General features: G+C 39.7%; 3 protein-coding genes, 1 long non-coding RNA gene and 1 pseudogene across 4 annotated transcripts; 4 read left to right on the top strand and 1 right to left on the bottom strand.

Annotated features, from left to right (window-relative positions):
- Nucleotides 1–10,928: 10,928 nt before the first annotated feature.
- On the top strand, nucleotides 10,929–23,983 carry LOC145947822 (uncharacterized; annotated as a pseudogene).
- A 3,860-nt stretch (nucleotides 23,984–27,843) lies between these two features.
- Nucleotides 27,844–30,182, top strand: LOC145947821 (uncharacterized). Its single transcript, XM_083057596.1, has 3 exons — nucleotides 27,844–28,116; nucleotides 28,210–29,132; nucleotides 30,042–30,182. Exons 1-3 carry the CDS (start codon nucleotides 28,011–28,013, stop codon nucleotides 30,180–30,182), a joined length of 1,170 nt encoding a protein of 389 aa, XP_082913722.1. The 5' UTR covers nucleotides 27,844–28,010.
- Nucleotides 30,183–44,581: 14,399 nt separating this feature from the next.
- LOC145947819 (uncharacterized) lies at nucleotides 44,582–47,555 on the bottom strand. The gene is made up of 3 exons (XR_014427243.1): nucleotides 47,353–47,555; nucleotides 46,825–47,025; nucleotides 44,582–44,612 (listed from the first exon to the last, which is right to left on the bottom strand). It is a non-coding gene; the product is annotated as an uncharacterized LOC145947819 (long non-coding RNA).
- Nucleotides 47,556–49,009: 1,454 nt separating this feature from the next.
- On the top strand, nucleotides 49,010–54,478 carry LOC145947818 (uncharacterized). The gene is made up of 3 exons (XM_083057593.1): nucleotides 49,010–49,215; nucleotides 53,265–53,965; nucleotides 54,072–54,478. The coding sequence occupies exons 1-3, from the start codon at nucleotides 49,107–49,109 to the stop codon at nucleotides 54,120–54,122; spliced, it is 861 nt and encodes a 286-aa protein (XP_082913719.1). The 5' UTR covers nucleotides 49,010–49,106; the 3' UTR covers nucleotides 54,123–54,478.
- Nucleotides 54,479–54,829: 351 nt separating this feature from the next.
- LOC145947820 (uncharacterized) lies at nucleotides 54,830–55,345 on the top strand. Its single transcript, XM_083057594.1, has one exon. The coding sequence runs from the start codon at nucleotides 54,830–54,832 to the stop codon at nucleotides 55,343–55,345; it is 516 nt and encodes a 171-aa protein (XP_082913720.1).
- Nucleotides 55,346–72,089: the final 16,744 nt, after the last annotated feature.

The following is a 72,089-nucleotide window of genomic DNA, read 5'->3' as shown; positions in this document are numbered from 1 at the left end:
ATAAATGTATTTATTAAAATTCCTCTCCTTTCCACCTATTAAAATCTTATTATTATTAAGAAAGAAAAAATCTCTCTTGCGTACGCCTCTCTCATTCACTCTCCTTCGTCGCGTTACCTCTCTCGCGTCATCTTGTCGCTATCTCTTTCTCTCTTGCGCTCACATGCGCCTTGCGTTACCTCTCTCTCTCGCGTCCGCCTCGCACTCTCCTTCGCGTCATCTCGCTACCTAACCATCTCGCACTATCTCTCTCGCTCTTGCATATACGCCTCGCTTGCGTCATCTCTCTCGCGTGCGCCTCGCGCTCTCCTTCGCGAACGCCTCGCGTCATCTCGCTACCTAGCCATCTCGCATTATCTCGCGACCGCTATCTCTCTCCTTCGCGTCATCTCGCTACCTAACCATCTCGCACTATCTCTCTCGCTCTTGCATATACGCCTCGCTTGCGTCATCTCTCTCACGTGTGCCTCGCGCTCTCCTTCGCGTTCCTCTCTCCCCGCGGACCCCTCACCCATAAAGCTTCACGCGGTCTTTGGCGGTTCCTCTCTCCCCGCGGACCCCTCACCATCAAAGCTTCATGCGGTCTTTCGCGGACGCCTGCCCCTCCCCGCGGACCCCTCACCTAAATCGCGGACGCTTCCCCCTCCCGCGGACCCCTCGCGGATCTTAACCCCGCGGACGCCTCCCCCTCCCCGCGGACCCCTCGCGGACCCTAAAATCGCAGACGCTTCCCTCTCCCCGCGGCCCCCTCGCGGACCCGTCACCTAAATCGCAGACGCTTCCCCCTCCCCGCGGACGCCTCCCCCTCCCCGCGGCCCCCTCGCGGACGCCTCCCCCTTCCCGCGGACGCCTCCCCCTCCCCGCGTGACGTCATTCCCCCGCGCCCTGGGTTCCCCTCGCCCCTCACCCCCCCCCCCTCATTGCCCCATTGGTTAGAACCGGCCTAGTATTACTACTGATGTAGCATCCTACTACCCACAGTGGGCCCCATTCCACGGCTGTATACGCTCGCCCGCTTCCAACTCTTATACATGGGGGGGGAGTCTATCACCCTCCTCCATGTAATCGCGACCGAGCCCGTATCATTACTTGCCCAACACGGATGGTCCGGTGGGACCCGATACGGCTCGGCCGCGATTCCAATCCCACATTTCCACTGTGGCCAGGGTGTGCAGGAAAAGATTCTGAGCCCTGGCACAGTGGTTGTGATTCGCCTGGATGAGGCCTATTTTCTTCGTCATTATAGACGTTGTTTAGGCCCCCTCCATGACCACCTCCACCAGCTCATTCTCATGAGCTGGGGGAGTGTCGACTCCCACCTTCTTCACCTGTTTAGAGGCGCCCCTTTCCCTTCGCTTTCGCTGGGGTTTGGGCGCCTCTTTTTGTAGTCCTTGGGTGAACCCGGGGGAGGTCAGACCATCCCAGGAACCCCCCTTGGCTTCTCCTCTCTCTTCTCCCTGCGAACACTGAGCGGTCCCGGGGGAGGTCCAACTATCCCCGGAGCCCCCCCTGGTTCCTCCTCTCTTCCTTCCGACCGCTGCTCTTGGCAGCCGTTCCTCTCTTCTTCGCGTGACAGTTTTCGCTGCCAACGCGATGATTAGCTGGCAAGCCAGCCTCTACACATAAGACGCATCGCGTCTTTTCCTTGCATGCATTGGCCTTGTGGCCGGGGGAGCCGCAGTTGTAGCAGCAGCCACTTCTATCAATTGGGCTGCTGCACTGCCCTTAACATGCCCTTTCTCCATGGAACGGAAGCATTGGAGAGGGCGCGCTTTAAGGGGCTCCACCCCGGCCACTACCCATCCTACTTTGACCTTGCCCACCGCGGCTACCTTGACCGCAGCCGCGACTGGGCATTGAAGCCAGAGTGTGCCCATGGCCCCCTTGTTAAAACGGATTTGTCCCGCCTTAATTTCGGAGGCCTGGCACCCTCCTATCTTCGCCATCTCCGCCTTCACCTCTTCCACGGTGGCCGATTCGTCGAGTCCGTGTAACCTTATTTCACCCCTCTTGCAGGGGGGGTCACACGGACCCCCTCTTTCCCTTCCAACGCCTCTCTAAGCTTCTGCGCAAAGAGATCCGCCTTTTGCGCTTTGCCTTCACCGGGGATCTCGTAGAGAATAGCCCCGGTGGCTGCTCTGCGGGCCTTCACGTCCTTGATGCCCAGCTCTTCAAGGTCCACCTTTTGGCGACCCAAAGATATTGTCTCACCATATAGACCCTCGGGGCATGTGATCGTGATCGCCGCCGTCCGTGGAACTCTTCGCGCCCTCCTCGCGGCAACAGTCTTCGGGCCAGCCTTCCCCATAACCCTCTGACTCAGAGAGGGGGAGGCCTTCGGGGCCTTGCTGCCGTTTGCGGAGGAGGGTAATTTGGGCTGATGTTGTAGCCCTTATCTTCCTCGCCTCCTTCCTCCCCACTATCTTTACCCAGGGTGACTCCTGGGGGTCCAAAGGCTGCGGGAGTGGAGGGGGATTTTTGGCGGCGGTGGGTACTGCAGTTTGGGCTTTTGGTTTGTGCTCAACCCTGCCCTGCTCCTTGACCTTAGAACTGCCACCCTTCTGGGTGAGGTTCTTATTCTTCCCCTTTTTCCCGGCACCTGTCCCAGGGACCGGTCCCTTCGGGGGCTCGGCGTACTGGCAACTGGTGTCCGGAGGGATCTTCCGGCTCGGAGGAGGTCTCACCAAGGGCGCTTTAGTGCCCTTCTTCAGCTTCTCCCTCTTGTCCAGGAGGCTCTGGATTTTCTGTTAGTTCATCGAACTTCTTCATGTCCTCCTCATCCGTAATCCCTGGAGGATAATCCTCCAGCCTCTTGGCGACTCCCTTTACAGGGGGTTTTATGGCTGGAGGTTGTATGATGACCTCCTCCATGTCAACCTCCATCTCTATTATTGGCGGGGGTGGAGGGATATTCCCCTTTTTTGCACTGGAGTTATCTTCAGTGCGTGGCGGTATCGTGGGTGGAAACCGGGGTTTTCTCCCGGGTACGATGCCCTCTCCTTCCCTAAGGCGCTTAGTTTCGCCTTTAAGCATCAGAACCTCCGATCTTAGGATCCTGTTCTGCTGCTTCAGACTCTCCACCTCGTTTTCCCCTTCCCGATCTGGGGCTACGAGTATGGCCGCCATGTTCGTGGCAGCCAGAGCGGTTAGCGCAGCCTGGAGATAACAGGCCGCTTCTGAAACCTCCTTCCTCATTGTACCCTTCAGGTTCTTACTGAGGATGGCCCACTTTTTGAGGACTGTTACATTTTCCAGTCCTCGGGCCGCAACATCGGTGGTCGGAGATTGGTGGATCTCATCCGCGAAATCGGCTACCTTTTGGTCAAGCCGTGACCAGGCCTGACAATGATTCATCGGCGTCGTTGGATCCAGCATGGACCTTTCCTCTCGAAGCTCCTTTTTGGCCAATTGAACTTGTCTCTTGGCCTTGAGCCTCTTAAAGCCGCTCGTGGTGACAGGATGCCCCTGCTTTCTTTTTTTAGGGAGGGGTTCTTCCTCCGTATTTGGGACGTATACGTCCTCCTCCGTGGTGGTGATGACATCCACGAGTTCTTCGTGCTCCACTTCTCTGTCCGAGTTCCCATAGTTGGGTTCTCGCGAAGGTCCGCTACGAGGCACTATCTCCTCCTTTCTAATCAGGACCGATACCGGCCTGATGTCCTTGAAGTTAATCTTGGAGGACTTGGATCCCGGCTTGGAACCTTTGGCCTCTTCCTCCCCCTTGCTCATGCTCCTTGTCTTGATGTTTGTTTCGTTGCTGTTCATTTTTGTTTGTTCCCACTCCCTGCGGAGGCTCGACCGGCCGGCGTAACTCCCACCGGCCAGGGGACGACCCGAAACATGACCGGAATCGCCCCCCAAACCGGTGCCCCGGGGACTCCCGGGGGGCCGGCTTATGCCACGGGCCGGGGGGGATACCGCACCCCCGGCACAGGACTCCGAGCCCCTTACTCCCCCATGAGGGATTTAACTCCCCCATAGGGTTTCGGGGATCCCCCGCCTCCGACAACGGGGGCACCTCCGCAGGTGACGCCACTCGGGGGGCCCCACGGACGCTTCGGACAGGGTCGCCGCTCCCCGGCCCTGCCCTACACGCCGTGGCGACCAGCCGTCCCCCCGCCGGTTACATCACTTCCGGCGAAAGGGACAACACCTCTCCCGGCCGGCCGGTTCGGAAGGGGAAACGGTCCCGACCGGCCAGGAGTGCATACTCTCACCGCTGGGCCCCGCCTCGGAAACGTTCGAGCGGCCCCAGCGGCAGACCCGCGTGGCACCCTCCGGGCAATGCCCCTTGAGTAACCCCTCCGGGGAAAGCCCCTCGGGTAACCACGCGTGGCCTACTCCGCCGTCCCGGCCCGAGCTCGGAATATGTCCGAGTGGCCCGGGAACGGCAGCCCCAGGGACGCTGGGACGGGGACCCAGGCTACCCAGCCTGGAGACCCCCAACCAGCACCCTGGGGCTCTACTCTCGTCGCCGGGCCCCGCCTCGGAAACGTCCGAGCGGTTCCGGCGACCGACCGCCGTGACTCCCTCCGGGCAATGCCCCTTGGGTAAACCCTCCGGGCAAGGCCCCTCGGGTAGTCACGGCTGGTCTCCTCCCCCTGCGGCCCCCGCCGCCGAAAAAAAAAGAAAAAAAAATCCACCCCGCGACCCCGGGGGAACATCCCCGGGAATAACCCCGAAAATACCCCCCCCCAGAGACACAGGACAGAACCCCGGCGGCCGAGGCCGCAGACTGCATGGCGGGAGGACAAGCGCCGAAGCGCCGTGCAATGTCCTCTCCTAACGGTGCCATGCCACCGGGCGTTTGAATTCCGGGCCGCCATCCCTTACCACATACGAGCCGAAGCTCTAACGGGGAAGTGGGCCCCGTCCCCCTGGACTGAAAGAAGCTCTCCCAGTCCGAGAGGAGTCCCCCGAAAACGGAGGGACGAGTGTACCCTATAACACGGGGTACGGACCACTCTTGGCACCCCTCGCAAGGTTGTTCCCTTGCGAAGGGTGGGCCCCCCCACCACGCCAAGGTGGTGGTCCACGGGGGGGTCCCAGGACAGACTCCTGGGGTACCCCGTGTATAGAATTTATCCACGCGGAGATGCGTCCATCGGTATGCTGTACTGCTTGTCTTCTACCTTCTAGGTAGTTCTTGAACCACAGGATGACTGATTTGGAGAAATTTAATCTTCTCAATTTGTTGAGCAGCTTGCCATGGCTCACCCGATCGAATGCCTTCGAAAAATCGAAGAGAACAAACACTGTCACCATCCTCTCATCTGTGGCACGTCTCATGTCATCCGTGATGCGGAGGACAGCAGTCTGTGTGCTATACCCTTTTCGGTAGGCAGATTGATAATTGTCAAACAAGTTATTGGTCTCAAGATATGCCGCAATCTGATCGAATACAATCCGCTCGAGCGCCTTGGACAGGGTGCAAAGTAACGATATCGGCCGAAAGTCGGTAACAGAAGTGGGAGACTTCATTTTGGGAAGAGGTGTGATCAACGCCGATTTCCAATGCTCCGGATATTGCGAGCTTTGCAATGCAAAGTTGAACAGTTTCAAGAGGTAGGGCATTAGAGCAGGAAGTGCTATTTTAAGGCATTTCGTGGAAATATTGTCTATGTCCATAGATTCAGACCTACCCTTGAATATAGCTTCTGTTAGAATTCTAGGTGAGATGTCCGCAAAAAAGAAGCTGTTATCATCAAACCGGAATCAGAACAACAATTCGAATCACAGGAGTCAGCCTCAGTGACGGATGAGGTCGACAGGACAAAAGCAGTGTTAAGCTCATTAAGATCGAGATGGCAGCAATAGTTCCTTTAAGATGAACTCACAAGTCCGAGGCGCTTCAGTTCACTCCACGTTGAAATTGTGTCTCTCCTTTGAGAAAAAGCGGATTAATAATATCTCTCCTTGGCATCCCGAATGAGAGACTGAATTTTGTTTCGCAGTTGTTTGAAAATTTTGTAAAGCTCGGGTTTCCTGCGCCAGAGAGAGAGAGAGAGAGAGAGAGAGAGAGAGAGAGAGAGAGAGAGAGAGAGAGAGAGAGAGAGAGAGAGAAAGCATTATTTATTATGCGCTCTGGGACACGTCCCCTCAAGCGCGAAAAATTACATAACTTACAAAATTAATAAAACAAAAATATAACAAAAACGAAAATTGACAATAAAATAAAATAAAATAAAATAAAATAGAATAAAATGAAATAATCAGTACAAGAGATTACAATAGGAATTAAATCAGTAGGTTGTTAATAAGTTATTACCGTGCCGCCGCCTCGTTTAATAAATACGCATAAAATTTCTGCTTGAAATCAGTCGCAGTGCGAGCCTCTCGTATGGTCCGGGGAAGACCGTTCCAGAGCCTGTCCGATGCAAGTCTAAAGGAGCGTCTGAATAATTCCGTCCGACATTGAGGCAGAACAAGTGCATCCTCCGACATTCTGGTGTTTCGATTCGATACATGTCCCCTTACTTTAAAGTTAGCAAAGAGAAGGACAGGCTGCTTTGTCAGAAGGACATTAAAGAGCTGGCATCCCACAAAGTAGTTACGTCTGACATCGACCTTAAGCATGCGCAACTGATTATAGTAAGGAGTAATGTGTGCATCTGCCCTTATGTTATGGATGAATCTGATGCCTGCGTTCATTGCCCTGTACAATTTGAGATTCTGTTCCGAATTCATGTCAGTGAAGGCAGCACTGCAATAGTCAATATGCGGAAGAACCAAGGTCGACACAAGCTTAGATCTTAATTCAATCGGGATCAGATGTTTGTATAGTTTAAGCCTATATATTATAGACCGAGTTTTCTTCGTTGTTTTCGTTACCTGGCTCCCCCAGGACAAATCATTAGCAATCGTCACACCCAGGTATTTAACGGATTTCGCGTACTGTAGAGAGCTCGTGTCAATCTTGATTCCGGGGAGAGAGTCCATGTCGATCATACTGATATATCTAGAGGTGCTTACTATTATTGCCTGGGTTTTGCTGGCATTTAGGATGAGTACATTTTTCGCTGACCAATCTGTAATGGCTGTGATGTCCGTGTTAATCATCTGTATTGCATCCACCAACTTCCTGGGTTCGCAATGGTAGTAAATCAATAAATCGTCAGCATAGAAGCTGTATTTACAGTGCCCAAGGACGTGTTGAAAATCTGATATGTACAGGGTGAAGAGCAGTGGTCCGAGGACAGAGCCCTGCGGAACCCCCACCCTGATAGTCTATGTAGGTGACATTTCGCCCGTGGATGCATCCCTCACCACCTGAGTACGTTCCGTTAAGTAAGAATAAATCCATTTCAATACCGAGTTCGAAAAGTTTAATGATTTGAGTTTCCTTAATAGTGTCGAATGGTCCACTCTGTCGAAAGCCTTCAAGAAATCGAAAAAAACCGCTACTGTAACCTTTCTTTGATCGGCTAAATACCTAAAATCGTCAAGTATACGTATTAGGCACGTCTGAGTAGAGCGACCATTGCGATAGGCGAACTGACAAGGATCAAAGAGGTCATTGTCCTCGAGATAGCAACGGATCTGCTCACTGACCACCCGCTCTAAGGCTTTGGACAGAAAGGGCAAGATGGATATCGGCCGATAATGTTCCACCATTGTCGGGTTCTTGTTCTTAGGAATTGGAGCGCCGACTTCCACGCTGCTGGGACAATTCCGTGTGTCAGGGAGAAGTGAATTATGTGCTTCAAGATAGGCAGAACGTACTCCTGGACCATCCCAACGAGTCTCAGCGAGACTCCATCGGAGCCGACTGCATCGGACCTTGTCCTGGAGATGGCCTTCTTGATAGTTAGCGGTGTCACATACTTCCAATGGAAGCTTGTATGTAAGCTCTCCTCGAGTATACCAGAGATCAGTTCATCAACAGAAAAATCACGATCCATCGCCCTCGATGTCGCTGCACCGGGCGCGAAGAATTCATTCAATTCACTAACAGAGTGCGAAAACGCGCACCAGGCGTTGGTGTCTTAATTAGCCCTAGACGTCGGAGTCCACTCCAGATCTCACTTGCCTTGTCAATGTTATTGAAGTAGCACAGGTAGTAATCTCGCTTGGCCGTGCGTATCAGATTCTGCGTCTCATTTCGTAGCGCCTTGTACCGATCATAGTTTTGGTCATTTCTCCTTCTCCGCCATGTTCTTCTCGCCAAATCTCTCCGTCTCATTGCCATGCGTATGTCGTCCGTCAGCCACGGAGCAGGCAGTTTCCTGTAACGTTCATCAGTGGTGCGTGAGTATTTAGCACTCTCAATAGATTTGAATTGAGGATCTCAATCTTCTCATCCAAGCTGTCAGAGATCAGCAAGCTTGACCAATCCGTGTTCTCCATGTCAGAGAGAAATGCAGCCCTATCGAAATTACGCCATCCTCTGCAGACAACATATCTGTTCTGCCGACGCTCCACTCTGACATCATATTTTAAGTAGATGTGGTCATGGGCAGACAGAAAGGCAATTTCATGCTGTCCAAACTCGATGAGCTTGTCCGAATCGTCGATAATAGCCAAGTCCAGGAGTGTGCTGGAATTTCTCAAATGATGTGTTGGACCAGATGGTACAAGATAGAGATTTGAAGCTGTTATAAAAGTACTTAGTTGTTGGCTTTCGAATGTGCATCGCTGCATGTCTGCATTGAAATCCCCCAAGATGATTGAGTGTTTAAAGCTCGTTTGAAGCTCCAGGAATATTTCAAAGAACTCATTAAGATATCCTATGTTAGGAGGTCGATATATCACTGCCATCAGTAGTTTAGAAGCATACTTGAATAGTATCTCAGCAATGATATATTCCGGTCTATAAGCCGGAAAATCGGTCGAACTCCCAAGGACATTGGCGCGAAGCACATCCGATAAGTAAAAGGCTACTCCACCCCCAGCTCTGCCCCTCCTGTCACACCTGTGGAGGACATATCTAGGCAGTCTGATCATATTGTCCATAATTTCAGGCCGAAGCCATGACTCGGACAGACATATTACATGAAAATCATTGTTCAGGAAGAAGAACTTGAACTCTTCAAAGTGTGCCCAGAGTGATTGGCAGTTCACATGACAGATTTTCAGGCCGTTGTCATAGATCGTCGATTTATCCATAGTTAATGTTGGTTATCTTGTCTCTGATTTTCCGACCAAGGATGGGGCACCTCGCATTGTCCACAGCTGAGTGAACCAGGTCTTCGTTTCCGGTTCCTCGCTGTTGCCCACAATTGAAGCATGTTGGTGGATGCTCTCTCGATTTACAGTTCCTCATCTCGTGCTCCCCCGCGTAGTGCCCGCACGAGGGTTTCGACGAACAGTTTTTGGCTATATGGCCAAACTTGAGATATCTGTAACATTGCAGTATTCTAACATAATCCGCAATAGGACACGCCGTCATAATAAATTAAAGAGAGAGAGAGAGAGAGAGAGAGAGAGAGAGAGAGAGAGAGAGAGAGAGAGAGAGAGCTTCATTTATTCAGCGCTCTGGGACACGTCCTCTCAAGCGCACTGACATTACAGAAAAAATATACATAGTATCAATGAATCAATTTGTACACATACATTTATGATATTTCCATATAGTAGTTAATTGTAGTAGAGAGACAGACAGCCCACAATTTAGTAATCTTATTGTTGAGGTATGCCAGAGAAGAAAATCCCATGCAAGCATGAATCAATTCATAGTCAAGATAGACCAAGTAAATGCGCATAGAGCCCCTGCTTAAAGACAGTTAGCGATCCCGCCTCCCGAACTGATGGAGGCAGGCCATTCCACAACCTGATGGACGAAACTGAAAGATCGCTTAAACAATTCTGTTCTACACTGCGGTTGCTTTATAGTGTCTATGGTCAGTCGCTCCGAGTCAGGAACCCTGAAGGAGAGGCCTGAGTAAAGAAATTCCGGCTGTCTTGACCTTAATACATTCAATAGCAAGCATCCTACAAAGTACGACCTGCATGAATCTATCTTAAGCCAGCGAAGCCTCTTATAATACGGCGTAATATGGGCGTCTGCTCTCACATTAAAGATGAATCTTATGCAAGCATTTAATGCCATGTAAAGTTTCTTATCGTGTTCTGCATTCATATCCGTAAAGACCACACATCCATAATCAAGGTGAGGCTGTATTAGTGAGGTGATTAGTCTAATTCGAAGAGCTTCGGAGAATAAGTGCTTGCACAATTTTAACTGGTAAAGAATTGAATGTGCCTTGCCCGCCATTCTTGTGACCTGCTTCTCCCACGAAAGAGTGTTGGTGATCGTCACTCCAAGATACTTCACAGATGTAGAGAACTCAATTATAGATTTGTCCACCTTTATTCCAGGAACAACATTTAAGTCAATGACATTGATGAATCTTGAGGTGCCCAAAATAATTGCTTGCGTCTTATCAGTATTCAGACAGAGCCCACTAGCAATAGTCCAGTCAACAATATCTTTTATATCTTCATTCCAGGGACCCGGACCGGACCGAAATCGGAACCGATAACCGTTTTAGAACCCATTTTTGTACTCGAACCGGACCGTAACCGTATCGAAATTTTGGATTGTCTAAAATACCGAAACCGATATCGAATCAATAAAATATTTTTTCGATTTTCGGTTTTTTTAGGTTTCTTTTCGGTTTCTAGTTTCTAGTTTATATTGTGTTCAACATTCGAGATAAGCCTTGTGTGCCGAGCGCATACATAAACGGCTTCTTCCTTATGCGCGTTACCCCTTCCCTTTCCACACATTTTGGTAGTGTGGCAGCACTGGCAGCGGGCAGCATCTCGAATAGTCTCGAAACTGGCATCACAGGTTAGGTCTTCACATGTTCAGTCGTAATGAGCTAATAACTAATAAAAAACGCGTAGAAGTCAGAACGTCAGAACTCAACAGTTAAAACTTTAGTATCAAAAGATTTCTATTACTGTGTTTATTTTTATTTATAATCATGGGCAGAAAATGTACAAGCAAAGTTCATAAAAATTTTATCTATGATAAAGTGAAAGATGTTTCAAAATGTATCTTTTGTGAATCATTACTAAAGGTAGGTTATGTTATAAATTATAAATATATTAACTAAATGTGATTCTTAAATTTGGCCTAAGAGCCAAGCACGAAAATTAATTCTAATTTTTCGGAACGGTATCTCTTGGTTTGAGATTACTAAGTTCCATCAAATTAATAATCCTCGAATTTTTACAACGGGAAAATAGGCGAGAAAAATATAGGTCCGAAAAGTCGCTGAAGCGGGAATTGAACCCGCGTCTTTCGCTTGCCGGGCGACTGCTCTTATCACTAAGCTTCAGACCCTTTCGATCCTATATTTTTCATTTGTCTTATAGTGGATGTTAGTAAATAGCGCCATGAATTCGGCCGAGATGCAAATCTAAATTAAGAAATATTTTTATCGAAAAATTAGAATTAATTTTCGTGCTTGGCTCTTAGGCCGAATTTAAGAATCACATTTAGTTATTAAATACTGAGAGCCGATAAAAATATTTCTTAATTTATAAATATATATTAGTTTAATCTGTTTAATATATATTATAATATATTGTTGCGTCTCCCGGACGCCTCGTGCAATCCTCCCGAGATATCTCACTCACACAAGCACTCTCACTCGCGCGCGAAATAAATCAAGCTACGGTTGTGAACAGATTGGTGTTTAATGGAGTAACGACCCTTTGAGATACAAATAGAAGAAGTACAATTAATATTGGGAAATTAGTCAGAGGTCTCGTAACGTCAAAACGGTATGACAGCTAGACCAAGACTGACATGGCGAAGGAAAACAAAAGTAACCCGGGGGTTGTTTATCAACAACCCTCTTGACGACGATCTCCCGGAAACATATAGGGGATGATCTTGAAATGTAGATCTGAGAATGAGGATGCAGATCCGAAGGGGCGCAACAATATATACATATATATATATATATATATATATATATTATAATATATATTAGTTAAGTATATATTAATTTTTTAGCCGATTTTCTTACACATAACCTTAAAAATTATCGTTAATTAATAATTAATATGCCTCATTTATTTCTTATTGTAAAATTTAAAATTCATATTTTTTAAGGGTAAGCATGGAACAAATTTAAAAAAACATTTAATACGTTCCCACGAATTTAAAGAAAATGATTTTATCGAAGTTTCAAGTACATGCAAGGAAAACAGAATTATGTTACAAAAAAGCCAAGAAAAACAACAGCAATTAACTGAAATGAAAATGATAAAATTGCAAGCTACTAAAACGGATCTCGAAAATAATTGTGTAGAATTGGTCACGGTTAATGGAAGACCATTTAGTATTTTGAACGATTCTGGATTTCAAAAAATTATAAATCCAATTAAGTGCGCGATAGAAGACAAATATAAACAAAAGTTTTCTATTTCATCTGAATCGATACAAAAGAAAATTTTTTCTTTTGAAAGAAGCTACTAAAATAAGGAAAGAAATATCTGAAGAAATACAGAATAATCTGATTTCGATTAAAGTTGATGCCGTTACTAGATTAGATAGATCATTTTTAGGAATTAATATACAATACATCAAAAATGCAAAAATTATATTAAGAACTCTGGCACTAAAGGAACTAAAAGAAAAACACAGATAATTTATATATATATATATGTTCTAATTTTATATTCTTTTATTTTTTTTATAATCATTTAGATTTTCAACTTTTATATTCTCAGATTTTTAATCTTGCAGGTGAATATTTAAGAACAATTATTAAAAATGTTTGTTTGTCATTCAATATATCATTGGATCAAATATATACTATAACCACGGATAACGGTGCAAATATGTTAAAAGCAGTACGGATATTATCTTCGGAATGTGGAGATTGTAATTGTAATGTAGAAATTCTAAAAGAAGATGAAAAAAATTATGATGATAATTTCAATACACATTTAGAATTAAATGAAAATGAAGATGATAGCGAACATGATAAAACAGATTGTGATTTAAACGTTCTCGAAGAAATAGAAACTGGCGATATAGAACTTAATTTTCAAAGCAACATTTTAACAGGTAACACATTTTTAAAATAATAATTATTATTTAAAATTTTAATTGTTCAAAAAAATGATCGTCTATTAAATACTTACATTTCATGTTTTTTTAATCCTTACAAAATCTTTTAAAATAATTTTATTCCGATAAGTAAGTAAAAACTTTATATCTTTTTTGTCATATTCTACATAGTTAATAGTTAATAATGTTAATATCCAATATCAAAAATTGTAGGAATTAGATGTGCAGCTCACACATTACAACTTGCAATAGATGATGCGTTTAAAAAAACAAAAGCTGTATCATGTTTAATATCAAAAGCCAGAAATGTAATAAAAAAGCTTAGAACAAACGTTTATATATTTAATAAAGAAACAAAATTTAAAGAAACCTATAATTGACTGTCCAACCCGTTGGTGCTCTACTGTAAATATGCTTGAAAGTTTATTATTGTTAAAAGATTATTGTGAAGAACTATCGGTCACAAAATTTCAAAATTTTACGACATTAAAGGTTGATGAATGGATGAAAATTAAAGAAATATGTGCAACACTACAACCATAAAAAATTGGTACAAAGAAACTGCAAGCAGAGCAATTAACTCTCAGTGAATTTTTTGGCACTTGGTATGAAATAAAAATAGCAACAAAAGCAGTACATAATTCTTTTGCTGCACTCATTTTAGAGCAAATCACGAGAACAAAATCTAGAGGACAAAATCTACTGAATAATGATTGTTGCGGAATAATTATTCGGAGCAAAAAGGATTTATAACTATTAATTTATAATTAGCAGGATCTCCTACGGTTGTTTTGAAACCGAGGGTGACTTTACCACCACGAGAGACTCTCTCGACTTCTCACATACATTGGCTCGCTTCCCGCGTGTTAGATGTAAATAGAGCTGTTCATTGCCTTATATGGACATATACTTCGAGTCTTAGATTTGATTGGTTCACACACTAGGAATCGTGACAAGTAGGTGAGGATCGAGGGCCTCGTGGTCGATATCACCCCCGAAGTCAGTCAGTCTGACGATAGCGCGTAACTTGTACGGTCTCTGTGAGCCGAATTGACAATTTACAATTAGAGAAAATATAACGGAGCTCAACTCGAGTTCAGTGTACATCTATTTTTCTTTCCTCCTCTCGTTATTGTTCCTACGTCTCTCGACGTCGAAAGCTGTCGCAAATAGTTCCGGTAAAACTTCTTTGAATAACTTATGACTGTACTTAACATAAATTTGGTCCTTCGAGCCGGATCGCGAACAAACGAGAGGAGTTGAACGTCACGACACTCCAGTGGACACGTTGTGACCTTCCTCTAATATCAATAATTGGAATGGTTGTACACGGAGAGAGTGTATACGCCGGACCACAGTGAAGTGTTACTCCGAATGTATGCGAGGACGATACCATGTAAACCGACTAGTGTTATCGCCTCCGCTACAATAATTAGTCGTCAGACTCGATACTCGGACTCATTAAGCTTGAAAGAGAGCCATCTCCCTTTCTCTCTCTCACTCATTCGCGCGGAGAGAAAGAGCGCGCCTTCTCACTTCTTAACCCGGAAACCGTCAGATCGAAGCGCCAGGTATTGAGCCGCGATCACTCTTAATATCAAGGGGGTGTCTCCATTCTCCCACCACACGCTGATTGCGCCTACTTTATGCGCGCACGGTTCCCGCGACGCGGAGTAGTATGATCCTTATCTAATATCGCACGCTCTCGCTCGCTCACATTGACTGGATTACAACCTCAGGTTTTGAGTGAAAACGCCGTACTTTATGCATCAATTGCGTGTACGGCCAGTACGGGGGATTATAATAACTGCACTGAGAAGGATCTAAGTGCCCTATCATTCACGTGACTTCCAGGAATTACGGTAACTTTGACTGTAGTTACACTTAATTGTTAACTCACGTAAATTAATACGATGGATTCCACACTCGATGGGGATACACCTGAAGGATTATTGGAGGGACAGGACACTACACTCACGTTGATACAGCGGATATTAGTCAACTTCCATAAACTTCCAAAGACGAGGAGGACTGCCGCATGAGGAATCGCATCGACAGCCTCAAGACCTACTGGAGCACCTGCCAGTTACAGCATGCGAAGCTTTGTGCCCTCATGGATGATACGGGTCGGAAACAACAGGACTACTTTATTAAAGATAAGTTTTTATTAATAGGCGATACTGTGGAAGAAGTGCTAGATACTTTGTCCGAACATCTCGAGCGATTACAACCGAGTAACGTTCAATCCAATTTAGACGTGTCTAACAGCTCCCACGAATCTCGAATTGCAACAGTACACCTGCCCAGAATCGATATTCCCAAGTTCGCGGGAGAGATTACCAAATGGGAGAATTTCCGCGACATCTTCGAGTCACTGGTTTCGAGTCGGTCTGATTTATCTAATGTCCAAAAATTACATTACCTTAAAGCTAATTTGACGGGAGAGGCCAGTTTACTTTTAACTAACACGCAGGTCACGGATGCAAATTACGCCGCTGCGTGGGAGCTGTTAAAAAAGCGATTCGATAATCCGTGCGCGATCGTAAATGCACATTTGCAGGCGTTTGTGGATCTTCCTAGTGTGGGTACACTCGCGCTTGGTGATTTAAAGACTTTGCGCGATAAATCAAATGACATTTATATCGCGTTATTAAATCTGAAAAGACCGGTTGACCAATGGGAAGACTTGATGGTCTTCATCATAGTCTCAAAACTCGATAAGATGACTAGGCGCGAGTGGGAGCTCACACTGGGAGACGATGTAGCGATCCGTCTTTGGCGAAACTCGATACATTTCTCACCTCTAGAATCCGCGCGCTTGAAGCGATAACTCCTGGTAGTTCTAACATTAGATCCGAGAACAAAAAGAGCGTAAAATCAGGTAACGTGAAGACCCATCAGATTTCCTCCAACCAAAGTGTTTGTGTGGGATACGAGGGTAACCACCCATTGCACCAATGTAAGACGTTCTTCAAGTTATCGGTGGCCCAACGTGTTGAGCTGTTGAAACACCATAAGTGCTGTTTTAATTGCTTGCGCAAGAGGCACTTCCCACGTGAATGCAAAAGTAAAAATGTATGCACTCTTTGTAAACAACGACACCATTCATTGATTCATCGCGAGCAACCGACAGTCAAAAGTGACGCCTCTCCTCTATCCAGTACTTCTGACAAACCTTCCTGCCACCCGTCTATTGTTAATTCGACAGAGACCCAGCTCGGGGTTGGGGAGAGTATCGTGAGTAATAACTTTTCTCATTAATCCGTTAAATCTACTCTATTACCGACAGCCTTGGTTCTGCTACGGAGCAACACGGGTCGCTCCGTGCGCGTGCGGGCATTACTAGACCAGGGTTCACAGGCTACTTTTGTATCAGAATCAGTCGCGCAGCTAATTCAAGCAGAAAGAGAGCCCGTCTCTGTTGCAGTTTCGGGCGTCGGCGGGACTCAGGCAGGAACCGTGAAGACCGTCGCTAAACTCAGTATTGAACCATGTTCACGCAAGGGACCTATATTACCTATCAACGCGTTAGTAATGAATAACCTCACCGCATACGTACCCCTATCTGATCCTATCGTTACTAAGAAGGAACTATTAGAGAACCTCACCTTGGCGGACCCAAATCCCTCCAGTAAGCAGAGGATCGAACTGTTAATTGATGCAGACTATTTCGAATCAATTTTACTTGACGGTTTAATAAAAGGCGCGTCCGGCTACCCCACGGCCCAACGTACAATATTCGGTTGGATAATTTCGGGTCCTCTAACCAACACTCAGCGAGAGGCCACTAAATATCGGATCAACGTTAATCATGTCCTAGCGAGGGATCTTCATGACGCGATACGTAGATTTTGGGAACTTGAGGAAATTCCTATACAGACTCTACTGTCCGATGAAGAGGCACAATGTGAGGCACACTTCGTTAGTACACATTCACGACAATCGGACGGTCGATATATCGTTAGCTTGCCATTCAAAACCCCGCCTCCTATTCCTATCGGCGATACGAAACTCGTCGTCAAGCGCATTTTCTCCAACGAAAGTCGACTCTTACGACAGCCCACCTTAGCCAGGACATATTCCGCGTTCATGCACGAGTATGAGGAGCTCGGCCATATGGAGAGAGTCAATCGTAACGAGGCCGCTCCAATGCAAACGGTATATCTACCCCATCACGCGACTACCAAGGAGGACAGTCAAACGACAAAGGTTCGAGTAGTTTTTAATGAGTCTTTAGCTTCCTCTAACAATACTTCGTTGAACGAACATTTATTAGTCGGTCCGAAACTACAAACGGATCTCTTTTCGTTGATTATGAAATGGCGCTCGCATAAATTCGTGTACACTGCCGACATCGAGAAGATGTTTAGGCAGATACGTGTTCACCCTTCTGATACTGATTACCAACGGATCTATTGGCGCGAGAGCCCTCACTCTGAATTAGTAACATTTCGATTGACAACGGTGACATATGGAACTGCGTCCGCTCCGTTTTTAGCTAATCGTGTATTAAAACAACTCGCCAGAGATGAAAAAGCGAAATACCCCTTAGCTGTGCCAATACTCGAGGAAGACGTCTACGTAGACGATATACTTTTCGGTGCAGAAGATATCGTGCTTCTACGGCAAACTCGAGAGCAGCTCATCCAGTTGCTCAGGGCGGGTGGCTTCCGCCCACGCAAATGGGCCAGTAATGATTCTCGCCTACTGACCGACCTTCCCGAATCAGATCACGGATTGGCTACGGATAAGTATTTGAAGGAAGATTCGACCCTTAAAGTGCTCGGTATTACGTGGAGCCCTGCCTCTGACTCCTTCAAGGTGACTACACAAGTAGCTCCAGTCACCCAATTTACCAAGTGTTCCTTCCTATCCTTGTTAGCGCGCGTCTTCGACCCATTGGGATGGGTGGCGCCCGTGACCGTTACTGCTAAAATTCTCATGCAAACACTTTGGTTGCAAAAATTGGAGTGGGACGATCCGTTAATGGGAGAGCTTCTCAGTCATGGTCTGTCTTATCAAACGCAATTAATGGCCCTAAATGGAATCACCCTTCCGCGCTGGACGGGTCAGGGCAGCGAATCTCAACGAATAGAATTACAAGGCTTCGCGGATGCCTCGAACTGTGCATATGCTGCTGTGGTTTACTTACGGGTAGAATCTATATTAAGTCAAGTACAGACTTCGCTAATATATTCGAAAACCAGGGTTGCACCGCTAAAAGTGCAGAGCATACCACGATTAGAACTTTGTGCAGCTGTCTTGCTCACGCGAGCACTCGAGTTCGTGTGCAAGTCCATGAGGTTTACACAGATGCCAGTATATTGCTGGACCGACTCAACGGTCGTACTCGCCTGGCTGCAATCCACCCCTACGCGATGGAAAACGTTTGTAGCGAATCGGGTGTCAGAGGTGCAGACAGGGTTGCCGGGTTCGACCTGGAGTCACGTGCCCACCACGGAAAATCCTGCAGACTGCGCGTCTAGAGGTATCACGGCGGCTGCCCTCATCTCGCACGAACTGTGGTGGCAGGGACCGCCATGGTTGAAGCAAGGTCAGACGGAGTGGCCCACCAGTAAACACCAAAGCCGCGACGAAACATCAGCGGAAGAACGAAGAACGATTTCTACTCACGTGAGTCAACCAAGGACAACGTGGGACCTGCCCGAAAAGGTCTCCTCGTGGGGTAAGCTTTTGCGCATCACGGCTTATGTTTATAGATTCACCTCTAAGGCCCGTGGAAGAGCAATTGCTTCCCAGGCACGGCACCTAGCGGCACAAGAGATCACACAAGCCAAGCTGTTCTGGGTAAGGGAAACCCAGCAAGCACACTTCCAGACCGAAGTTCAAACCCTTACAAGCGGCAAAACCATGAAGACGAGTAGCGCTCTACTAGCCTTGACTCCTTTCTTGGACAGTGACGGTATCTTACGGGTGGGAGGCCGATTGCGACACTCCGAGCTAAAGGACGACGAATAGTTTCCTATCATCCTTCCCAGATGCAGACTTGCAGAGCTGATTGTACAACACATGCATCTCCGGGCCTTACATGGAGGAACACAGCTAACGTTGCGAATTCTGAGACAACAATATTGGATTTTGCGCGCTCGAAACCTTGTTAGAGTGTGTATTTCGAAATGCGTCACGTGCGTCCGTCAAAAGGCCTCTCTATCATATCAACAATGGGAGACCTACCTACTACACGCGTTAAACCGGCCAAGCCTTTCGCGCAGACCGGCGTTGATTATGCGGGACCCTTTTTCATTAAAACTTCTAAGGGTAGAGACATCAAAACGCATAAAGCATATTGTGTCTTGTTTATCTGTTTGTCCACGCGTGCGATACACCTTGAAGTGGCAAATGATTATTCCACTAATGGATTTCTCGCTACCTTTGACAGGTTTACGGCCCGCCGAGGCCTTCCAGCGGCGGTATACAGCGACAATGGCACGAACTTCCAGGGAGCCGACAGGGAATTGACCTGGAGGATACGAGAGCTCCTAAGTGACACAGATTTACAAAATCATTTCGCCTCAGAGGAGATTGCTTGGCACTTTATCCCCCGGCAGCACCTCAATTTGGAGGACTCTGGGAGGCAGGTGTTAAGAGTGTAAAGCATCATCTAAAGAGAACCGTCGGGGAATTTATCCCTACTTTTGAAGAATTAGCTACTCTGCTCTGCAACATCGAGTGCGCTCTCAATTCTCGACCTATCGCTCCATTGTTTGACGATCCCGAGAGCTTCGATGCTTTAACTCCTGGTCACTTCCTCGTCGGGTCTCACCTGAAGGCGGTGCCGTCTCCTAGAGTAGGAGATCTAAATACAAATAGACTTTCGAGGTGGCAGGCGATTCAACAAATCACTGAAAGGTTTTGGAAGGTCTGGTCGTCGGACTATCTCAATTCCCTACAGCAACGTTCAAAATGGAGGTCCAGTCGACCCAACCTTCAAACCGGAGATCTCGTCTTACTGCGACGTCCTAATCTACCACCTACCAAGTGGGAAATGGGACGTGTACTTCAGTGCTACCCGGGTGAAGATAATTTGGTTCGTGTAGTCACCATTAAAACGGCCAAGTCCGTTTTTAAACGGCCAATATCTCAATTGTGTAAACTGCCCGTTGAGTCGTCTGTAAACCTTAATGGTTAGCGTAATCAGTTATACCAGATCCTAGTTACCCGATAAGTGAGTTGTGTGTTCCGTTAGTTATACTATAAGATAGTTAGATGATAAGTTTGTAATATAAGGGATGAGATGGTTATGTGGAAAGAGTACTGCGTGGTCATAAAAAAAAAAAAAAAAAAAAAAAAAAAACGCTTTGCGCATTCACGATGGAGTCCTTTTGATATTGGTATGTAACCATCGTCCATCAAATATGAACGAGGCGGGTGGTATGTTGCGGAATAATTATTCGGAGCAAAAAGGAGTTTATAACTATTAATTTATAATTAGCAGGATCTTTAAAATTTTACGACATTAAAGGTTGATGAATGGATGAAAATTAAAGAAATATGTGCAACACTACAACCATAAAAAATTGGTACAAAGAAACTGCAAGCAGAGCAATTAACTCTCAGTGAATTTTTTGGCACTTGGTATGGAATAAAAATAGCAACAAAAGCAGTACATAATTCTTTTGCTGCACTCATTTTAGAGCAAATCACGAGAACAAAATCTAGAGGACAAAATCTACTGAATAATGATTGTTGCGGAATAATTATTCGGAGCAAAAAGGATTTATAACTATTAATTTATAATTAGCAGGATCTCCTACGGTTGTTTTGAAACCGAGGGTGACTTTGCCACCACGAGAGGCTCTCTCGACTTCTCACATACATTGGCTCGCTTCCCGCGTGTTAGATGTAAATAGAGCTGTTCATTGCCTTATATGGGCATATACTTCGAGTCTTAGATTTGATTGGTTCACACACTAGGAATCGTGACAAGTAGGTGAGGATCGAGGGCCTCGTGGTCGATACCACTCTCGAAGTCAGTCAGTCTGACGATAGCGCGTAACTTGTACGGTCTCTGTGAGCCGAATTGACAATTTACAATTAGAGAAAATATAACGGAGCTCAACTCGAGTTCAGTGTACATCTATTTTATCTATTATAATGATGTATTATTATCAGCTGTTTTCATGGATCCCAGATATAAAATCTTGCTAGAGAAAGCACAAATAGAGAGAGCTAAAAATCATTTAAAACATGTTTGGATCAAAATGCTATCGATACAAAATTGCGATGAAAATTTGACTTAAATGATAGAAATTCTCCTTCGACCTCAAGCGGAACAGATTCCACATGACGAATTAGAAAACCTCAAATTAAAAGAACGACAACGTGATATAACAAATTCATATTTGTTATCATCGAAAAAACAGGATTCGTATCTTCAGTTACGACGACTTGAAACATGATATCGAACAAAAGAGAGAGAGAGAGAGAGAGAGAATTAGTAGATAAACAAATATATTACAGTTTTTGGAAGAAAAGAGAAAGTATCAACCTGAATTATATAAATTAGCAATTGTTGTCCTATCTGTACCTGCAACTCAAGTTAGTGTAGAACGACTGTTTTCTGGACTGAGATATATTTTATCTCCATTAAGAACTAACATTAACGATAAAATTTTAGAAGACCAGTTGCTTGTTAGAGCTAACAGAATATTCTCCTGTAAAGATGAAACGTATGTTATGTTTTATTTTCTCTTTTGTTATTATTATATTATATATAAAAATCTTATATATCAAAGGCCTTTTTTCTTTTTTTTCTCGCTGTGGAAACCTTCAGAAGGTACCCTTGCCCCCCGGGTAGAGAGCAAGGGTTATGTGGGATTCCTTCTCCTCGCCCCAGGGAGAACCGGAGTTTCCCTGTGGCGAGGCACAGAAGGGGACCGCACTAAAACCACAGCGGGTGTCCTTCCCGGGTGTTTAGGTAGGGAGCGCGGAGGATGCTGGTTGCCCATGCCGACTCCGCGTCCCCTCGCCTTTCCGTCTCGGGGGAAGACCGCAGGAGCAGCCTTCCCCTCCGCCATCGTGCGGACTCCGCGGTTGCAACGCAGGGCGACACCAACCTCACGCTGCGCCCTCCCAGAGAGTTTGGGGGGCGGGGTCGCGGCTCGAGTATTCCCGGTCGAGCCGCGGCCCCCCGCCACCAGGGCTGTCGCTCCCTCCGCTCCCCGAAGGGGACGCGGATTCGGCGGTCAGCCCTGGAGGCCCGCTTCAGATGACCCCCCTCAGAAGGAAAGAGGTCATCTCTACAGCGGGAGAGCCCGGTGCACTAGGCTCCCGGTACGAGGGCTCCCTTCGCTGCATCTCGTCCGTGAGGGGAGGCGCGCGCCTACCCGGGTGCCGGGCCCGAAGCCCCGACCCCCGAGCGCGCCCGCCCCCCCAGGCCCCACCGGTTGCCGCTCCCACCGCCTCTCTGGGGGTTAGGCCTCGGCGACAACCGAGGGGGTTGCCCGTTCGGGGGCCGGGGAGAGGAGACCGCGCCCTAAGGCGCGGCCACCTTAGCCCAACCCCCGATTTCCCGAGAGATCACCGGGGGGATCTGGAGACTTAAGTGTCTCCGTCTCCCCCCCGGGGGATGACCTCATCCCGCATCCTGAATGGATGCGGGTGTTAAGGGACGCCCCCCCCGCCGCACCCTGACCGCAGTTGAGCCCACGGCCAAGGACGCAGGGGGGGAACGCCCCCGACTGTCTCCTCCTTGTCATCCTCCTCGTCTTCCTCCTTAAGCTCCACTCCTCATCCTCGCTGCTCTCTCGCCCCTCCATCACTCTCTGTCTCCTACCCGTCCTCTCTCGCTCTCTCTCCGCCTCCTCCTTCTGCATGACGTTGCTGCAGAAGGAGGAGAACGCCTTCCATCCATCATCATTGTCTGTCACTGCCCGTATTACTGCGGGCAGTGACAGATCCGTCCCAATTGTCGCCACGAGCTCTGATCTTTCGTCCGCCCAGGCAGCACATTCCGCTAGTGTGTGCTGGGCGGAGTCCAGCTCGTGGTTGCAATGGTGGCATCGTGCCGTGCGCTCCTTCTGTATACGACCCAGGTACTCGCCAAAACAGCCGTGGCCTGTGAGCACCTGGGTCATATGATATGTGACACCCCCGCGTGCCCTGTCTAGCCATTCTTCTAGACAGGGCAAGATGGCCCCGACGGTGCGCTGACCGGGTAATCGTGGGTCGAGTAATCTTTCGCCCCACTCCCGGATCAGCGCCCGCCGTGTGTGGACCCGTAGGGCCCGCCGGACACCGTCCGTGACTGGAATGCCCGCCCGCTGATACTCCCGTGTACGCCGATAGACATCGGCGTACATGTGGGCGAGCAACGGGGGATACTCCAGAGAGCACCCCCACAGCCGTCCAACTTACCGTACGGTACCCCCGGCAGACTCTGTTCGCCACCCGCTTTTGCAGCTGATGCAAAGCATCTTTTGCTCTGCGGGTGGCGTCCAGTCTCTCCGCCCATACTGGGGCACCGTACAGAAGCATCGAGTGGACGGTGCCGGCGTACAAGCGGCGAACATTCCCGTCTGGGCCCCCGAGATTGGGCAGCAATCGGCTAAGTGCCATCGCAGCCCGCTCTACTCTCGGGGCTATGCGACGGAAATGCTCGCCGAAGCTCCACTTGTCATCGAGGTGGAGACCCAAGTATTTAATTTGGGTCCCCACCTCCACAGGGGTGTCCTCCACGTAGATTTGGGCTCTTGGCGGCGCTCCACGGCGGCCGTTATGCATAAAAACGGCCTCCGTTTTCTGGGGCGCCACCCTGAGCCCAATCTGACTTATGAGCCGCACGGCACGAGCCACCGCAAGGTTGGCTCGCGCAGTCGTCTCTTCCCACGAGGATCCCCCGGCCATCACGATTGTGTCGTCTGCGTAGCAGACTGCGTGACAGCCGGGGGGCAGGGCCGTCCGAAGAACGACGTATGCGAGGTTCCACATTAGGGGTCCTAGCATTGACCCTTGTGGAACCCCGCATGTCATTCTTATGTGTCGCTCTTCGGCATTACCGTCCGTGTAAGCCTATCCCGGAAGTAGTCCCCGAGGATTGTGACCAGGTACGGGGGTACCCTATGGTATGTTAGGGCCTCCCCGACCCGGCTCCAGGGCAGGGTGTTAAACGCGTTGGAGATATCCAACGATACCGCTAATAACACCCCGCCCCCTCTCGTTACGGCCTCCGCGATCGAGCGGACGCGCAAGATCGCGTCAATGGTCGACCGCCCGGCGCGGAAACCGTATTGATCGTTGTTAAGATTGGGACCCTCCCGGGACAAATGATGGACGAGGCGATCGGCAATAATCATTTCGAGGATTTTGCCCGCCTCGTCCAAAAGGCAGATTGGTCTCTAGGCCGAGGGGGAATCCCCCGGCTTGGGAAGGAGGACGATGTTAGCCTCCTTCCACTCTCGTGGGAATCGGCCCATGCGGAAGCACTCATTGTATAAGTGCCGCATGGGCTTGGCAAGACCCCGATGGGCTAAAGCCCAGGCCTTTCCGTGGACGCCGTCAGGACCGGGGGCTTTCCCCTTTTTTATTTTCCTAACGGCGTCTTTGAGCTCTCCTCCCGTGACCCCCATAGTCTCATCGTCCCACTCCCACTCCCGCGCAGGAATCGGGTCCACCTCTTCCTGTCTGCGCGGGAATAGTGCGTCGACAACTCGACTAACGAACTGGGGATCGAGAGATTCCGTCATCGGAGGCGTCCCGCCCCGCAGTTTGTTCAAGACTCCGGTATGGGCGCCCCCACGGGTCCTCATCTAGGGAAGAGAGCAACTCCTTCCATGTCCGGGCTTTTGACTTCCTTATGAGGACGCGTAGGGCGTCCCGTCTGTGACGGTACGCGTCCCACGCGTCCTCGTAGCTCTCGGGATCTGTCTGCGCGGACCGCTTCCTTCGCCGAAGGTGCCTTCTTGCGTGGTCGGAGGATCGCCGGGCCTCGGCGATTTCCTCCGACCACCAATATGCCTTCCGTGGGGACCTGGCCGTCACTTTGGGCATGGCTGCGTTGCACGCTTTTTCAATCGTGTCTTGCAGCCATGCCCGATGTTCGTCCAGGTCCCCCTTCATGTCCTCGCCATCGATCATGAGGACAGCCTCAACTGTGGACAGGAACGCGTCCTGGTCCATCTTGCGTAGGGCCCACCTGTGAGAGGCAGCCTCCCGGAGTCGGCGGCGATATATCAAAGGCCTCAGATGGCGTTTTGAAATCATGTACCTTTTAACTTTAATATGATTTTTTCAACATATAAAAATAAAACGGAGCGCTCATTAGTTAAAGTTAAAAATGCCAATGTGGCTGCTAACATATAGGATAATATATTTAGTGGTTCTTATTATGTTTTATAACATATAACAACTTTAATTTTGTGGTTTTAAATGTTTTAGGGAAATAAAAAAGCAAGCAAAGCGACCATTAGAAATAACTATTTCTAATGACTGTGACGTAGATTCCAAAAGAGTAAAGGAAATGGAAACAAGTGCAATACCAAGTACAAGTAAAAATTAAACTAAATATCCTTTGAAGAAACTGGGTAAAGTTAAAGTCTACATAAAATCTATATAATATAATACATATATATATTGTTACGTCCTCGGGGTGACCTTTGCAATATCTCGCAAAAGGACGTCTCTCGCACTCACTCACTCTCACACGCGCACGAAATGAATTAACACGCGTAAGGAAGAAAGGATCTTTAATAAAATGATCCAATACACGAATGTGACGAAATATAATAATATATGCATTCAGAATGCGAAAAAGAATAGTTATCAGGTCTCGTAGCGTCCGCTCGATGCATCGGCTAGACCAAATCTAAATATGGCGCCGGAAAAACATCCGCACCCGGTTGTTAATAAACAACCCTCCTAGCGATGATACTCGGGGGATGAAATGAAGGCGCTCAGGGGAAGAAAACCAGGGACGTAACACTGCCCCCCTTCTTCAAGATTGTCGTCCCGACAATCAGAGAGGGCTATCCAACGCTGCCGTAAAACTCCGATGTCGACTCCAGGATCCCGACGAATTTCTTTGTTCCATCCTGGGCTCCTGCCGCAGGTTTTCGAACCATCCGCCATTTCGGATCCAATCGCACATCCACGTCGATTCCAGGGCACCGACGAGCCTTCCTGCTCTACCCTGGACTGCTGTCACAGGTTACCGAGCGACTCCTGGTCCCAATCGACCGACAGCCAAACGTCGACTCCAGGGTTCCGGCGAACCATTCTGCTCTACTCTGGGCTGCTGCCTCAGGTTACCGAGCGATCCGCCGTTGGAATCCAATCGACCGATGTTCTTTCCGTCGCGTCCTGAACGCGTCTCCCTGCGAACTCCAGAAAACTTCAGACAAGGGGGGGGGGGGTAGCTTCCGTGGACTCGTCGTCCCTCGTGGACTCCCCAAGTCCCCGCCTCGGCATTTGCCCGAAGTCCCGCGGGAAAACCACGGATCAAAAACCGCGGGCGAGGCAGTCTTCTTAGAGTGAAACGAAGACGAAAACTTCCCTCTTCCTGGAAGGCTCAGCTCGATAAACGTCTCATCCGCCATCTCCAAGAAACTTTCCCCCGAAGCAAAACCTCTTTACGACTCAGGAATCGGGAATCAGATCAGACTCTGAAAAATAAGACGAAAAATTACGCAGTAATTAATTCTCTCTAAATCTAATCAATAAGATTTCCCTTTGACTCTACTAAACGATAGACATTTCCGGGCTCCAATCTACTCTAATAATCTTAAGTTAAGTTCTCTCAATAAAAGGAGCTAATCTATCCGCGTGTACGACTTTCTTTTTATGCCTAGCAGTTCTCTGGATGCAGTAAACTACATCATTGAACTTCTTTACTACCAAGTAAGGCCCTTCCCAGTTGCTCTGCAATTTTTGAGCCTTCCCTTTGCTTCTTCTGGGATTATAAAACCAGACTCTCTCTCCCTCCTCGAAGAGAATCGTTCTAGCTTTCTTATCATATCTAGCTTTCACTTGCGACGATTTCAAAGCCATACGCTCTCTAACACCAGAATGGATTTCCTCTAATTTCTCCTTCAAATTTTCCACGAAATCTCCTCCCGAAGGCAATCTATCTTCAAATCTAGGACTTCCCTGTAATAAGTCTATAGGCAATCTAACAAGGAGATGATGCCAATTGGAAAATCGCTTTTCCAACGAGTCATGGTGCGTTCGATAGCTTGTAGCTAGCTAACGAAAACCCTAAAGGCGTTTGCGCCAATGGGCCTTTGTTTAGTAGAAATTACGAGACAAAGTTAGAGTCACGCAGCTACGTTTCTCATAAGCAAGGACACTATGATTCTTTTCGAGTGAGCGGCGTGGCTGCGAAGACTAAGGCTCTCGTTCATTGTTTTTTGCGCCGGCGGCGAAGGTTCGAATCCCGCTGACGACTGCTTCGCTTCCTTTTTTTTTTTTTTCAATATTGGACATTAAAAAAATACTATATTATTATTTATTTATTATTTTTTATTTATTTATTTTTTTTACATAAAAATAAGTACATTTTTAAATGTTTGAACGCAATAAAAAACACAAATCATGTGAGTTGATTATTTTTTTCATGCAACTTATATCAAAATAAAATATGTAAACTTTAATCGTCTATATTATAAAAAATTTCCATTGCTTCGCAATGTCGTGGATGAAAATCCATGTAAAAATAAACATTGCGTGGTTAACATATACATCTTGGCAGTATAATTTGCAAATTACATGTTTGTTTATTATCTTTATTGTGGAATATTTTATATATGTATTAAAATTGTGTGTGAAATATGTAGAGATGAGAGAAAAGGACGGGCAAGTATACCTGCCAGCGTTTGAAAAGTCTTTGTTAGGTAGAAGGGACTGTTGTCCCCTCTATTCGATCTTTTTAACGGTTTTCACGAAGGCATTCTCACACGTTATAACGTGTCTCACCAGTTTCGTAACAGCATTTCGAAAGAGAGCGTGGCACGAAACATCGGTAAAAATGGAGACAACATATATTACTGATAATACTATTAAATATGTGCAACTACTTGCAAAGTGCGATATTTCAAAGGAAGATTTGACGGATGCAATCGAATATTTTCGAGGTAAATATATTATTAATGAAGAATTGAAAAAAACATCTGCTTTTATAACATCACAGTATATTTCAAATTATAATGTTAAATAATTGTTTGTAGATACTGTTGTACGCTTTAATTTAATATTTGCTGACGCCCCACGCAAATTTTCGAACAATGCCAAATTAGTTGGCGGCAAACTTTTTGAAAAATTTATTAAACTGTTGGGAGAGCATGAAATTATGGACGAAATTGAATATTATACAGAAGAAGGACAAGAGGTAGTTACCTGCGAAGATATGCCAAGTACGAGTGAGAATATACTCGATGAATTGGAAGACTATGAACCTCCGGAAAAAATTGCTGCGCATAAAATAGTACCATATAATGTCAAATTGAAGATTGTAATGACAGCTGAAGAACATCCACAGTGGTCTTTTAAAACATTAAAGCATCATTTTAAAAAGTATTTAAACCATGCCTCTGATGTTGCAAAATATAAAAAAGCTGTTTTGTCAGGTGGCACTTTTAGAGACAAATTAAATACAATAAAAGTTAATGTGTACGATCGCTTTGTAGAAGCAAGAAATAATAATCAATTAGTTACACGACGTTTGCTGCAACAATGGGCGATAGCTGTAGCCGCACAATATAACAATGCACAAAAGGAAAACGAAGAACCTATAAGTGCTTTCCATTTCGTAGCATCCAGCACATGGTTGACCAACTTTTTACACGATCACAAGATATCGAATCGTCGCGTTGTCCGGTATATTTCTAAAAAAGAGGCAATTGAACCAGAAGCTGTGATAAAATCAGCGGAACAGTTTCAAAAATTAATTCAAGCAATTTCACCGGATTACGACCCCGATTTTGTAATTAATACAGATCAAACAGGATGTGAGTATAGAGTTAATGTGTCGCGAACTTACACGCATACTGGAGAAAAATTAGTCCAATTGTATATCGGCGATTTAAATAAAGTTTCGCATTCGTACACCGCCCAATATTCGCTGACAAAATCCGGGAAGTTATTAAATAAAGTATTTGTTTGTTTGCAAGAATATTCTGATTATTTTGGAGTACGTGTAAAAAAAGATGTAGATGAGTTATTAAAATTATGTAAAAATGTTGTCGTTGTATGTTCCAAATCGGGCAAATTAACAACGTCATTATACGAACAGTATTTGAAAAATGTTGTTAAACCGTATGTCCGGGATAATTTGTTTTTATTTATTGTTGATTCCTGGGGAGGACAAAAAAACATCCAAACATATAACGAAATATTCCGCAACAAAAATAATAAACCAACATGTAATTTGCAAATTATACCACCAAAATGTACTCCGATTTGTCAGCCATGTGATGTATATTTTTACAGACAAGTAAAAATTATAATTAAAAAAATACAAAATTGTCCAGATGTCATTGCAAGCGACGAAAGCAAACAATTAAATACTCGTGCTGATGCAATTCGCATACAATCAATAATTCATTATTTATTATCAGCACCAAAATTTAAAAATATGCTTCAATACGCATGGTATGCTGCAAAGTTAGCTGACAATAGAAACATCTTTTTAAATGTAAATCAAATATGCTTTCCCCCTATTATTGTTAATAAAAAATGCGAATGTGGACAATATAATTCCTTTATAAAATGTTCGTGGTGTGACAAAATTTTATGTTTCAAATGTTTTTATATTGATTTTCATCCACGACATTGCGAAGCAATGGAAATTTTTTATAATATAGACGATTAAAGTTTACATATTTTATTTTGATATAAGTTGCATGAAAAAAATAATCAACTCACATGATTTGTGTTTTTTATTGCGTTCAAACATTTAAAAATGTACTTATTTTTATGTAAAAAAAATAAATAAATAAAAAATAATAATAAATAATAATATAGTATTTTTTTAATGTCCAATATTGAAAAAAAAAAAAAGGAAGCGAAGCAGTCGTCAGCGGGATTCGAACCTTCGCCGCCGGCGCAAAAAACAATGAACGAGAGCCTTAGTCTTCGCAGCCACGCCGCTCACTCGAAAAGAATCATAGTGTCCTTGCTTATGAGAAACGTAGCTGCGTGACTCTAACTTTGTCTCGTAATTTCTACTAAACAAAGGCCCATTGGCGCAAACGCCTTTAGGGTTTTCGTTAGCTAGCTACAAGCTATCGAACGCACCATGACTCGTTGGAAAAGCGATTTTCCAATTGGCGTCATCTCCTTGTCAGTCTCTAGCCTGGCGTTTCCCCTTCCCCGTATGACGTCAGACCCCGCAAGGACCCCGCAACAAGTTATGTATGAGAGCTGCTTACGGGTGGGAGAAAGATGGAGAATGGAAATGCATGCAAAAATTACATCATAATTTAGACTTTAAAAACTCTTTATTTATATATTTTTTCTTACATATTATGGACTAAAAATTAAAGCTGCCAGCTCACAATCGATGAGTTGATGTTTATTGAAGGCGTCGCTAGCGCGTATTACATTTGATACTTCTTTAGGATTCTCGTTACATTGGACGCGATATTTGAAAATTGTGTAAATTTAACATCGACTGTCTCGGTAATTTTAACCAATCGATCAAAAGATACATTAATGCATGGATCGAGATCGAACATACGGTGTAACGTCGATTCGATCATCACCATGCATACATTTGAAGATTCGAGACTTATGAGTTTGGCATTGTTAATCGTATGAACTCGCATTGTTAGCGGTCCAACGCTTATAAAACTGTGGACATCATTAGAGTCGTTCCGAAGAAAATTTTAAAGTATCATCGAATATGAAATTTTTATGCTTTTATTCCATATATTCCTACAATTTTTTTTGAAGATCTTATATTGAAAATTATTGTACGGAATTCACAAATTTGACATAATAACTTTATAAAAGCGTATTTATTTCGTTTTTAAATCGGATTTTTTTTTTATGCAAAGAATAATATTATAAAATCGTAAATCCCCTTACTAATCTTGATCATTGAATAAATCTCACCATTTATCTACATTTCCCTTCAATCAGAAATTTATATAAATTTAAAATCATACTATATTATCGTATGCAATTAATTACAATTGCGATTTAGTGCGATTATTTATATTTATAATAAAAAATGGAAAAATGTTTATATTTGTTTTATTTGAATATAAATGCATAACGAGAAGACTAGAGAAGACCGGGGCTAGTAGGCTCAGTTCAAAGATATTATAAAATACCTCTTTTGTTATAAAATATATTTTTTTTTGTTTTGAACACGCGTTTAGATTGGTCATCACTAATTAAATAAAAATATATTATATAACTAATTTTTATCAGATCTATATTGATGTTTTATTTCTTCTAATATAACAATATTGATATGTGTGCAATTGAAAACTATTAAAATCATCAAAAAAGCCCGATTTCTAAAAGTTAATAAATTATATAATTTTTTCCGTGATTCACGTATATGGCACCACTGTGCGACATCTCTCTCGCGCTATCTCTCGTAAACACCTCACGCTCTCTCTCTCTCTCTTTTAAGCGTTCTCATGGTCCTTTCCGCAGGTATAAACAAAACAGCGTATGGCGTATAGCATTACGGTGAGCGCTGATGTCCAACCGCTCGAATTTATAAACAGATATTTATTACTACGATTTATCTGAGAGGATGGGGCTGAAGCTTATGGAGAGAGGGTCTGTCTCTGCGATGTTCATCACAAAGTTTAAAGCAGTCGCTGAGCTAAGTATCGCTAAGTGTCATCGAGCTAAGTTATTAAGTGCAGTGCAAAATGCCTTTTGGATCGGGAGACATTTTGGGCCCAAATTTTTTTTTTAACAAGAATATTCTTAGGACTTCATGAAATAATAGACATAATATCTTGGAAGACCCACCTGCTAGAAAATTTATTGAGGACTCTGTTCCTTATATTCCCAATGCCGGTAAGTTTTTATTATTATATTGTTACGTCCGGCGGACTTCACGATTCTTTTCTTTCCCACGACCAAGGCGAAGTTTGTTGTTAGGTAAATAAAAAAGGAAGAAAAAAGATAATAATAATCTAAGCGGCACGTATATAATAAAACGAAAACGTGCCCAGCGAAACGGACAGCTGCAGATATCGTGAGCGACCGATAAATATTACAAAATCGGTAAATAAAAGAGACCAGGCGGAAAGATGCCGAAAGCGGATTCTTGCCGACACCCTCGCGAATAATAAGTTAAAATCACATATCGGCAAAACATAAAGACGGCGAGAACGCGCCGAAAGCAAATCCTTCCCTAGTAAAATTAGGGGAAAACAAATAATGAAAACGAAAGTGTGCAAAATAAGATAGCACACCTGCGGGTATTCTCGCGAGAAAGCGGCGAAAAATATAAAGATTAAAAAGATGCCACACGCATCGCCTCTCAGCAAACAAGCTCTAAGCCACACGCGAGGGCAATAAAGCGAGAACCCGCCGATAAAAGCGGCACTAACAAACGACAAATATCGCGATATAGGAAAAACTAACAACAAACACCGCCGCCGATATCGAAATCTCGAGAGGATAATAAAAATATAAACCTCAACAAATTCTCCATTGGTCAAAACCTAGGGCCCTAAACAAAAGCCCTGACCAATCCCGATAAACTTTTAAAGTCAAGAGACGTCTCCGGGACTGAAAGGGCGTTATTGAAAAATTCCCTATTCGTCAGGAAATATTAACAAACTAACGGGAAGGAGGAGCAAGAAGGTATATATACCCGTGACATCTCTCAGAGAATATCAATCTTTTCTCAAACCTACGCTCGCGGATCAATCGCGAAAAGTTGTATCACCATCCTTCGAGTGAATCTCGAACTCGTGAGCATTCGCAGTGACATTTGTGAAATCATCGTGTGCCCAGTGCTCACCGAGTACGACGATTTTCGCGAGTGAACAACTGCGAGTGGAACACCATCCTCACGGAGGAGTCCGTAGCCAGATTCACACCTACCTGCGCACTCCATAAGTAGTAAGTTATCAAGCACGCTACATCTCCACCCTTACTAATAATACTTAAAATAATTCTGGGACTTCAATTAAATTATAATTGTTTTCCTTTTTAATTTATTAATTTATTATCCTTGTTAAATTCTAACTTCGAAAAACTGTCCTTTCTTCCCCCATCCTTATCTCTCTCTCTCTCGAAATCACTGTGGATTTCCCGCGATAGCGGAGCAATCCGTGATTTCTATCATCCCCTTACCTTTTGAAATCACTCCGGATTTCCCGCGATAGCGGAGCAATCCGTGATTTCTTCCATCTCCTCTTTCTCTCGAAATCACTCTGGATTTCCCGCGATAGCGGAGCAATCCGTGATTTCTATCATCCCCTTACCTTTTGAAATCACTCCGGATTTCCCGCGATAGCGGAGCAATCCGTGATTTCTTCCATCTTCTCCCTCTCTCTCGAAATCACTGTGGATTTCCCGCGATAGCGGAGCAATCCGTGATTTCTATCATCCCCTTACCTTTTGAAATCACTCCGGATTTCCCGCGATAGCGGAGCAATCCGTGATTTCTTCCATCTCCTCTTTCTCTCGAAATCACTCTGGATTTCCCGCAATAGCGGAGCAATCCGTGAATTCTATCATCCCTTTATCTTTTGAAATCACTCCGGATTTCCCGCGATAGCGGAGCAATCCGTGATTTCTTCCATCTCCTCTTTCTCTCGAAATCACTCTGGATTTCCCGCAATAGCGGAGCAATCCGTGAATTCTATCATCCCTTTATCTTTTGAAATCACTCCGGATTTTCCGCGATAGCGGAGCAATCCGTGATTTACTCTCTCTCACTCTCTATCTCTCTCTCTCTCTCTCTCTCTCTTGAATGAACAAATAAGTAATACAATAACTAACTAAATTATTAAATAATTAAAATATCAAAATTATATAAAAATAAATATATATATATATATATTTTTTTTTTTTTTTTTTTTTCTCTTACAAGAACTCCCAGAGTTATTTTTCAGTAAAAACTCTTCTTGCCCGGTTACTTTATTATTCGCTCTCGTAGTGGAAAATCCAAGGAGACGACCCTCGCGAACCGCTGTTAAATTGGCGCGAAACCGGCGTAATAGGCGGTTAAAGAAAGCGTTGGCACGGAGTCTGGCTACGGGCGAAACCTTCGGCTCCCTAGAAAAAATTAACACACCGATCCATACAGAGACAACTAATACATATCACCCTACGGTCTCTCCTATTTCCTCACCCGAACATATAGAAACCCCGCTGACGCCGTCTCCCGCTACCTCTGCTTCTGCAGAATTTTTCGATTCCCCGCGAACTCCTTCTCCTCTTTCTCCCGAACCCGCTATACCTCAGCGGGCCCCTTCCCCTCACTCCTCTGTTTCCTCTGAGGACGCCGATTCTCCGCGGAGCCCTTCTCCCTTTCTTCCCCCTGCTTCTCCCGAACGCCCTGAGCCACCTAGATCTCCGTCTCCGGCTCCCTCAACAATCACCCTTGAAGATTCTCCTCCCTCATCCCCAACGTCCTCTGTAAATAGGGAACATCCGGAAGGGTTTGAGGTAGTAGATATCAGCGACGACGATTCCGAGGAATCAGAATCGCCTGCCAAGCTCTCATACGAGCAATTCAGAGCTTGGCTGATAAACCAGCTCCCAGGGATACGAGAAGTCCCTGAGGAAGCTTTCACGATTGGTCCAGGCCCCGTAGACCACGAGGCCTTACGCGAATTTCTAGAGACCACCGATAGGAATAACATCATCCCCTGGTATGTTCCCGGGCGAAGATATCCTTTAGCCGTCCCTGCACACCTTCTCCTACGAACCTATCCCCCCTCCACCGCCATAATTACCGAACTCATATAACCTAGAAGTCTCTCTTACACGCACACACATGGACACTAATTTTATATACCTATTACCATTTAAATTATTGTAACCACCAATCGGGACCCTAAAATTTAAACAATAACTCTTACCCCTTTCTGCCCCGATTGAAGACCTCCGTACTAATGTATCACCCGCGACACATACACATACATTCACTCTTCATTAGCAACTAAGTTCGTCAATAATATTATTATGTATATAAATTCTTTCGTCTTTATATTAGGAATAAATTTATAAATTTCAAAATAAATGATTTTCATTTATTAATAACCCGTTCCCACTTATTCCCGTAAACCAGGATCGCACAAGGTCCCATCCTGCGTAAAAGAGATTAAATTCTCTTGCCAAAAAGGGACCACTGAGCGAACGGCCCTTTAAATAGAGTAAGAGCGACCCTTGCGGTCGTTGACCTATTTGGGCCCAGACGTTCGTTCGGGTCGAACAGACGGATAGTCTGCCGTCGTTCGAAAAGATAAATTTAGTTACGTCCTTCCTTTCGACTCTTCCTTCCTTGAGTCTGGACGTAACATAAATAAAATTTGGGGGCTCGTCCGGGATAGAAATGTGCGATTCCTGGTAGCGGTAATGAGTAAAGGAACAAGAGGTCAAACTGATAAAGATCAAATAGAAGAACTATATAAAACTGCATTAACAACACCACATAGAACACGCAAATCTAAATCTAAACCATCTGATTCCGAATTAATTCACACATCCACACCTTTAGTACCTTCAACTTCGACATCTCGCCAAATAAATTTTTCGTTAAAAGATCCTTCCTCAGAATTCGATTTAACTGAAAATACTTTAGTAGCCGAATCGCCCGAGCCAGATTCCGACGATTCCGCCGATATAACTACTGAAACAATAAAAGATCAAATCGAAAAATTTGATATCGAAAGCGATCCCGAAAATTTACTTTCTTTTAACATGGCGCAACCCCTTTGCTACCTTAAAATACGCGGTAGACGCCGTCCCCTTTTTTGACGGTAGTAACATTTCGCTAAATTATTTTATCGAGGGTTGCGAGGAAGCGAAAGCTATGCTTCCTAAGGAAGCAGAGGCTCAATTTACTAAAATTATAAGAACTAGAATAGTGGGAGAAGCGCGTCGAACAATTCGGGATGAAGATTTTGATACTGTATTGCAATTAACTACTTATTTAAAGAAAATTTATGGACCCACTAAAAATGTATATCAGTTACAAGGAGAACTAGGATGTATTTATCAAAGGAATGAAGAGGATGTCGTCACTTACGCAAATAGAGTTAAATTACTTGGAAAACAAATATTGGAAGCATATCGAAGTTCCGGTCACATTTTACCCAATCAAAATATAAAAACAACGGTAGAAAAAGACATGTGTAAGTGTTTTATTAGAGGGCTAAAGCCTGAAATAGAGCAAAGAATCACTAGAGATTTAGACGTACAAGAAACTGTCGCCGACGCCCTAAGGATAGAAAGAGAGCTTCGAGAGATGACAGGTTTGCGCCAAGGCCAAGGCGTTAAAACAGGCCAATCACCGTACACTAATCAAGTGCGGGAAATCTGTCAGATCTGTTTCAAAGAGGGACATGCCGCAAGTAGTTGTAGGAAGCTCGTTCAATTTTCCTTACAAGGGCACGATTTTCAAACGAATAACGGAACGGAGATTTTAATTTGCCAAATATGCAAAAAACGCGGCCACAGTGGATAAATGTCGCCAACGCGATCCTCGCGCTCGTCAGTCAGTAAACGTAATTCAAGAAAAAATTACTATATGTCAATTATGTTCAAAAACCGGCCACGACGCCAAATCATGCCGACAAACTACTTCCCAACAACAAATTAATAAATCGACGGTTACTTGTCAATGGTGTGAAAGGCCTGGCCATTCGGCTAGTAATTGTTGGAAAAAACAGAACGAGGAAAGAAGTTTGGAAAGTAGACCGAAAGTTTCATGCCAACTTTGCGATAAATTCGGACACTCCGCTAAGGATTGTCGTGTTAAAATAAATCAACAACTGACAACGAAGAACGATACATTCTGCAGATATTGTAAAGAACAAGGCCATCTCCTTGAAAATTGTCAGTTACGCAACGCAAGTAATAATCGTCGAAAAGAAAATCAGGGAAACTACACAGGTCCCTCGGGGTCGGGTGCACAACGGGGGACCGGACAGACTTCACACCCGTCGACATCTCAAGAAGTCAAGTAGGCCGTCAAACCATCGACATACGACCCGTAACAGTAAACCTCGATAAACATAGTCGCGTGCCTACTGTTCAGGTCCAAATTAACGAAATACCATCGCAAATAACCTTTCTATTAGACACGGGATCCGGACCAAATATAATCAAGGAAAATTTTATACCTAAAACTCTAAAAATTAACTATACAAACATATTAAAATTAAATGGTATAAATAATCATCCCGTATATATTCGACTCTCGGTGAGAGAGCCGCCGCCACAGCTGTCTGGGCAGCGATGAAAGCCAAGACGAAGTTCGGTATGGGCCTGAAGACGACAAAGACGAAGACGAAGAAAAAGATGGCGAAGAAGCGAATACTTCCGGTAGCGAAACGTGGGGGTGTATTGCCGATTCTACCAATGTTGGGCGCGCTCGGATCTCTGGTCGGTGGAGCGGCTGGTGTAGCAAAGATGGTGAACGACGGAAAAGCCGCACAACATCAGTTGCAAGAGATGCTACGTCACAATCGCGCCATGGAAGGTCACGGATTGTATCTCGCTCCATACAAACGCGGACGAGGAGTTTCAACGAGAAAAAAGGGGGAAAAAAAAACCGTCAAAGAGACGCTAAAAATGCCACAGGGCGTAACTACCAACATACAATTGCTACAACTGGCAAAACGTATGCACATTCCGTATTTTAGAGGTGTTTTCATGCGTGATTCATTACCGATCGGTGGTATATATCGAAACGAGAGCGGCATCGTAAATTTGGATAACGCTAAAGGATCAGGTACTCATTGGGTAGCGTATGCAAAGAGGGGGGATCGCGCTATATATTTTGACAGTTTCGGCAATCTTCGACCGCCGAATGAATTGGTGCGATATTTAAATGTGACAAAGATACAATACAATTACACACCTGTTCAAACTTACAATCAAAGCATCTGTGGACAATTGTGCTTACAGTTTCTCCGAGCGGTCGATGAATGTGAATTTAAAGACTGACATTGCGCTATTTAACTCAGTATTCGTTAAACAGTTTTGCCGATATGTCTATGACATTCACACTGACCGGGAAGAGTAGTGTTCTCGCGGCAAACTACTTTCCCGCCGCAGATTTGAGCGACGATGAATACGAGCTAGGTCTAGCGGATTTTGAGACTTATCAGACACGATATCGAACGTGAATTCCTCGAATAATAAATTTTACTTTGGCAAAGATGACGCGGAAATTACGATTCCCGAGGGATCGTACGAGCTGCAAGCGATACATGAGTTTTTGAAACATGCAATTTTACGAAAACGTCCGCGACACGCTGTTCATGACGATGATAAAAAACACACTGACACCACGCATATTCGGACGAATGACGACGGTGACTTTGAAGATGGAGAATATCCGATAGTGCTCCGCGCTAATTATAATATGATGAGGAGCGAGATCAAATGCGCCTACAGAATGAATTTTAGCAAGCCTAACAACATTGGATCGTTGCTGGGATTCTCGAACCGTATACTGCAGCCGCGAAAATGGTATAAGTCGGACATGCCGATTAATATTATCAACGTGAACATTATCCGCGTAGAATGTAATGTGACCGCGGGCGCGTACAGCAACGGCAACCTCGTTCATACGATACATGAATTTTCACCGAGGGTACCACCAGGATATAAGATATCGGAAACACCGGCGCACATCATTTACTTGCCGATCATCGTGCGGAGCATTACGGATTTAACGTTACGCGTTGTCGACCAGGACAGACGATTGCTCGATTTTCGAGGAGAAGAGATCACCATTAGATTGCACGTACGACGACGACAGCGATAACGTACGTGTGTGGCGTATGAGATGCTCGTGTTGAACGGATCGAAAGATACGAGAGATAACACAATCTTTACGGAGCCAGCGACAACAACAACAACGTCGACATTCACTAATATCCAATCATCCGGTTGCAGTAAGAAAAAGAAACTGAACGCATCAAACGTTGCGTTTTTACAATCTTTGGGATTCGCGGTGCGAAACATCTGAACAATGATCGACATCCTCAACATTGGAGACGAGCCAATCTTCGACGATCGCATCGTCAAGATCGAGACTCACACGTACAACCCGTTCGCTAACACAACATTCGGACACAGTGATGAGATAAGAATACCCATACAACAACAGGATCTGTATACGTTGCCGTATGAAAGTTTCCTATACATCGAGGGAGAACTAAAGATAAATAAACCAGCCGAAGGATCTGCTGTGATACTGGGAAATAATTGTGTCGCATTCATGTTCGATGAGATTCGATACGAACTCGATGGCGTGGAGATTGATCGCAATAGAAACGTGGGAATAACAAGTTTGCTCAAAAACTATGTAACGATATCATCCGATAGAAGCGTGATTATGAGAAACGCCGGCTGGACTGATCCGACTACTGCGAATGGAAACTTCAATTTTTGCGTACCGCTCTACATGTTATTGGGATTTTGCGAGGATTACAGACGAGTGGTGATGAACGCTCGTCATGAGTTAATCTTAATACGATCGCGCAACGACAACAATTGTCTGATTGGAGATTCGACGCTGGAGCCTGTGATCAACATATTCAAGATACAATGGCGAATGCCGCATGTGTTGTTGAGCGAGATTAAGAAGCTGTCGATGCTGCTCTGGAAAGCGGACATTACCTCAGCATGGGTTTTCGCTCGTGGGATCTGTATGAGTATCCGCTATTGCAGCGTACAACCAAGCATTCATGGGCCATTAAGACAGCGACTCAGCTGGAGAAGCCACGATATGTTATCTTCGCTCTGCAGACAGGTCGGAAAAACATCATATCTGAGGATATGAGTCGATTCGACGATTGCAAGATGACCAATGTGAAACTCTATCTGAACTCGGAATGTTATCGTACGACGATATGAATCTGGATTTCGATAAAAACAGATGGTCGATTCTGTACGATACGTATGCGCGTTTCTGCAAGAACTATTATGGATACGAGTATCTCGAGCCGAGTCTCACCGTCTCAATGTTTCTACGTAACGGTCCGTTCGTGATCATCGATTGTTCTCGACAAAACGAATCGGTCAAGAGCGCAACCGTGGATGTGAGATTGGAATTCGAGTGTAAGGAGAATGTGCCGATGAATACCACTGCGTACTGTCTCATCATACATGATCGCGTGATCCAGTACAACCCGTTGACCAACGTTGTGCGCAAAATCACCTACAATTTAGAGAGAGGGGGAAGCATAGCAGAATATAAATCAAAGTGTTATGAGATAGTTGCCATTCTTCTTTTTAACTGATACATCGAAGAGAGAGATCTCGTCATGTCCGTACCAACGTTTGTGGATCTACAGGGGTTTATCCTCAATAAACAATTCATTGTAAAGGAAGCGGCAATCCTGAGAAGAGGATTTATTTTGTCACATTATTTTTTCGCATGTCCTGTACCATGGAGTGTACTCATAAAATCGGAGAGACACCAAGCCTCATGGTTGACTCGAAATCATCATGGATTGCAATGGGAAGATGGAAACGTTCCATACAGCATGGCTCAGCGTTTGATTACAATAGCTATCATTGGTGGACCACATGAAGAAGAAGAAGAATCCATTCTCGTATATGTAAAAGGACTTGAGAAGCGAGAATGCTTAGCCGATATATTGGATGATGCGGGAAACGGTTTCATTATTGAGACCTTGGATGCTGATTACGACGATATCGAGTCTCTAAATAATCTAGATGTTAAAAACACTATGCGATGTGGAAAACATGTTAAGAATTGCGCATTACAAAATGTATTCAAAATATTTAACTGGTGGTCGCAACGCCAGAAAGAATTGCAAGATTTGGAAAAATAAAATATTTAAACATTAATGTGTTTTATCTCTTATTCCCCTTCCCCAATCCTTTCCTCACAAATCGTTTCTAAGAATTCTTTTTATCCGAGTGCCGTTTCCCCTTCTCCTAAATTTCATAGCGCCAATAGTATTCTAGAATCTCCCACCACATTTACCCCACTACTTTTAAAAATAAGCGTCACGTATATTCTTAATTTTATACGATCAGTGTAGCGTTAACCGTTCATACTGGTGGTTCACTTTTAAAATCTGGAAATATGTACTACGCTAAAAGAAGCAGTGGCTCCGGCAGACCTGTGAATAATTACGTCCCGAGTCGTGATGACACTCCATCGTTTGAGAATAAATGTGACGAGTAAGTTTAACTTCTTTCTATCTTTATATTTTTTTTTTTTTTTTTTACAAATTGTATTATTTTCAAACTAATTTCATTTTTACAGCATTTCATTGGAGCGTCGTGCGGTTCGTATACTAGGCAGACGATACGCATTGACAGCTACGGAATTTAAATTCCTCGAAATTGGTATCAAAGTGGATCCACCGAGTTACGTGGAAATCGCCATAGGAGATCATCGAGGAAAGGAATTGATACTATCTCTCGAAGCGTGGAAAGGACTCTACGAGCAACGTCACAATATTCAGAATCTGCTTCGAAACGATTTTAAAGATGCCTACAGTTTTATAAGCGTTGGACCGTTAACAGTGCGAGTTCGTACGATTAACGACGCCAAGTTAATAAGTCTTGAATCTTCAAATGTATGCATGATGATGATCGAATCGACGTTACACCGTATGTTCGATCTCGATCCTTGCATTGATGTAACTTTTGACCGATTGGTTAAAATTACCAATACAGTCGATATCAAGTTTACGCAATTTTCAAATATCGCGTCCAATGTAACGAATCCTAAAGAAGTATCAAATGTAATACGCGCTAGCGACGCCTTCAACAAGCATCAGCTCATCGATTGCGAGCTGGCAGCTTTAGTTTTTAGTCCATAATATGTAAGAAAAAAAATATTTAAAAGAAGAATAAAGAGTTTTTAAGTCTAAATTATGATGTAATTTCTTTGCATGCATTTCCATTCTCCATCTTTCTCCCACCCGTAACCAGTCCCAGCTCTCATACGTAGCTCGTTGCACGGTCTTTGTGGGGGATGACGTCATGCGGGGAAGGGGGAACGTGACGCTAGAGACTGAGAGGCTAGGGATCGCGAGACTAGGGACTGAGAGGCTAGGGATCGCGAGGCTAGGGACCGAGAGGCTAGGGACTGCGAGAGAGGTAGCGCTTAGGAGAGAAAGAGAGAGCGCGAGGTGAACGCGAGAGAAAGAGAGGGTGTGAGGCGAACGTGAAGGAGAGAGATGTTGCGGCGAGGAGAGAGAGAGAGAGAGAGAGAGAGAGAGAGAGAGAGAGATGACGCGAGGTTAGGGACTGCTAGAGATAGCGCTTAGGAGAGAAAGAGAGAGCGCGAGGTGAACGCGAGAGACAGAGATAGCGAGAGGCGCATGCGAGAGATGACGCAGTGAAGGAAAAGAAGAGGAATTTTTAAAATGAATATATTAATTTAATATTAATTATTTTTAATTATGAATAAATGTGTATTATACATTTGTGTGTGTGTGTGTGTGTGTGTGTGTGTTTAAAAGAATATAAATGGATATAAATGTATATAAATGTGAATATATAAATGTGAATATAAAATGGATATAAAATTTTAAAAAATATATATAAATGAATATAAAGATAAGAATATAAAGATGAAAATATAAAGATGAAAATATAAATGAATATCATAATATATAAAAATTGTCGGTGATGGAGGTGGCTATGGTAAAGCCGACGATTGTGGATGCGAGGCGGTGAGGCAGCTGAATGCTAGATGCTGTGAGAAGCGGAGGCGACGGCTGGGCGGGGACTCCTGCATAACAGAAAATTTTTATTAATTATTTTAATAATTTATAATTAAAAAGAAATACTTACTAGTTCCAATTTTCCACCACAGGTTCTGGTGGATATGGCTCTAGGCCAAACAGTTCCCGAAGAGCATACATGTTCTCCCATAGCCAACTGTTATTAGCATCCATTTCCCGCGCCTCTGCAGTTTCGCACCACATTTCTGCAAACATTTGTCGATGTTCCCACCTCAGCATTCTCACCCACTCTCGTTCAGTTAAACCTTGCTCCACCACGTGTTGCGACCGTAAATTTTGCACAATGTTATAGATCATCTGAAAAATATGAATATTTAATATATATCTAAACATATTGCAATATTCTGTACAATAGTTTTAAATAAATTGTACAACTTACTATTTCGGGGAGCGTACGGCGCAGAAAACCTCCAGTCATTTTTTTCACTATTTTTTACACTCACTTCGCTCGGCGACTGTTCGAGACTTTTTGATGTGGAGACAGACTCTCTCTCCATAAGCTTCAACCCCATCCCTCTCAAAATTATCGCAATTCTTCCTTAAAAGATATTTAGGAAAATGTTTCGCTCTCGTTTACGACCGATTTTCCGCGAGGGTACAAAGCTGCCGAACGTCAACGCTTTTACATTTGCACCCCTATAAATAACGTTTGACATGTTCGTCGCAGCGTTGGCCCTAAAATCTTCATTCCTTTCCTAATGATAAAATGTCCATAAAATGAAAAACAATTTTATGGCTTCGGGTAGCCATAAATCACAAAGATAATCAGTTGCCGAACATGCTTAGACCCCCCCCCTCCTTTGTCGAAACATCCCCCTCCACCCGCGTGACGTCAGCCCCCGCGCCCCCGAGATACCCCCGCCCCGCGTGACGTCATACCCCTCGCCACGGAGAACCCCCCGCGCCCCGCACCCCCCTCGGAGCCCCATGGGTTAGAACTCTCATAGTATTACTACTGACATGTTCGTCGCAGCGTCGGCTTCATTCCTTTCTTAATGATAAAATGTCCATAAAATGAAAAACATAGTTTTAATGAACTCTAGAACGCTCCGTTGACGAGCAGCCGGACATCGGCGCTTCCGTAATAAAACTATATTAACGAGGGTACAAAATTGTCAATCATCGGCGCTTGTTCTATACCTTTTTGGGGAAAATGTCTAAGAACCCTCATAAAAAAGTCGTAAAGATACCATCTACAAATATTGCACTCAGAAAACTCCCCCTCCTTTGTCGAAACATCCCCCTCCACCCGCGTGACGTCAGCCCCCGCGCCACCGAGATACCCCCGCCCCGCGTGACGTCATACCCCTCGCCCCGGAGAACCCCCCGCGCCCCGCACCCCCCCCTCAGAGGACCTGAGTTAGAACTCTCATAGTATTACTACTAAAGCGCATGTCGATAGAAATACTATCCCTTAGTTCACGTTTTAAAAAATGTCAGATTTTATAGAACATTACAAAATTACCCTTTTATATTTTATAATCCGTATTTCATTAAAATTTAATCTTTCTGTACCGATTCTAGTTTATTATTAATTAATAATGATTTCAAAATAAAAGGGTATGCATAAAATTTATATCATTCAATCTTGAAAGTAAGTTATATAAATGTGTAAATTACCTTGAAATTACTTAAGAATTTATCCGATGTTTTCTCGATGTCTTTACAACTGAATCCTATAAATTAAATATTATCATTACATTAAGACATTAATTATGTAATAAAATAAATGTGTTATATATTTATACATATACAGGGTGTCTCAACACCTTAATATAATATTTTATTAGTGTGTTTAGATGTAAAAGAGAGTAAAAAATTCTAATATAAATATGTTAAGACTGCAACAGTTTTTGAGTTGTAAGTTATCAAAATTTGCCAATGATATACACGCACTGAACTACACATATACACACGTACCGACTTGTCATTTATTATTAATTTTATTTTCAAAATAAGATTAGCAGAAAAAGTTATCACACTAATTTGAAAAAATCAATAACAGATAACAGATCGATAGACGTCTATGTTTAGTTATAGGCTTAAGCATGCGAGTTCTATGCTATATCATTCAAATTTTAATCGTTTATAATTCAAAAACTATTGTAATCTCAACATTTTTATATTAGAAATTTTTACTCTATTTTACTTCTAGAATACACTACTAAAATATTATACAATGGTTGTGAGATATCTTGTAAATATATGTATATATGTATATTTAAATTTTTTAATATTTTAAAAAGTAAAAAGATGATTTAAAAATCATTTTTAGAGAGTTATTGGTTTTATTGATGAGTTTGATGGTACGAAAATTGTTGGCAAAACACAATACTATCAATTGTTAAATTTATTTTAAACAATAATAGTCGTCATAGAATTCAAATCGTAGTATGAAATATTGAAATTGAGTGGATTAAATTTCACATAAAACCAAATTGAATAAATATATTTCAATAAATATACTTTTTATTCTCATTTAATTTAATATACAATAATAATAATTGAAAATGTTATTTTCTAATCTAATATTACTTTACAATTTATTAATAATTTGGGTTGATCTTAAAAAAATTTGATCTTAAAAAAATAATTCACGCAGTTCAACCTGAATTAATAGAACTATCAAATATTCCGGATCATTTGAATTCATGTGTTCATAAATTATTTTATTATTTTTCTTTTGCGTCTAAATTTTTTCATAATTCTCAATATATTATATATAATTTAATATTATTATATATATAAATTGTTCTAATATTTATGTATGTTTTCTTCTATTACATTTTCTTAAAATAAATACTTTAAATAAAATATTTTTCAGTTATACGAGTATATGTATATTAAAACAAGATTTAATACTTTCTCAAATAGTTTTAAAATTATTGGAACTGGATCAATCACCGATGGTAATTATAAATTAGAGATTCAAATTGCTGAGTTTGAACCAAATGATGGTTTCGAAAAGAGAGATAATATAGAAATAAAAGAATATGTGAAAAATTCAAGTAAATTATATTAAAATCTTTTAATTTCGTAATAGAATATTGTATCATTTTTTGTTAATTTTTATGAATTATGTAATTATTTTACAGATGACATCTTTTATCTTGATGTGGAAAAAGTTTGTGACATTAAATTAATAGGAAACCAAACGTTATCATTGGTACTATTATTACAAGATACAAAATCTATTATAAAAAGATCTTTTCCAAGAGAAGATGGAACTTTCGATTTGCCAACTAACAAGATTATTCGTAAATAATTTAAAAAGTATTTGTCATATTTTCAGTAAGTTTTTTGTTCTTTATTTTTTGTTTATAAATAATTAATTCTTAATTTGGACTTTGTCTAAAAATTATATTATATTACTTAAGTCAATGGTCTTTGCAAAACTATCGAGTCTACTGGCGAGATTTTTGACTGTAACTTGTATAATAACATAGTTTACTTGATGTTCTTTCAATGTCTATAGCTAAACCCTATAAATTGTATAATTGTATATTGTGTAATTTATCGGCAGGCCTATTATACTTCGTTTTCTGACATAATTTAATCAACATTAATTCTCAATTCCGATCATTTCACTTTTGACCTTTTTTGTATAATCCAAGTCCTAAAGATACAGGTCGAATCGCGATTAAAATTGATTAAATCGAAAACAAGAAACACATCCAAAAATAATTTTAGAAAATTTTAGAGAAATATCAGATTTTATAGAACATTACGAATTTTACTCTTTTATATTTTATAATCTGCGTTGCATTAAAATTTAATCTTTCTACTGATTCCAGTATTATTAATTAATAATGATTTAAAAATGAAGTAGTACGCATTAAATTTATATCATTCAATCTTGAAAGTAAGTTATACAAATGTATAAATTACCTTGAAATTACTTAAGAATTTATCCGATACAAAGTTCCTACAAGAAATGTTGGCTTTGATAATTCTTGACACTTGAGCATGGAAACTAAAATCTGACAGCTTAACTCTGTCATCTGCCATAGGTCTTTGCGAGACTATGAACTCATATAATAACATATTTTGGTTCACTTGATGTTTTCTCGATGTCTTTACAACTGAACCCTATAAATTAAATTGTATTATTACATTAATTATGTAATAAAATAAATGTGTTATATATTTATTAGACATATATAATTAACCATAATACTTAAAGCAGCACATATCAATAGAAATACTATCTTTTAATTCATGTTTTTTAAAAATGTCAGATATTTTATAGAACATTACAAAATTACTCTTTTATATTTTATAATCTGTATTCCAATAAAATTTTACCTTTCTATACAGATTCTAGTATATTACTAATTAATAATGATTTAAAAATGAAGGAGTAAACATAAAATTTATATTATTCAATCTTAAAAATAATATAAATATATAAATTACCTTGAAATTACTTCAGGACTCATCCAATATAAGGTTCCTACGAAGAAATTTTCGCTTTAGTAATTCTTGAGACTTCAGCACAGAAACTAAAATCTGACAGCTTAACTTTGCTATCTGCCACAAGTCTTTGCGAGACTAACTTGTATAATAACATATTTTGGTTCACTTGATGTTTTCTCGATGTTATTACAACTGAACCCTATAAATTAAATATCACCATTACATTAATCATGTGTGTAAAGTAATAAATATCTATATATATAAGTTTCGTCCGTCTGTCTGTCTGACCGCGAACTACTTCCACATTTATGGACCGATTTTCTCGAAATTAGTACCAAAATGTTGCAAATTTTTCGGGGATTGCTACTAATGTGGTTTTTTTAGTTTCTACCCACCCACGCACACCCACCCACGCATTCACGCATTTATTGACCGATTTTCACGAAATTGGTACCAAAATTTCGCAAATTTTTCGTAGATGACGACGATGTGTTTTTTTTAGTTTTATACCCACGCACCCACCCACGCACGTATATTCACATATTTATTGACAGATTTTTACGAAATTGGTACCACAATTTTGCAAATTTTTCGGGGATCGTTAATTTGTGGTTTTTTAAAGGTTTTTTTAAGTTTACACCCACCCATGCACACCCACCCACGCATTCACGCATTTATTGACCGATTTTCACGGAATTGATACCAAAATTTTGCAAATTTTTCGGGGATGGCTACTATGTTGTTTTTTTTAACTTTTGCCCACCCACTCACCCACCCACGCACCCATCCACGTATTCACATATTCATTGACAGATTTTTATATATGTGGATGAGTAGGGATATAAAACTTAAAAAAAACCACAAAGGTACTTTATATATCTATATATAAAGTACCTTTGTGGTTTTTTTAAGTTTTATATCCCTACTCATCCACCCACGCAGCAATTCATCAATTCATATATTTCTTGACCGATTTTCTCGAAATTGGTGTATTCAACCCACCCACCCATGCACCCATCCATCAACTCATATATTTGTTGACCGATTTTATAGAAATTGGTACCAAAATTTTTAAATTTTTTCGGGAATGGCGACAATGATGGTTTTTTAAAGTTTATAACCCCAAATCACGCACCCATCCACGCGCGCGCGCATTTATGGACTGATTTTCACCAAATTGGTATCAAAATGTTTAAAATTATTATGTTTGCGATAATCGATGAAAAATTTGGATTTTTATAAAATTTTAATTTTAAAAAAATATGTATATTTTTTTGAAGATTTCTACACCATTTTGTTTAGAATGTTCCAAAACATTGAAATATAAAATTTTATTAAATACATGAAATATGTATATTTTTTTGAAGATTTATACAACATTGTGTTTAGAATGTTTTAAAACATTGAGATATAAAATATTATTAAATACATGTATGTATTCATCCACATTTATCCATTTTATATCTACATACACACACAAACATAGATATATAGATATAGATACACATAGCGTTAAAAAATTAAATCTTATGTAATAATCTATATATAGTTTATATTTTTTGACGTGAGTAATTTAATGACTATTTGCTGGTTCACATTTTAAATGTCATTTATTTAATGAAATAAATAGACTGATTAAAAAATATGTATAGGAAAGTCTATTCGAATCTTTCATAGAGTGCCGTGAGAAAAGAAAAAGATCTGGTTGCTATGCAGCTGTTTATCGTGGTTCGTTTTATGTTTGAATCGACACGATGCGCATCGTACGGAAATATCAAGATCATCAGAGATACATCGAAATATATTTGGTTAATTACATATATCTGGTTAGGAAGGTCGACTTTGTCCAATTGGGGACATCATGTAAGTACATATCATGATAGTCGATACCTTCCATCAAGCCAATTATTTGAGGCTAGCCATAAGGTGATCATTCAAATTCTATCTTTGCCTTATGGTGATTAATATATCTTTGCCTTATGGTGATTTATATCTTTATCAAACAAATTCTATCTTTGCCTTATGGTGATTAATATATCTTTGCCTTATGGTGATTTATATCTTTATCAAACAAATTCTATCTTTGCCTTATGGTGATTAATATATCTTTGCCTTATGGTGATTTATATCTTTATCAAATTAATTCTATCTTTGCCTTATGGTGATTTATATTTTTATCAATCTAATCTTATCAAAGCTAATTAATATTTTCTCTGCCTTAAAAGGTGATAACTGAAAACTATAAAACTCTTATTCATATTTTGCCTTACGGTGATATTATCCATAATCATTTTTATCTTGCCTTACGGTGATATCATTTAATTCATATTTTAATTATATTTCCTAATTTCTTTAGAGACGCAGAAATTCTTTACAGATATATATATATATATATATATATATATTTCCTGGTTCCTGTTTTGAATCCTATAAATATTCTGGTTCCTGTTTCTAAGATGAAGACAACTCCTATATAACCTGAACTACATTCAGTCCTGTACATAATATGAAATAACGTCGTAAAACAAGGAAGGATTATACATAGCAAGAATATAGAAAGAATTAATATTAATCTTGGAATAAGAGTTAAGAAGTTACGTTCGGTACGTACAAAAATTACATTTTATTGTTATCGAACATTTTTTGGTCCTTCGAGCCGGATACCAAGCTTTTCAAGATGTCTAATATAGAAGCAAAGATCGCTTTACAAAAAAGTCGATTTAATCTAATACAAGATGCAGCGGATTTTGATATCGTAGAAATTTCACGTTTAAATCGTCAATTAATTAATACACGTTTGGATTTACTTGATCAGAATTGGTCTAAATTTCAAGTAGAACATGAAAATTTATATCTTGAGATACTTTCTGAGAATAATGATCAATCATATATTAAAGAACACGTGTATGAACGTTGTCAAGCGTTTTATGTATATTCTCGTGCTAAATTACTTACATATCGAGATGATTTAGAAACGGTAGATCGGCAATCTCGACCTACTCATTCGGAACATGTAGCATCATCTACCTCACAATTACCTCGTAGTGCATTGCCTCGTATAAAATTACCAAGCTTTTCAGGAGATTATCAATCATGGAGATCATTCCATGATTTATTTGTTTCTTTGATTCACGATAATGAAGATTTATCAAACGTTGAGAAGATGCATTATTTGAAGACATGTGTAACTGGTGAAGCGGCTCGGTTAATGTATAATTTGCCTATTTCTGATGAAAATTTTACTGTTGCATGGGATATATTAGTTTCAAGATATGAGAATAAACGATTTTTGATTACTACTCAATTGGATAGAATTACAAATTTAAAGCCACTTAAAACAAAATGCGCTCAAGGTCTCAGAACTCTTTTGACAACCATATCAGAAGTTATTGGTGCTTTACGTGCTTTGAACTGTGAAGTAGATCATTGGGATCCATTATTATTACATCAGCTCGTAAGAATACTTGATCCTGAAACTCGAGAAGCATGGGAGGTTAAACTTGGTTCAACCTCTTCATATCCGACTTACTTACAATTTGAAGAATTTCTTATTGGGAGGACACGAGCTTTAGAGAATCTTAATTTACATAATAATACTTTTTCTTCTGGATCACATAAGGATAAGGATCATTCCTCTTTTGGAAAGTCTCGTACAAAAATAGCTGCTCATGTAGCTACATCATCTAATCAAAATTCTTTTACTAATTCTTTCATTTGCCCGCTATGTGGATCTTCACATTTTTTAGCAAAGTGCGATCAATATCATTCGAAAACTCAGCAACAACGAAGGGATATTATTATGAAGCATCGACGATGTTTTAATTGTCTTGGCCCACATGTAGCAAGCAAATGTAATTCTTTAAAAAGATGTCTCAAATGTGGAAAGAAGCATCATACTTCAATTCATGACATCAACGTGTCTTCATCAAAACATTTTGGTGAAAAATCATCTAAGATAGATAATGCTCAATCTACTCAATCTAAAGAAAATCCTCAGTCACAACCTTCAATAGAATGACAAAACAAATTATGTGCTCATCAATCTGGACAAGCAAATTCTTTACCAAAATTTACGTTATTAGCTACGAGTAGAGCCATATTACATAAAAATAAAGATGTAAATTTTGCAGTACGTTTATTAATAGATCAAGGATCAGAATTATCTTTTATTTCAGAAAATTTAGTAAATCATGCACAACTAAAACGCAGTTCAGCTTCAATACCACTTCTTGGAGTCGGTGGTACATATTCCGGTCACACTAAAGGAAGTGTTACAATAAAATTACAGTCCATCTATGATCCAACTTATAATTGTACAATCGAAGCCTACGTGTTACCTCGTCTAACAACTAAATTACCGCCTTTTAACGCGTCTTGTCATACTTGGTCTCATATTGCTGGACTTCAACTTGCAGATCCTGATTTTTTTTGTTCTGGTCATATTCATATCATTTTAGGTTCAGATAATTATGGCTCGGTAATTCTGCCAGGATTAATACGAGGGGATTTGTCAACGCCTATTGCTCAGCAAACTATTTTCGGATGGGTTCTTTCAGGACCAATATCAGAAAATGATTTATCTAATTCAGCAAGAACGTATCATTGTACTTTGGATCATGATTTACAAGATCTTATTGCTAGATTTTGGAATCAAGAGGAACTACCTACTACAACGGAATCTAAATTAAGTGAGGAAGAAGAAGAGTGTGAACGACATTTTTTGTCTACTCATACAAGAGATGCTACTGGAAGATATGTTGTACGTCTTCCTCTAAAATCAAATCCTTCACTTCTGGGTGATTCAAAACAAAAGGCACTATGTTGTCTCAATAGATTATTTCAACGATTTACTTTAAATCCCAAGTTTCAAGAACTCTATGTTGATTTCATAGAAGAATACAAAACATTGGGTCATATGATGTTAGCTGATATTTCCGGAAATAATAATTCTCCTATACACTATTTACCACACCATGGAGTTCTTCGAGAAAGCAGTCGTACCACAAAATTAAGAGTTGTTTTTAATGGGTCTAGCCGTACAAACAGTGGTTATTCTCTTAATGATCTGCTTCACGCAGGCGCAAAACTTCAGACAGATATTTCAGATATTCTTATATGGATTCGTACACATCGATTTCTTTTTTCTACAGATATAGTTAAAATGTTTCGACAAATTGCTCTTAATCCTGACGATTGGGATTTACAAAGGATATTGTGGCGAGGTTCTGAAAATCAACTGGTAGCTTTTAGACTCACAACTGTAACTTATGGACTTGTCTGTGCTCCGTTTCTTGCATTACGAGCATTACAACAATTAGTAACCGACGAAGGTCATCATTTTCCTAAGGCTGTTATTCCTTTGACAAAGGGAAGATATGTTGATGATATCTTTGGAGGAGCGGATTCAATTTCGGAAGTTAAAGAGATTGTCAATCAACTTATTCAATTATGTGCAGCAGGTGGATTTCCTTTACAAAAATGGAGTAGTAATTGTAGAGAGATTCTGCCAATGTCGATGTCGGGTGAAGAATGTGAAGAATCGTCATCTGCTGTGGAAATTGAATCTACACTTTGCAAGATATTAGGTCTTATTTGGAGACCCGACTCGGACACGTTTCATTTTTCAGCTTTACCAACATCTACTACAAAATATACTAAAAGAATAATTTCTTCTGAAATCGCAAAATTATATGATCCATTAGGACTTATCGCACCTATTCTCATAACAGCCAAAATCTTTCTTCAAGAACTCTGGTTAAGAAAGATTGAATGGGATGAACCTCTTTCTCAAGACATGCAATATCGTTGGGAGAATTTTAGAAAACAACTTCAGCATCTAGATCAATTAGCAATTCCTAGATGGTTTGGTTATGTTCATTCCAGTACTTCTGTTAAAATTCATGGATTTTCAGATGCATCAGAATTAGCCATGGCAGCTGTGATTTATATAAGAATTTCCAGTAACGATGGTAAAATATCTACTCAACTGATTTGTTCCAAGACAAAGGTTGCACCAATTAAACGGCTTACGATTCCACGTCTTGAACTTGTTGCGGCTTTGTTATTAGCGCGATTAACTGTACATACTTTAAAAGCACTAGCACTTTCTGACGTATCGGTGTTTTGTTGGTCTGATTCATCTGTAACTCTTTCTTGGATTTCGGCTCATCCAACCAAATGGAAAGATTTTGTTCGTAATCGTGTATCTACTATACAAGAATTATTACCTTATGGATCTTGGCATTTTGTTCCTGGGAAAGAAAATCCTGCGGATTGTGCATCTCGTGGTTTAAGGCCAGATCAATTAATTAAATTTGATCTATGGTGGAAAGGACCAAATTGGCTTTCTGAGTCTCCATCATCTTGGCCTTCTTTCAAGTGTAAAGAGTTACCGGAAACTGGTTTGGAAGAACGATCCAGACAAGTCATGATTGCTGTCACCCATCAACCTTTATACTGGGAATTGTTGGATAAGTACTCTTCACTCATGAAATTATTACGAATTACTTCTATTTGTCGCAGATTTATTCGTTGTCTCCGTAGAGAATCACAATCAACACTGATTAAACATCCCATAACACCCATGGAAATCGAGAAGAGTCGTAATTTTTGGGTACGAATTGTACAACAAGCATGGTTTTCGAACGAGATTCGTATAATTTCTAATAGAGAACATTTGCCTAAATCCAACCCTTTGATTCGCCTTACACCTTTTATAGACCATGAAGGATTACTTCGTGTTGGAGGTCGTCTCCATAATGCACAGATAGAGTCTGACACAAAACATCCACTTATTATACCAAGAAGATCTTCGTTAAGTACTTTGATTATTGATGATGCTCACAAAAGGACGCTACATGGAGGTACTCAAGTTACTCTCGGTTTTTTACGAAGTTCATATTGGATTATCGGTGGAAGAGCACCTGTACGTTCTTACATCCTAAGATGTGGAAGGTGTGCACGGTATCGCGGAATTCGAGCGAAACAGCTCATGGGTCAATTACCATCATCACGTGTGACTCCAGCAAGACCTTTTTATAACACAGGTTTAGATTATGCTGGTCCCGTGATAATGAAGACTTGGAGAGGGCGAGCGGCAAAAACTTATAAAGGCTATTTAGCTATATTTGTTTGCCTCACAACATCAGCAATACATATAGAAGTAGTTACGGATTATACCACTGATGCATTTATAGCTGCCTATAAACGGTTTACTGGTAGAAGAGGTATATGTGCTACGCTACAAAGTGATTGTGGAACAAACTTTGTTGGAGCTGATGCAACTTTAAGACGTTTTTTCAAGTCATCTTCTAATGAATTACGTGACCTTGCCTATCTTCTCGCTAAAGATAACACTGAATGGAAATTCAATCCTCCATCAACCCCTCATTTTGGAGGAAAGTGGGAAGCAGCTGTAAAATCTATTAAATTTCATTTACAACGAATTTTAAAGGATACTATATTAACGTATGAAGAAATGACAACGATAACTGTACAAATAGAAGCAGTGTTAAATTCAAGGCCATTATGTCCTTTATCAGATGATGCATCTGACTATTCACCCCTGACTCCAGGACATTTTCTTATTGGAGAAGCACCAACTACATTACCGGAACCGAGTCTATTAACTGAAAAGACATCTTTGCTTTCACGCTGGCAATTACTTAAACAGAAAGTAGATCACTTTTGGTCAAGATGGTCTGTAGAGTGTTTACAAAGGTATCAAGCCATTTCTAAATGGTATCACCCTTCGAATGAAATAAAGGAAGGATCCTTAGTATTAATTACGGATGAGCGTTACCCGCCAGGAAAGTGGCCCCTCGCAAGAGTCATACATTTACATCCAGGACCAGACGGTTTAACCAGAGTTGTTACAGTGAAAACTGCAAACTCTATTTACAAGAGACCTATAACAAAATTATGTATTATCCCAACTGATCCTGAAATTCATTCAACAAATCTATTGTTGAATGCGGGCGGAGAAAATGTATAGGAAAGTCTATTCGAATCTTTCATAGAGTGCCGTGAGAAAAGAAAAAGATCTGGTTGCTATGCAGCTGTTTATCGTGGTTCGTTTTATGTTTGAATCGACACGATGCGCATCGTACGGAAATATCAAGATCATCAGAGATACATCGAAATATATTTGGTTAATTACATATATCTGGTTAGGAAGGTCGACTTTGTCCAATTGGGGACATCATGTAAGTACATATCATGATAGTCGATACCTTCCATCAAGCCAATTATTTGAGGCTAGCCATAAGGTGATCATTCAAATTCTATCTTTGCCTTATGGTGATTAATATATCTTTGCCTTATGGTGATTTATATCTTTATCAAACAAATTCTATCTTTGCCTTATGGTGATTAATATATCTTTGCCTTATGGTGATTTATATCTTTATCAAACAAATTCTATCTTTGCCTTATGGTGATTAATATATCTTTGCCTTATGGTGATTTATATCTTTATCAAATTAATTCTATCTTTGCCTTATGGTGATTTATATTTTTATCAATCTAATCTTATCAAAGCTAATTAATATTTTCTCTGCCTTAAAAGGTGATAACTGAAAACTATAAAACTCTTATTCATATTTTGCCTTACGGTGATATTATCCATAATCATTTTTATCTTGCCTTACGGTGATATCATTTAATTCATATTTTAATTATATTTCCTAATTTCTTTAGAGACGCAGAAATTCTTTACAGATATATATATATATATATATATATATTTCCTGGTTCCTGTTTTGAATCCTATAAATATTCTGGTTCCTGTTTCTAAGATGAAGACAACTCCTATATAACCTGAACTACATTCAGTCCTGTACATAATATGAAATAACGTCGTAAAACAAGGAAGGATTATACATAGCAAGAATATAGAAAGAATTAATATTAATCTTGGAATAAGAGTTAAGAAGTTACGTTCGGTACGTACAAAAATTACATTTTATTGTTATCGAACAAAATAAAATAAGTATTATCATGGATAAAAAATTAAATAAATCAAATAAATGTGAGAATATAATGAATGAAAATAATGGCATTAAACAGAGTGAAATAGTTAGAGAATGTGAGAATGTAATGAATGAAAATAATAGCATTAGCCAAGGCGACGAATGTGAAAATGGTAAATATTAAAAAATAATTAATTAGTTAATTTATAAAAAATAATTTTATTTAATGTAATTGTACACACATACTTTATTGTTTAAAAAATTGCAGTATTTCAAGATGAGCAGTCTATATATATAAGTGCCGTCCGTCTGTCTGTCTGTATGTACGCGAACTCCTTCCACATTTGTGGACCGATTTTTGTGAAACAAGTACCAAAATGTTGCAAATTTTTCGGGGGTGGCTGCTGTGGGGTTTATTTTAATTTTTAAAAAAATTTTTTTTTTCTCATAGAGGAGGGTATGTTTTCCTGAAAATAATTTTTTTACAGATTTTTACGCCATTTACGCCAATGTGTTTAGGGTGTTCCAAAACATTGTATGTGGGTGGTTGCGTGGGTTTTGCCCACAATGTTTTGGAACACCCTAAACATATTGGCGTAAATGGCGTAAAAATCTGTAAAAAAATTATTTGGCGTGGGCAAAACCCACGCAACCACCCAAAAAACCAACCAACGCACTTATACATTTGTTCACCGATTTTCAATAAATTCGTAAAAAAATTCAGCAAATTTTTCGGTGATGGCTACTATATGTAATTTTTTTAACCCACCCTCGCAACCACCCACGCACCCACCTACGCACTCATACATTTGTTAACCGATTTTCAATAAATTGGTTCCAAAATTTCGCTAATTATTCGGGGATGGCTACTATATGTGATTTTTTTTGTTTTACACCTTCACCCACGCACCCACCCAAGCAATCACATATTTATTAACCGATATTTTCGAAATTGGTAGTCAAATTTTCGATATTTTTAAGGGATGATCATTATGGTTATTTTAAAGTTTTGCCCACCCACGCAACCACCCACGCACCCACCTACGCAATCATATATTTTTTCATCTATTTGCATGAAATTGGAAACAAAATTTATCAAATTTTTCGGGGATGGCTATTATATGTGATTTTTTTTAACAAACCCTCGCAACCACCCACGCACCCACCCACGTACTAATACATTTGTTCGCTGATTTTCACGAAATTGGTGAACGATTCGAAATTGATATTAAAACTTTCAAATTTTTAATTTTTTAAGTTTTGCTAACCCACGCAACCACCCACACACCCACCCACGCATTCATAAATTTGTTAACCGATTTTCACGAAATTGGTACCAAAATTTCGAAAATTATTCGGGGATGACTATTATATGTGATTTTTTTAGTTTTGTCTACTTACGCACCCACCCACGCATCCACACATTTATTAAACGATTTTCACTAAATTGGTACTAAAATTTCGCAAATTTTTCAAAGATGGTTACTGTATGTGATTTTTTTTTAATTTTGTCTACATACGCACCCACCAACGCACCCACTCACGCATTTACAAATTTATTGACCGATTTTCAAGAAAAATTGGTAGCAAAATTTAGCAAATTTATTAGAGATGGCTACTATGTGGTTCTTTTTAATTTTACACCCCAACTCACCCACCCACGCATCTACTCACGCGCGTGCGCATTTAAAAAATGTTATTTTATGTTAAAAAACTTTGTAGTTATAAAAGAGAAACATATAATTTTAATAAAATCATCTTTTGGTAGTGGATTGTTAAATGGTGTTATTAAGTAAGAGCATTTATTTATTAATGTATTGTTTTTTTTAAATCGTAAAAATTTTTAAATTATTTTGTTCAGTGAGATTTTGCAAAAAACCCCTTAGAGGTGATGAGTTTTATTTACATGTCATTTCAGAAATGACTATCTATCTATCTATATCTATATATATATATAAGTAGCTGGTTTTACATATTAAATGTCATCATTGATCAAACGAATACAAATCAATTTGAAAATACAATCATGGAAGAAAATAATATACCGAAAGAAATAGAAAAAGAAATTGAAGAATTTCTAAATGGTAAATATAAATAATAATTAATTTATTTAAATAAAATAATATTTTTTTTTAAATTTGTTAATTGTTTTATTTAAATTAATATATTATCACATTAACATATAATCTAATATATTTTTTAATTAAAAAATTTCAGTAATTGAAGATGATCAAATAAATACAAATGAATTTGAAAATTCAATTGTGGAAGAAAATAATATACCGAAAGAAATAGAAAATGTTCTGATAAATAAAACAAATGGATTTGAAATTAAAAATATAACGATGAATCAATTAAATATATCAACAGAAATTGAAGAATTTCAAAATGGTAAAAATATAAACAATAATTAATTTATTTAAATAAAATATTTTTTTATAAATTTGTCAATCGTTTTATTTAAATTAATATTATTACTTATATATATAGAATATAACCTAATCTATATATATAAATAAAAAATTTCAGTACTTGAAGATGGGCTAGATCATGTATTAATAATGGCATTAGAAGAATTTGAAAAACGAGAGGAGCTAAAGAAGGAGGAGTGCATGAAGAATGAATTTAAAGATAAATTTCAGAAAAAAAATAAAAAGCGGAAAGAAGATAATAATGACAATGATGAAAAAAAGGATAAACAAATTAAAAAAATATAATTTGGTATAAAATAATTATTTAAATTATTAAATATGTGTATTTTTTACATGTTTAGATATTTAATAAAAATTATATATTAAAAATTTTTATTTGTTAATTATTATTTAATAAAATTCGCTGCTTTTTAAATTTCTATACGCTAATTTAATTATTTTTTCAAAATTAATAGAATAAATATTACAACTTTTGTTTGAGATATGCCCAAATATAATATTAATAATTAAATTTTCTACAATTTGCAATATGGGATACGTAACAATAACAGTAATATTATATGTAAAAATTATAGTTTACAAAACTTAATTTAAAAAAATTAATAAACTAACATCATAAATAATAAAAATAACAAACAATAATAAAACTAAAAAACTAATAAATAAATAATAAAAAAAATAATATTTATAATATTAATAACAATAAAATATTTATTTAATAATAAATTAATAATAAAAAAATAATATTAATAATATTAATAATAATTTATTTATATAAATAAATAATTATTTATTTATGTAAATAAATTTTTGTTATGTTTTGTGGCGGGAGAGAGAGAGAGGAAGAAGGAGACTAAAGGGAAAGAAGATATATACCTAACCTAACCATATTATCTCTTTCTCTCTTTCTCTCTTTCTCTCTCTCTCTCTCTCTCGCTCTCTCTCTCTCTCTCTCTCTCTCTCTCTCTCTCTCTCTCTCTCTCTCTCTCTCTCTATCTATCTATTTATCTCTCTCTGTCTCTCTTTGAAATTAAAATTTACTTACATCATGCTCACTGGTGTTGCACGCATTTTCGTTTATCTCTTTAGACATCTTGATTAATTAGAAGCCGATTTATACAATTATACGTAGTAATTAGAGATGTGTGACATTAACTACAAAGAACAGTTGAAAGAAATGTGGTACGCATAAAATAATAATATTGAAGATAAATGTTACTATAGTCAAGGCATACAAATTAAAGGTTTATTTACACGAATTGCACACATATACAAAAACACATACACAAATTTTTCAAAAATTACTTCTTGGTGTAATTTTGTAAAAATCACACCTTAAGGATGAGTTTCGATTTTTTAACGTGAGTCATTTAATAAATTTATCTATAATAAATTGCTGGTTTCAAATTAAATTACGTTAAATGTCATAATGGATAGGTCAAATAAAATAGAAAATGTTATAATAAATAAAATCCGCACAACAAAGAAGGAGTCGAAGGTGTAAAATTTTACGAGAAAGGAAATAGTAATAGACGAAGTTATAACGTTGAAGAGGGAGAGTGAAGGGAGAAACGGTAGATATTTTACATAATTATATATATAGAAATTTGTAATAATTGTGTTTAAATATTTGTAATTAATATTATTTAATAATTACACTTTTATTATATTTTTCTTATATGAAAAAAAGATTTCTAAGATATTAAAAATTCAATTATATAAAAATTATATAAAAAAAATTTATATAAATTATATAAAAATCTATATTATAAAATTATATAAAATAGATATAGATAGATAGAAAAATATATAGAATTATATAAAAAGGCTGCTGTGCGCCTGTAAAAAAAGGCTGCTGTACGCCTATAAAAAAGGCTGCTGTGCGCCTGTAAAAAAAGGCTGCTGTGCGCCTATAAAAAAGGCTGCTGTGCGCCTATAATAAAAGGCTGCAGTGCGCTTATAAAAAGAGGCTGCTGTGCGCCTATAAAAAAAGGCTGCTGTGCGCCTATAAAAAGAGGCTGCTGTGCGCCTTTAAAAAGAGGCTGATGTGCGCCTATAAAAAGAGGCTGCTGTGTGCCTATAAAAAAAGGCTGCTGTGCGTTTATAAAAAAAGGTTGTTGTGCGCATATAAAAAAAGGCTGCGGTGCGCCTATAAAAAAAACTGCTGTGTGCCTATATAAAGAATTAATATAAAACATAATAAGCACGAAAAAGAAAAGATTCATCAAGAAAATCGATGAACTAATGAATAAATAATTCTTGGTCATACAGAAAGACAAATAATATTTTATATATATAGAATAATATAAATATAATTATTACGGCACTTATATAGATATATATAGATAGATATAATTTTTTTATATAAAATTGGGCAATAACATATATTTGAGAACATATATATTCAAAAATTACTATTATACATATTTAAAAAATACTCTATTGTTATTTAACAATTCGTATAATATACCTACATATACGTCGTATACGGTACGACGTAGACAAGTATGCCTCAAAAGAGAAAAGGCGGAAATTTGTATAAAGTGAGTCGCGAAAGCAAGCGCTTACGACAAATACGAATAATTGAGAGTTTTGAGGAAAGGTCTCAACGACTTGAAGCTAATGTTCAAAGAAATTCTCAGGAGAGGATCAATGAAAATGATAACGCAAGGTCTCAACGACTCGAAGCTGATGCTCAGAGACATGCTCAGCAAAGGACCCACGAAAATGATGACGCAAAGTCTCAACGACTCGAAGCTGATGCCCAGAGACATGCTCAGCAGAGGGCCGACGAAAATGATGACGCAAGGTCTCAACAACATAACATCAATCACTATTCTACATATTCGGTTTGCATGTTTTTCGAGCATCTCTTGCTATCTCGAATTATCTCGGCGATAGCGTCAGCCATCTCGATTCCACCTTTACTCTTGAGTGGTATGGCCCACGCGTACTTGCTCAACGCATCGATGATGGTGAGTATGTAGTGATAACCTTTGTTGAAACGAGAATACGGACGCATCTCGACGATGTCGGCTTGCCACAGATCATCGTATCCTCGCACTATGACATGTCTTCGGGGAAAATTTTTTCTTGCCGGCGCGTGCAGTTCGTTCACCAACTGCCGTCTCTCCAAACTATGTTGTTTCATCGCTTCGTCGGTTTTTCCCGATCGTCGTTTGCTGCTGTTTGTTTTATCATTCATTTCCGTTCCTGAGCCGTTCGTAGCCATTCTTGACCCGTTCTTGAGCCGTTCGTAGCCGTTCTTGATCCATTCGTAGCCGTTTGTAGCCGTTCTTGACCCGTTCTTGACCCATTCCTGAGCCGTTCTTGATCCGTTCGTAGCCGTTCGTAGCCATTCTTGACCCGTTCTTGAGCCGTTCGTAGCCGTTCTTGATCCGTTCGTAGCCGTTTGTAGCCGTTCTTGACCCATTCCTCAGCCGTTCTTGACCCGTTCGTAGCCGTTCTTGACCCGTTCGTAGCCGTTCTTGACCCGTTCTTGACCCGTTCGTAGCCGTTCCTGAGCCGTTCTTGAGCCGTTCTTGAGCCGTTCTTTAGCCGTTCTTGAACCGTTCTTGCGTTGTTTACTTCCGTTCTTGACCCATTCGAAAATCGTTCTTGATTCGTTCGCTACCTTGTTCACAGTCGTTTCTAACCCGTTCATAGCCTTTCCTGACCCGTTCGCAGCTGTTTTTTCGAGGAGAAGAGATCACCATTAGATTGCACGTACGACGATGACAGCGGTAACGATGTCACCGTTGATGTCACCCCCGCGATCGCTGAAAGACTCTTGGCTACCGTGTATAACCGCGTAAATATCGCGTCCACTGTAACGGATAATAAATAAGTATCAAATATAATACGCGCTAGCAACACCTTCAACAAGCATCAGCTCATCGATTGCGACCTGGCAACTTTAGTTTTTTATAAAAGGAGACATTAAAAGGCCAAAAAAAAAGAGCTAAATATGGTTTGTTGTTATTTTGTGTTAATAATTGATATTTAATAAAATAAAAAATAAAAAATAAGAAATAAAAATAGACGTTTCGACTGTCACAGCAGTCTTCATCAATACATTAGTTTAAAAAGAATTTAATAATTACGAGTTGACATGTGAAGAGTGTCATAATATAATGAAATAAGAGTTAACATTAAATAGTTAACGCAATCCATACTTATTGTAGCGAAATTAACATATTAATATAAAAATTAAGTCCTTAATGATATGAGCTTGATGAACAAAAAAAAAACATGTAATATATATTGATTTGCCAAAGATGTGTGAGTTGTAATGGTCCAAGAAGTAACTTGATATATTTGAGATGGAAAACATATTCATCGTTGAAGGACGAGAAGATGCTTATCAAATATTACATAAATTGCTTTGATGGGTGTTGTTATTTTTGGAAATCTTCTGTGGATTAATGTTAATTTGATTACTAAAAAATGATTGTAAGTAGTAATGATTGGCAAATTAATTCGATAACTTACATCACCCGCCATGGTCAAATAATTTTTTTATTGTCTAAAGGTATAGAAAATACTGTGTCGCTGATTTCGCACTAACAACTAATGCTTTTTTTCTCAAACTGGTGGTACATCAATTCGGTTTAAATATGTAAATAAGCTAATCATAAACATATAACAGATTGAAACAAATATAACTGTAAACAATTATTTATCTGTTAAGATGTCGAGAATGTCAAAATATGACCCACCCAATAATTTCGTGTCTTTGTTTAGATTAAGACCGTTTTTGTTCTTTTATATGTAACATCTCGGAAATTAGTCTTTTGTGATAATTGCTTTCGCGGTCTAAAATTTTAACATTATTCCAATCAAAAGCATGGTTTTGATTTATAATATGTTCTGAAATCACTGACTGCTTTGTTGGATCTAATTTTATATTTTCTATGTGTTCTTTGATTCTAGATCTTAACTGTCTTTTTGTCTGCTCCACATAGGAAGCGTTACATTCTGAGCAATTTATTTTATAAACTACATTATAAGATGGATTCCCGTTATCTTTATATACTTTAATAAATTTATTAAGGTTATTAAGTATTCTGTATCCCACTTTATGTTTCGATTTTCTCATTGAATGGGTAATCGATTCGGAAATCGAGTTGATGTATGGTATAACTAAGAACTTATTTTCAGCATTTTTTTTTTTTTAGTCAACCGTGATGAAGTTATTTCATTGTTGTTGTTGAATTTGTTCTTAATGAGGTATTTTATCCTGCGATTGATTTCATCAAAAAAAAAAAAAAAAAAAAAAAAAATGAGATGGAGAGGAAAACCGTTGCAGAGCAATATATTTATAATTTTCTCTAAATTCTTTTTATGGAAAGTATGATGTGATAATAGCAATGCTCTGTCAACTAAATTATAAATCGTACCTATTTTATGACAAATAGGGTGATTGGAATAAAAAGATAGTGATCTTCCTGAAAAGGTTTTTTTCTGGAACCAATCTATATATATTTTGTTGTTATTAACTATGATATTTAAATTCAAGAAACTTATGCAACGATCGGCCTCCCATTCAACAGTAAATTTTAATCTATTGTTACAATTGTTAAATCTTTCAACGATGTCTGTTATTGTATTCGCTGGTGCTGCTAATATGATATCATCTACATAGCGATAGTAGAATGATATTGCTGTATCTAATGTGTTTATAATAGTATTTTCTAGATCTTGCATAACTAGGTCTGAAATTATTGGCGATAACGGAGAACCCATGGGAGTACCATAAGTTTGTTTGTAAATTTTTTCATTGAATATGAAATAAATAGATGATAAAACAAAGTTACCCAGTGAGCATTATTGAGAGGAAGAGCTCTTTAAGAGAACTTTTGAAGACTTCATTAATATTTCTCAAAAATGATATTAGTAAGTTATCTTTTTTTTTTTTTTTGTAAGATATCTTTCAGAAGAGCTCTTTATATTGTCTATTCATAGATGTCTGTAGAGTCTCTAGCAAGCGTGCTATTTTACGAACGCCGCACATGGGCAAGCCTTATATACGTGTGTGAACTGCGTGCTCTGAGTTGAATTTCAAGGAGATAGCATTTACGTTCTTCGATATTAACGTTTAATCTTTCTTTCTTAAATTATAAATATTATTATTAAATATGTATTTGAGCATAAAATAGGGATTATATATTTTCATATATTTTTTTGTTATTTGTTCTATGTTGCCTCTATATCCAACCAAAGAAGGGTTACGTCTGCAAAAGCATGTTGCAATCATAAAGTTTTTTTTTTATTCAAAGTCTATGGGCATTTTGAAACCTGTTTTAATTTTAATAAAATGTTATAAAAGAAATGTATACCAAGAGTTATATTTTTTTAAATATAAAAATATGTAAAAATATAATACTACAAATAGCAATTCTTAACGGTAACCTTTTATGATATTTAAAAGAAGTCAGATTGTGGAATTCTTTTAGATATCGTTTATGTGATGTCTTTCTTTCCTCTAAAATCGACACATTGGAGGACTTATTGATATCATAATATTATCATTTTGATGGAGTTATCGGAAGTCCGACTCTTAAACTTGAGTACTTTATGAATTTCTTTTGATAATATATTGCTCACTGGGTAACCATGAAAATAAATTTCTCTTTTGGAATTTTTGTGTGTAGTTTAATATAATTCCATCTGTTAATAATACTTCCAATTGCAAGATCTAGAGGTACATTTGTAAAAAGTGAAACCACATCAAATGAAATTAAAACATCCTGTTCTCTTAATGTTTTCCATTCTCCATTTTTCTCTCACCCGTAAGCAGTCCCAGCTCTAGCAGTCCCAGCTCTCATACGAAGCTTGTAGCGGTCCTTGCGGGGATGACGTCATGCGGGGGAAGGGGGAACGTGACGCTAGAGACTGAGAGGCTAGGGACCGAGAGGCTAGGGACTGCGAGAGATAGCGCTTAGGAGAGAGAGAGCGTGAAGCGTTTACTAGAGATAGCGCGCGAGAGAGATGTAGCGGCGAAGAGCGCGAGAGATGACGCGCGAGAGAAGAAAGAGATGGCTCGGTGAGGTACATGAAAGAGAAAGATAGCGCGACGCTAGGGACCGCGAGAGAGCAAACGCTTTAGGAGAGCGTGAAGCGTACGCGAAGCAGAGAGAATTTAATTCTACTAATATTTTAATAATAAATTTTTATAATTTAAATAATGTCACGATGAGGGAGAAGGACGTCTTATTCTAGAATAAATATATTTTTCTTTTAATATTAATAATTTTTAATTATATATGCGTGTAATACAGGTGTATCTGAATATAAGAAAAAATTGAATATATAAAAATAATATATCAAATAATTGATATTAAATATAAAAGGAATAATATAAGAATATAAAAATTTAAAGAGTATAGAATTTAAAATATAAGAATATAAAATTTAAAAAAAGTGTATAGAATTTAAAATATTTAAAAATATATAAAAAGATAGATAATAAAATGAATTAATATTATAAATGATAAAAATTAATAATATGAAATAGGACCCCCCCCCCCCCCCCCGGCAGTGGATGTGATAACGGCGGTGGGGTGGCAAGCGGAGGTGCGGTGGTAGCTGCGAGGCGGTGAGACGGTCGGGCAGCAGGCGATGGTGGGGGCTGCGCCGTGGATGCTCCTTCTATGACGGACAAAAATTTTTTATTAATTATTTTAATAATTTTTAAATTAAAAAGAAATACTTACAACACACTCTCAATCTTCGTCCCTCACATCCAACTCATCGTTTTCTAGGTCCGCATCCGGAATATTATGTTCTGACAACACATCTGATTTGATCTGATTGGATGGCAATAGCAATGGTGGCCATGGTGGCAATGTCATAATCATTGGGTTCCTTTCAACTTTCACTTGTCCACTTAAAAAAATGCAATATCTTTTGATATCGACGCTGAAAACACGCGATTCGGTTGTGTTTAGATGATATGACGCAGTTACATACGGTAGTTCCCATTAATTTTCTTTCATGAAATTGCAGAAAATGGGTCACATCTCTTGCTTGAGGTTTTTGCACATCAAGTTCGCGATTTTTCTTAAATAATGCACCATCGAAGTCACTGGAATGTTTTTCAATCTTTCCTGAGACGCCATCTTCACTTTCAGAGTTCTCACTTTAAGTGTTTTAATTTTTTTAAACAGTTTATTGTGTGCAAATAGGGCATAGACTGCACGATACTATTTGAGACACTGATAATCGACATTCGCAGCATCTATCTCCCAAAAGTAAAATGTATCTTTCAGTATCGTGTTTCCGCACAGCACGAACACGTGAAAATAAGTCATTGACTCGCAAAAAACATGCTGTGCAAAATTTGTCGTTATTAAATTCATAATAAAAAGAAATGCAACACATTTTTTGTAGTTCGTCAATATCGTGGATATCAGCTCGTTTTAGAACTCGCACTTGTTTTTGTTCAGTAAGGCTCGCACTACACTCACTATCGTAATCGGAGTCTTCTAAAATTCTTATATTATCATCATCATCATCGGATGATTCTTCTTCTATGTTCATAACTTCTTCATTGTCCACTTCTTCGACATCTATATACATGTTTTCATCTTCCTCAATGGCCTCATTATTCTCAAAGGCCTCTTCTCCATTTTCGATGGCAATCACATCTTCATCACTATCTTCGATGATAATTACATCTTCTATATTCATTTCTTCTCACTTGCAATTCACACAGGACACTTAGCTCTTTACTATATGAATACTGAAGACTTTTTGACGCGGAAACGGACCCACTCTCCATAAGTTTCAACCCCCATCCCTCTCAAAATTATCGCAATTCTTCCTTAAAAAGATATTTAGGAAGATGTTTCGCTCTCGTTTACGACCGATTTTCTGCGAGGGTACAAAGCAGCCGAACGTTGGCGCCGATACGTTGCATTCTTCCTTAAAAAATATTAAGAAAAATGTTTCGCTCTTGTTTTTATGGGAGATTTTCCGCGAGGGTACAAAGCTGCCGAACGTCAACGCAAATAGGTAGAGGCCTATTAAATCACGTTTGACATGTTCGTCGCAGCGTCGGCTTAAAATCTTCATTCCTTTCCTAATGATAAAATGTCCATAAAATGAAAAACATAGTTTTAATGAACTCTAGAACGCTCCGTTGACAAGTTCGAACAGCCGGACATCGGCGCTTCCGTAATAAAATTATATTAACGAGGGTACAAAATTGTTAATCATCGGCGCTTGTTCTATACCTCTTTGGGGAAAATGTCTAAGAACCCTCATAAAAAAGTCGTAAAGATACCATCTACAAATATTGCACTCAGAAAACTCCCCCTCTTTTGTCGAAACATCCCCCTCCACCCGCGTGACGTCAGCCCCCGCGCCTACGAGATACCCCCGCCCCGCGTGACGTCATACCCCTCGCCACGGAGAACCCCCCGCGCCCCGCACCCCCCTCAGAGGACCTGGGTTAGAACCGGCATAGTATTACTACTGATCGAGGATTTGATCGAATGAAGAGTGATCTTGAAGATAAAGGTTTTCGAGTTGAGATATCGTACAATCTTCCAAAAGGAGGAAAACAATTCTCTAGCAAGCAAGCGAATATATGTCGAGGCGATATACCAAAGTTCGATGGGTTGTTGAATGTATCAATAGAAAACTTAAAGAGAATAAGTATCTTGCTCGAACACTACCTATTCATTTATTAACTGATATCAAGATAGCTACTGCTTTACATAATGCATGTGGCTCACGTTTACAGTCTGATAATGATAATTGTAGAGTAGCTGAAACATTGCTTACTAAATTCAATTTACCCAATTTTCTAATTATTATAGAAAAATGTGGTTTAAATCGACAAAAACGCCAGAAAAGTTGAGAAAAGAAAACATTCTTATTTTTCCTCGATTTTCCAACGAAGAACTCCGGAACTTAAGTGGATCGTACCAACTTTTATTAGCAAAATCTTATATAGGTACGAGATTATTTGTTTGGTGGTGACTACAAATTCGAGATGATAAATGAAAAATCTCATCCGGATTATAGTTTTTAATATAATTTGTCCAGAAACCCTTATTCATAAAAGCCAGAATGAGGTTTCGTCACGTTGCTCGTAAACAATACTCATCTATATTCTACTAGATCTTGAAGAAGAAGGGCTTGAAACTGTCAAGCATTATTACTGTCAGAGTAAAACAGGTGCCAGAACTGTCGTTTGTTGCACATGTTTTTGCACTTCTTTGGTATTTAGGTACAGGAAGATATGAGATGCAAATACACACGCTCGCGCAATTTTTAAATCATCACTTTCCATCGAGTATACCTATTGGAGAAAGTGAATATGAAGATGATGTTGATGAAGATTAAATGAATAAAGATGTATGTGTATACACGCACGCACGCACGCACGCACGCAATATAATACAAAATGTATGTGATAAAGTTAAATCCACTGTTGCTTTCTTTTGTTTAAAATGTGTCTCAAAATTTTTCCCGAATATTAAAATTAATTTGACTATAATTTTTGAATTTAGCAAGTGAAACTGAATGAAAAAAACCATAAACCCAGCGATCTCTGCGTGCTCCCCAAACTGCCTGAAATGCACACTCTCCTTTTGTTTTTCTTGCTGAAATATTTTTATTTTTCTTATTTTTGTTAAAAAAATGTTTTATCAAATGTTAAACGTTTTTTATTTTAACATGTTAAACGTGTTAAATGTTTTAACATATGTTAATTGTATGTGTAAAATTTAAAATATTTAATTTTATATTCAAAAATAAAATGGGTCTTATATTAAATAGTTTATTTTTTATTTTATTCATTCAAATTCTGTTTCCAAAATTGTTTAGAAAACAGTATTGCAAGTAATTTCTAATAAATTTTGTATTTAATCTAGTTTTATGATTATCTATTTTTGTCTGGTTTTGTCCGGTTAGATTTTGTTTCCAAAGACGAAATGTCACGTAATTTAGATTTCTGGATTTGGCAACCCTAAAGAAGCTTCGTGTTCAAGATTAGGTAATTTGTTTCTCTTACAGTTTATGCAGCGCAGCTTCTCAGCAGCGCATTTTTCATTATTGTGGGATGTTTTATTGTTATCATATCTTGGACATGTAGCATTGTGTTCTGGAGTGTGATAGATCTTTGTGATGTGACCGAAGCGCTGACATTTCTGACAACGTCTGATTCTTTGAATAAAGAGCTCGAGAATATGTCGTTTGTTCATGTAGATAATGCTGGGAGGGGAAGCGGTCGATCTGAAACGTGCAATGTATGTATTAGAATCGATGAATGTGACGTAAGAATTGTCATCCTTTTTAGTGTGGACTCTTCTTTTAAGACGGGTTTCAACGGAGAGAATAAGATGTCTTATTCAGGAGGAGGACGGATGTTAGCAAGGAACTCTTCGGGGGAATCATTGTCACCTATGCCTCTAATAATATATTGTCATATTATCTTAAAATTGAGGACAAATGCTATTCAATTTTTGTTTGGGAAAGTTATGTCAGCCTTTATGTTGAATAGTTCAACAAATTTATTTGCGGAGTTGCCGTCCGAGAAAGAAACCGAAAATTTGTTTCTGCCTGAGGATCTTAAGTCGAAAGCTTCATTAAAGTAATCAATAAATTTAGAGATGCGCTTACCTAAAGCAATTATATCATAATTGCTCGAAGTGGATTTTTCATCTTGTTTCCTTCTTACCCTTTCAGATGTAGGTGGAATTTGCTTCTGAGGATTAGTTTGAGGAGAGGGGAGAGGTTATATTTTTGATATGAACAATGAATGTGTGGAGATTTAGAGTCAATGAAATATTTGTTAAGTAGCCGAGAATTTATCGTCTAGGTAGCAGTTTTCTTATTTTTGTTTTTAAGAGAGTCAAAGGAGAGAATGGAAAGTTCTCTCTTAATAAATCTGCGAGCTTTTGCAATACATTTATGCCCGTTTCCTCCAACGTGGTTCAGTTCAGCGTTCCACTGAACTGCGTTCAACTTTTATCGCAGTTTAATCTTTGATCAACTTGTTTTGCTTTTCACGAACTTCACTTTCGTTACGATCAACTAAACGTATACCTTATCCGTGCTAACTCAAACTATATTTGTATCGAATGATGTGATTAGTGCATATAGTTAAGAGGGAAATTTTATTTAATTTGCTAAAATTAGCTTTTGTGAATTTTTTTTCTTCAAACAATTTCATGGATCTTTTTGAAACTTTTATAGTATTTTATTAAATTTTTAAAAAAGTAAAAAAATAATTTAAAAATTTCTTATATGTATATTCGTAGACTTCTAATTGATGAAATAAATGAATAGGTAAAAGAAATCACGAAAAAATTCATAAAAATTAAATTATAAAATGATATTAAATAAAAATAATTAAATACACACACATTTCAGATTATAATAAAAAATGTTATTTTAAGCTTTAAATGATTAGTTGATTAGTTGTGATGGAAATGTGTTAAAAAATATTTGTAATTTTAACAAGTAAAATATAAATTGTGAAGTGAAAGAAATGGACAGTAATTAATAATTGTTTTGTGAAGAAATCAAAATATATTAATAAAATGCACGTCGAAATCATCTAATAAAAATCAAAATACGATAAAAATTGTCCTTAACGAAATTGCTTATTTAATCTAAGGCTGCTTGATTGTTCACATAAAATGGTGTTTTCTCTCGAATGCATTGATAAACCAATTGTCATGTTTATTCTACTACGAGGAGAAGAGAAAAATTAATCCAAATATAATATTAAAGTCAGCATTTATAAACGAATCTAACACTGAAAATTGTCTTAAAGTCTATAACCGGATAAGATGGTAAAAAGTGCCCCCGTGCGAAATGATTTAAATTTAAAAGTATTTGCGCAATACTTCTAAACCAAAAAATGTTTTTTAACGGTTCATAACCCTCCATCCCTTCTCTTTCCTACATAGCAAAAACATGTTTTTTATTTAATTTTTTAAACGTGTTTATGCTTATTCTTGATATTTTTATAAGTAAAAATTCTTTATATAAAAGATATGTTAATAAGAAAAAATGTTATTTGTTTAAAAAAAATTGAGTGTAGTTCCGAAAACCTCCGATTTGCATAAAATTTTGTGAAAAGCTTCCTTTTAGCTTAAAATGGATGCCTGTAAAGGGAATTTTGGCGACTCCTACAAAAAAGTCATTTTTTAACAAAAAATAGTAAAAATTATAATAAGGTAAATAGGAGAGAGAGATTGTCTTGACCTTGACAAAATATGTTAAGGTTACTGTTCTGAATATACTTCGAAAAGTTTTAAGTTTTGTTTATGGTTTATTAAATTGTTATTAACAATTAAATCATCCTTCCACGCGAAGC

Source organism: Prenolepis imparis, unplaced genomic scaffold (genome assembly GCF_030444845.1).
Source record: "Prenolepis imparis isolate NDT839.2.m4 unplaced genomic scaffold, iyPreImpa1.0 SCAF_156, whole genome shotgun sequence".
NCBI classification, from domain to species: Eukaryota; Metazoa; Arthropoda; class Insecta; order Hymenoptera; family Formicidae; genus Prenolepis; species Prenolepis imparis.
This window is presented reverse-complemented; position numbering and strand designations above follow the sequence as displayed.

Excerpts from the sequence above, each read along its gene's own strand:
- LOC145947820 (XM_083057594.1), top strand. The coding sequence starts at position 54,830 with ATGACAACGATAACTGTACAAATAGAAGCAGTGTTAAATTCAAGGCCA.
- LOC145947818 (XM_083057593.1), top strand. The coding sequence starts at position 49,107 with ATGCGCATCGTACGGAAATATCAAGATCATCAGAGATACATCGAAATA. Across the intron at positions 49,216-53,264 it reads TGTCCAATTGGGGACATCAT|ATGCATCAGAATTAGCCATG; the intron begins GTAAGTACATAT and ends ATGGATTTTCAG. Across the intron at positions 53,966-54,071 it reads AGAAGAGTCGTAATTTTTGG|ACCATGAAGGATTACTTCGT; the intron begins GTACGAATTGTA and ends CACCTTTTATAG.
- LOC145947821 (XM_083057596.1), top strand. The coding sequence starts at position 28,011 with ATGGAGACAACATATATTACTGATAATACTATTAAATATGTGCAACTA. Across the intron at positions 28,117-28,209 it reads TGCAATCGAATATTTTCGAG|ATACTGTTGTACGCTTTAAT; the intron begins GTAAATATATTA and ends AATTGTTTGTAG. Across the intron at positions 29,133-30,041 it reads CCGGGAAGTTATTAAATAAA|GAAGCGAAGCAGTCGTCAGC; the intron begins GTATTTGTTTGT and ends AAAAAAAAAAAG.